The following is a 72,089-nucleotide window of genomic DNA, read 5'->3' on the forward strand; positions in this document are numbered from 1 at the left end:
TGATTGAAATTTTAACATTGGTAGGTACATGACACGATGTTAAAATTCTACCACGAAATATACCTTTTGAGCTCTACTTTTCTTTTGATGTCATTTCCTATTGAATTTGTTGAAGCTTTCAAGCTTTTAAATTTGCAAACATCAATTAATACTGGACGTAACTGCAACGAACTTAAAACATCATTAATTGNCGGTTTTAAAAAAAACACATTTTATCTGGAAATTCCAAAGTGTGACATCGCTCGCCGTGTATTACGTGATCCATGATTTTTGGTCAGTTAGAACAAATTTTGATGGAATAAAATACACAAAAACTCTTCCACGCCATTCACACCAGCCATTCCAAAAGCAGTCTACGTGATGGAGAAACAAAACCCAAAAGAAAAACTTTCAAATTCAAAAAAGAGTTTCTGAAACGTTATTCAAATGAAAAGTATCTGCACTTACTTAGAAGACTCAAAAGTAGAATAATAGCGGTCCGAGGGCATGACGGCGTATTGAATGCAGAGGGTCCCAAATTCGATTCTTGGGTTACTCAGCCTTTTGCTAGTCAGTTTTTTTATGTAGGTGTTCTGGGAGATTCCCCCGGTTAAATACTATAGTTCCTTTATTTCAAGAACTGACACTGTACTTACTGCAACAAAAAGTAATGCATGTATTTTTATAGGGTCCTCTCTCTACAACTAAATTTTTCAAAATTATTTCAGGAGCTTAGGCATGATAACATTACCCACCTCCAAATTTTTTCACGTACAAGTCTAATCTACTTAATTTTCATTGAAATATTAACATTGGTAGGTACATGACACGATGTTAAAATTCTACCACAAAATATACCTTTAGAGAGTTCTACTTTTAGAATAGAATGGAATACTTTTTTAGAAGCTTTCAAGCTTTTAAATGTGCAAAAATCAATTAATACTGGATGTAACTGCAACGAACTTAAATCGTCATTAATTGGTTCCATACGCTCATAAAGCGATCGAAATGAGGAACGTTAACTTTGTCAGCGAGCAAATTTTTTTTAAACTTTATCGAAAATGTAAGCAAAGAGGTCCCGCCAGCCGGCGGTGTGCAGCGGATTGCTCAAGTATGTTTACATGACACGACAATGTATAATTTTTTCCCGCGCCGGCGCAGCGCAACTCGATTGTGCAGTACGCGCACAGGAATGACGTCCGACGAGAACTGTTAATTGCAAAAAAATAACTTAATTGATTTCGTTAGTTTTAGCCATACTAATTTCCTTATAAATATTTAACATCACCTTATACGTACGTGCCAATGTTGCTGATGGATTGTCATGATAATGCCTTTTGTAATCAAACGGCAGACATTCATGATCACTTCTGTGTATAATTTCTTTTGACAAGTTTGGGGAATGCCAGAAATATGTATTGTTCTGATTTCAGCAATCGAGGAACGTGGATTCTATTCGTGGCAGCAAAAATGCCAAGGGATTAAAAATTGTGGTGCGATTGTTTAGTTATTTATAAGGTTAGGGGCAAAAAGTTGGCTTGTAGCGTATGCTGTTCGTGTACCGAGTAATAAATAAGAACACAGGTCGTTATTAGTTTTTTCCAAAGCGATTGCACGGAGGAGCGGCCCCGCGGGTGGCGCAAAGCGAGAAGAGCCCTTCATCCATTTTTCATAATTAGCCCTGTTATGAATTGTATAAATGTTTCATGCGGACGACATGGACAGCCGACAATTAATTAACTCTGAAGCAGCGCTTACATTAATTAAGGGACATGTCATGTTCGTATGTCATACATTATACATATACGCAGCGATCTGCGGACAAATTTATGAATATGATGGTTAGTTTCAATAATTCAAACGGACTTGAAGATTTAAGTGTTTACATAAATATTTGTTTTGAGATTAGCCGTTTGAGTTGATGGATGTACACTGTAAAACGTTAGTTTTAAAAGACTTTCTTCTTTCATTGATTCGTGATAATCTTATAGCTTACTTCGGAGATAATAAAGATTATTTAAGCTGAGCTACTACCGACTACCGTATTTGTTATTATGGCATTCAATCTACATACGAGTATTTGAAAGGAAGAAGCTTTTACGGTTAAATTGGTTGGCATTGTTTAAAAAAACATTTCCAAAGAATATCATGGACTTAATTATTATTTTATAGCTCCTAATTTCAACCTGCATGTAAAAATAATTAGGACAGTTATTACAAAATGATTCATTTGATGTTGTCAATCCACTTATACTGATTATACATAAACGTATAATGATATCTCATAAAGCTAAAAATCGACTAATACAAATAAAGATTTCTCATAAGTAAATTTATTTTATCTGCATTATATGACACTCCAATAAAAGCCCAACATTAATAATCAAAGTGGAATATTTCATTAAGACAGTAGAGACCACTAAGTTTTACAACTTAATTGCTTTCGCAAACTATAACAGGATCGGTTTTTATGGCATGCCTACAGACTGGGCCCTCAGGAATCTGACTGGCAATCATTCATAATTCTTTATTTTTTGTGTCATAATTCCTTAGGATGAGAAATTTCACCGGCCGTCATCTGTATATTTTTATTCGTTTTGCGACAGCTTTGAGCGGCGGCGGGTTTATGACTTAGCAGAATCGAGCTTCCTCGAGGCTCTACCTAATCGTGATACAGTGGACATCTTCGTTCAGCTGCGCAGAGCCCGCAGGTTCGGTACTAAATATTCTAATCGCGCTTTTGTAATCTATGAAGTATTTTGTTGGAATATTGCGAATGTCAGGAGTATGCCGGCACAATGGGCGGCGGTGATAAGCGGTGCGCGCGCGCCTCTCGCTCGGCGCGATTGTCGAGCGATCGGTAAGGTTCCCATGATCGCGGCCCTAGGACGGTACTGTACCTATATTTACTGGTCTGCGGGGCGATCATTCAATTTTATCATTCTAAATGTCCGTCGTGGAAAATTTAAACTGGTAACTTTTCTTTGATAACAATATCTCTAAATGAATCTTGAATGGAGAACTCGTAGCTGTAATTGTGATCTTACGAAGTGCTTGATATAATTCAGCATTTGCGAATCTCAATAAGAAACCCATTTATATTTTGTTGGATACTCCTTCAGAACGAAAGTCGAGTGTTCGTAGCACTTCACCTTTGTTGGAAGATTGGATTTATAAATACGAATGAACGTGTTAAAGTTAGCTAGCCAACTCCTTCGCAATTAAAAATGTTAAGACACACAATCCCTGTTGTGTATCATGTTCGAAAGCTGTTAAGGCACAAAATACTGCAGCACAATTTATTGATCAAGCATTTTCAAGTAAGCCCCACCTATTCAGTTAAAATAAAATGTGTAAAACAAACGAATGTTTTTAAAGAAAATTAAAAAGCGGGAAGTTTACCGATCGGGCCGGTAATCTGCCCCCGTGTAAAGAAGAAATTAAAACAACTTTCTTGGATATTTATTACTCTACTTTTATTACCTCTTATTTTCACTTTGCAAGACTGAATTTAAATAGAAGGAACGGCTTGCTAATTAACTATTTGAGCGCATAGAAGGAGTTTCAATTGGTAATTGCTTAGGTATTTATTATTCTCCTGTTTTCGGACGGAAATTAAATAGGGAAACTTTCAAGGGGTTGATGGGAAATCTGATGTACGATTTAGTAAATTAAGTATATCAACAGTGTTAGGTATATAATTTGAAATTACATGTTTAAAAGCACTTTATTATAACCAAAAACAAAACAACCTGACAAAGCTTTCAAAGCTCAACCGCGGCCAATGCTGAAAATAAAATAAAACAAACTTAGTATAAAATATTGCTTTTCATTTATAGGCATTATCCACATTTGCAATTCTCCTCTGTAATGAGCCATTGTTGTAATTACCGCCAATTAACTTTAGGTCCGCGCTGACACCCCGCTAGTTTTAAATTTAGTGCTTTTTGTAGTAGGGCTGATATAGCCTTAACATAAGGTGCGCGCCTTTTACAGGGTCTTTAGACACGCTTAAGGATGAGACTTAGGAGCTGTTGCTGAGTTAGAGGCCTAGTATCCCTTTTTCTACCTTTAGAGCACATACTTGACTTTAATTAAGATACCAACCTTAGATTACTAAACTATTGAAGTAAAACTGATTGGACTTTTTATAATTTTCCAACTTAGTTTTCAAAGATTAATTACTGAAAAATTTAGTAAGAATACTCGTACGTTTCATAAGCAGATCATAAATTTGAAATGTAACAATACTGCGATCTCCTAGAAACAGTTATTCCGTATGTTAATATATTCTAATGATTAAAAATAAGATCGGTAGCGTTACGAGTTCTCACCCGAGATACCGTCGAATTGGCGCTATCCCACCGCTGGAGATTACATCTACGAAAACAAACGAAAGCTGCATTGTGTGGTAGGAATGTAGACCGCCAATAAAATGTAGTGTTGACGACCGCCCACGATGGACGAGGTCGCGGTGTTGCCAGGTTACGACGCGTAAGATATTACAGCTTCTTATCGCAGCCTACAGTTGGTGTGTAGTTTAGGAAACTTATAAAAATAATAAAAAATATATTTGAAACTACACTTATGATGAAGATTTTACCTAATAAATAAAAGTGCCTTAAACATCACCAATAATATTTTAATTAATGCAAATGAAAAAGCTTTCTCTCGTCGATGTGACAGTGTAATACGAATAAATGTGTTCATGTATAGTGTTACAGAGATTTAACAATGAGAAAAGATTAAGGCTGAGGTGCACCATCTTACTTTAACTTTAAAAGACGTCAAAGACCTGTCAAATTCTATAAATAAAACACCGGTTATTGTCAAAGTAAGATCAACTCAGCCTTAGTGTGAAAAATATGGTAATAAATGAATAAGGAAAAGATTAATAATTAAAATAAATAACGAAATGATACTTAACTAAAATTAAATTCAGTGTACAGAAAGCCAAATCAAATTACAATTCTACAGGCAAAAAATATTATGTAACCGAAAATGTACGAAAACTGTAGCAATTGTATCCACATGGCAACACTCTCAGGAAGACGTTCGGCTTAGTTGGCCTAATCGCTGCCATCTACACTATCAAGATTATTATATTATGGTTAATAGCTATTGATCCAATTATAATCAAGATAGCACACTGGGAATGGACAGTCTGGCAGGATATGTACTCGCATCATTTAGGTAGATGTACCTATGTAAGTATGTAACTGTAATACAAATTTGATTGTAGTTAATTAATTAAGTGTGTGTAATTAAGCCCGCAATTGTGTTTTCTTTATACATGTGTAAGGTAGGTTTAAGCCTACATTTAACTCGTATGAAGTGGATTTGAAAAAAAATATTTTTTTTTAAGACTGGGTCTACCTAGGTACGCTATCATTTGATATACGAGTACCTACCTAGTTTTGTTAGTTAGTTTTGCAGGGCAATCGAATACCGCACTTAGCCTCATGATTGGGCCATTGTGCGCGATTTGTGGTTTATCTTTTTTTTTTTTTTTTTTATCCACAACGAGGAAGCTCTTGGCCTGTATCTCACCTGATGGTAAGTGACGATCAGGCCGAAGGTGGAAGCGAGCTTCACCCGGAATCCTCAACCACGGAGGAACTGGCTATCTTACCTCTAACTGCCGGAACACAACAATGCTGTTAACATTGTTGTTATGGCGACAGACTTAGGTTAGGTAAGGTAGGTCTTCCTACTCCAACCACCCCAGATCCCCCCAGAAGGCGAGCAGCCCGTCTAGGCTACTGCAGGCCTCCCGTAGCGACGATGGTGATCGAAGAAATTGAGCCCGTTGTTCTTCCACGCTACTGCACTCCATGAGCACATGCTGCGGTGTTTCCTCTGCCTCCATGCACCCCCTGCACAGTGGGCTGTCTGTGACACCTATGTTGTATAGGTGCTTGTTTACCATACAGTGTCCGGTTATGACACTTAAGACCTTGCGGATGCTGTCCCTGTTTAGTCTGATGAGGCTGCGGGAGAACTTTTTCGATACGTCCGGAACCGCATCTTTTGTTTGCCTGCATCCTTCGCTATTTTTCCATTCTGTGTGGTGTGGAGTACCTACCTAATAATGGTCATAAATAACAATCCACTATACTCATTCAGGTAAAATACTACATCGACTGGCTTTACCATGTGTGTAAGTTGCTACTAAAATTTTGAAATGTAACTGAATTGAAATAACATCATTTGGGTCCTATGTATTATTGAATGAAAACCAATTCTGGGAAAACATTGTCTCACTTGATGGACCGACAACTGCATGGCAGAAGCTGAAATTAAAAACCGAGATGGTCTTCACTGGCGACTTTTCTGATTATTATTATTATTTGTCAAATAACTCGTAAGCATGGAAATAAAGGAATTTTGACTTTGAATATAATTTATGATCTTAATTTACCAAAATAATACAAACAGACTACAATTGAATTATTACACTTATACAACATTATAAAAAATAGGACTAATGGTCTCCGTCCAAAGAGCGGCATCGACTTTTTTATTATTTATCCAGAGACAGAAAGTTATAAACTAAAATGCTTTTAAATATCAGATCGTAAAACAAGTTCTTTGTTCCTGTGTTAAAGTCCGAGATGACGATCCTTTGAAAAGCTATAATGAGTATTGATTTAAATTGTTAGGATTAAAAAATCTGGGAAAAATTATAAGGAGATACCGCCATCTGTCTACCTGCGATGTCAATATAGTGGATATGACTTACTTTTATTTTAATTTATATTTACGAGTATGTTCCATAAGTATTTAGCAGGTGACGAATGTTCCGCTACTACACGTGTCTAAAAGTTACATTTTTCATGCACATTGGCGTAGCTACTACGAGTACACTACTACGACATTTTTAATATTTTGTCCGTGACAAGAATTTAATACTCAGTTTCTTAACATCGACTTAAAGCACAAGTAATAACAAAATACCTACTTATATCGTTCATAAACTTTTTGGATGTGACTGTAATAATTTTTCATAAACTTAATACGTACCTTTAGACAACTTGAACAGTTTTTTTNAAAAAAACCTATATCTCAATGTAATTAACGCGCATGAAATGAATATGGATTATGATTAAGTGCATACAACAGCAAATGATGTAAGTACATGAAAAAACGCATTCAAAGGTGTAATCGTGGTCTTAAACAATTAATTTTATTTGCATGAGTTTGCAATGCATGAGATGATTAGCATGAAAAAAATAATTAAAACCTACAGATTATCCACATTAAGGCTTCGTTTAATTTTTCAAGAATAATGAAGCGGACATTTTTATAACAAAGGTCCTTGGCCGTGCATCTTGATCTCAATGTTATCTCTAATAGGCCAATAAATAAGGGCCAACGTGCGAGCTTCGGCGACACTCGGACGGTTTATTAAAACAAAAAACAAACTACGAGCGCAGTTCACAGTATTACGGCGGGTTTTATTCATATTTTAATGTGTGAATCATTAAGGCGTTAGTTTTCATTCGAGTCAAAACAGATCTTGGTTGATTATTATGAATCCGGTTGCGCGTCGAGCTGTTTTATGTGCGAAACTTTTGAGGCATTACTTTTGGTATAGTACACTCAGGCGGCTAAAAAATGGAAATTATTGTGAAAATTAGTTAATAACTATTACGATAACAAGACTTTTAACGACATTTTACAACATGTTATGTATAAATACAATTAATTAATGTTAACGACCAATAAAGATAATGTTAATTACGCACAGCGTGTCATCATACATATTTAACATACTGGAGAGTCTTCCTTATAAAACAAAAATCTGCATAAGAACCCAAGTACCGTTTCATTGAAAATGCAGAATTCATATTAATTGACCTTTACAGGGAATTGAATACACGAACAAATATAACCTTAAGTTTACAACGGGCTAATCGGACTTATGAATGAAATGTAAACAGCCGCAATGAAATGATATAAATGATAGGAGGTCCGCCGCAGCGGCAATCTCCGCGCGGCATCTAGCGGCCGCGCCGTCCTTTATGATGCTCCACTCTTTTATTTAGATATTTGTACGGATCCCCTCATTTTTATTCAACCGAAAAAACATTATTATGCATAAATAAGTACTCTTTTATTTTATTCCCATCGTTATTTTAATACGTTAAGTTTCGAAGTCGTCGTCACCTCTTGTAGGCTGCCGGGATGTGCCGACAATATTTAACGGATACGAGATAAGGCGCTCTTTAGATCAGTTCGTTGTAACTCGATGCTTTCCAAACGATTATATTTATTGTTTATGAATCGTCGATATCGCTTTTTCATATTTTTTCTGTGAATGAAAAATAAGGGTCTGATAAAATCTTTTCGAACGTTTGTGGTTACATTTTGTAATGATATCAATATATTTTATGATTTTTACCTGTCAGGAACAAGAATATTATGACGCATTCAAAAGTGAAGATTCAAAACTTGCAATAATGCAAGTTTACATTTAGTGAATGCAATTAAATTTTTAGGAGTAGAGAGTAGAGTTTTTCTTTCTCTCTGTATTTTCCAGCAACAAAAAAGCAATAACCACGTAATATTGCTAACAAGTGCTCTTACCTTCTACCTTTTTTTATCAAAAAAGGTTGTTTATATTCTTATTTAAACGGGCGGTTATTTTCCACGTCGCAAGGTGTCCGTGCCCGGACACCCGGACTAGGGTTGCCAGGTCTAAAATCACAAAAGCCGGACTTTGTGCTTCATTTGGCCGGACATTTTACCCTAAATCCGGACATGTGACGGGGGGGGACGGGGGGACGGGGGGACGGGGGGGGGTGCAATTAGTTGTCAGTTCACGAGTGAGTACTATCATCATCGGTTACTATCCAACATCCTGATGCGTGCGCTTCATATGATTCTGTGGCTCGACTTTCGCCTGGCGCGGCAACCAAATAAAAAGCCTAATAAAAGCCGGACAGNTATATCGTTCATAAACTTTTTGGATGTGACTGTAATAATTTTTCATAAACTTAATACGTACCTTTAGACAACTTGAACAGTTTTTTTTAATATGTAAATCAATGAATTAACCCTCCGTGTACGAGGTGACTAAAAGTTACGTCCCGTACCAGGTGGGGTATGACATACCCCAATATACAAAGTGATAAAATTTTTATTGAACATTTCTTTAGGTGGAATTTTATATTTAACATTGATTATTTACGTATGCTAATTAGGTGTAAGAAAAGGTCTGAGCTGAAAATGTGTATTATAACATTTTTATCATAAAATAACAAAAAGACACAATTTCCGTTGTTCTTGTAATTGAGGAATCAGTTTCTTATGTATAATTTTTAATTAGTGCATTTAATTATGACAACCGTTTTATATAACAAAGTACAAGATATTTACTTATAATTTAAAAGTAAATTAAAAACTGGAAGGGTATAAATTTATTTTGATTATAGGTTTTCAATTTACTACATTTCTGATGAAAGAAAATGAGTATGCTCAATGCATAAAATGGGAGCGTAACAATTTTATTTATTTATAAAATATGCTATTCCATTTCAGTAACCCATAAATTGTATCACCAAGTATAAATTGTAGCCCATAAGTGTATGTTCACATACATCTTCGGATCTCAGTACTAAACTTCCAGATTCGCACTAAAAGTTATCTCATTTGACTAAAAGTGCTTGAAAATTTCAGATTCCGTGAAAATCACGAAAAATATTATTTGTATTGAATTTTATTCAATTAACAATGCTAAAAATATAGAAATTATACCAAAACTGTTATATTATTTTTTAACTTTTTTAACAACATCCCGTACCAGGTGGGGTGTGTGACACCCACACGCACTTTAAAGGCATGTAACTCAGTTGGTATTCACCGCTGGACTGATTTTGTAACGCTGATCGAAGCAGCAGCGCCATAATTCCAGCTACTGAGAATTTCAAATTCAGTACTTGCAAATTTTTAAAATTATGGCGATTTTTAAAGGCCTGGGGTGTGTCACACCCCACCTCGTACAGCGAGGGTTAANTGCTAATAATTTTAGTTTCATGACATGCTCCCAAAATTCATCATCTTATAAGAGGATTTCAGTTTTTATCGACGAAACTTTTTAATTATTATAGCCTATTACGTTTCATGGTTAGGTAATTTAGGGAAGTTTATTTGCACTTAACATGAAAAATATGGTATCAATGTACTGTGTACCTATGCACCTTCAGTGGCAACAACAAGGTCTATTGAGTACCTATAGTCTACTAAAGGCATGAAATAAATTAATTTTCACCAAAAATTAAAACCAACTCCAAAACGAATCACCAAAAGGTAGGCTGTCACTAACTCCGAAAATATCAATCATGATAAAATATACGGGCATTTGTAATCAGTATCCATGTTACAGGAAATGTATGAATTCTAGGAATTGTATACTATTCCTAGGAAATGTATACAATTCCGAAGCTATTTAGGAAATGTATAAAATATTGCTTCAGAGATTTTTTAATACGCACATATCCTAGGACATGTATACTTTTCCTAGGAATTTTATAGAATTCCAATATTGTATTAGGAAATGTATAAAATTAAGCGGCACAAGCGCGGTCGTGTGATCGGGTGCCCCTCAGTACGCCTAAAATTTCATTTAGCCAAACCACATTGGCCGATAGGTACTTTTAACTCACAACTATTATTGTTTAGCCTGACAGTTGTTTTCGCACTATTATACTTTGGCCGAAAAAAATACTTGCCTATTGGCATACCTTAATTTCGGCATCACGCATATTACGCTGAAGTATTGGAAAACCCTAATTTTAACATCTCTTTTATTAAACTATTATTGGCATGAAGGTTTTAGTACTCCTGTAGCTGGATAACTAAGTCTCGGTTAGGTTAGGTTAGACTTGCGACCTTACACATACACAGCTGCCGCGGCGTGGTAGCGCCATTTATGTTTCGGAGAAAAAAAAGAAATCTTAATTACATTTCCGATTGCTGTTTAGGAAATGTGTAAATTTCCTAGGAAATGTGTCTAATATAATTTACATCACACATTTCCGGGTGATTTTAGGACTTATACACAATTCCTAGGAATTGTATACAATGACGGATTTCATACATTTCCTGTAACATCCACATTTTTTAATAAGCTCTATAGAACAATTTATCAATACCACTTTATCTTTTTTTTAACTGTGGTATTTTCGCGAAGAAACAGATTGAAAATCGAATTCTAAATGGCCCATTTGCGCCGAGCCTAAGTATGAAAAATATACATTGTTTTCTTCACGTAAATCGATTAAGTTACTGATTCTGACTCGCTCCTAATTTGGATACTGATTGCAAAGGCCTAGTAAATAAATAACAAAATATATTTTCAACTTTTACTTATCTAGTGCCGTTTTTTTTGGAGTCGATTTTTTTACACTAATAGATTCAGGTAGATAATAGCGTCCGAGCATGCCTTAATTCAATCGTATCGTCTGACTGAACGTGCTCTATGAACAACTCTGACATAAAAACTATTGTCAAACAAAGACTAGGTTGCACCATCTTATTTTAAATTTGAAAAAAGTCAAAAATCTGTCAAACTCCATACAAAAAAACACCGGTTATCGCCAAAGCTACGGTCAAAGTTAGGTCACGTCAGGTGGTGCAACTCAGCCAAAGAAAAAAATTCATTTTGATCGCTAATGTCAGTTTGCAGCGAGTGACACAACCTCCCCGTCTGAAGGCCAGCGGCCGACTGCCGCCCGCACCCCGCNCGATTGGTATGGAGTTTGTTTAATAATCAAACCGATGAAATATTTAAAAATAAAACTTCTTTTAATGATTAATTAATCATATCCTGGACTGAAATTTATTAGGCAACCCTTAAGCAATATAATTATTGACATGTTAAATTGAATATAAAATATGTTTCATCAAATAAGCATCTCGGTGAAGGTCGTTGTATAGCGGGATATAAGATCCGCTATACAACGACCTTCACTAGATAGTATAAGACTATTAGGTAAAAAACCTATCTAAATGAATACGATAGCGACTAAAGTTTTTATTAAGTTTCATACAAATAACTTACCATGAGTTGCAATTTTCAAAGATGTCATCGAAAAATACCTTAGCTGTCACAGTAACGTAACTCACTGGCTTATTGACGTGTGNACCCGGACAGCCCGTAACAATTAGTCGGACGCCGTGGCCGGTAGCGCCCCCCGCTGGGCCCCCCGGGGATCACGCGTGGCCCCGCGACCTGCGCCCGATATTTAATATCTTAATAACCATTTAGGGTGTCACTCTTTAAATAATCATCTAATTTGCGTAAGCGAAATGGGAGGAGCAGCCGTGTATTTGACGTTTAGCAATCACCAATTTCAATTATATTGGGATTTGTGCGCTTGCCGCTTGTCATCTTTACTTATACAAAATTTTTACATCAATCTTATCAAGAGTAATTTTATTACTATATGGCCATCCATTTTATCAGTGATTTTTCATCTTATGACTTGCCTACATTATAGGTAAATAAATGTACCTAATCCTTTGCATCAGTGCTTTTTTATACTTTCATCAAAACTTAGCAAGACTATGACTATTTCACTTGGAAAAAAATATTTGAGTGATAAGTGATATCCAAAATTGAGATTCAATATGTATAGTATTGTATAGAGATAGAGGTCAAAGAAGTATGGGTGAATCAAAGTTTAGTTAGTGACAGGCGGGATACTTAGGCAACAAAAAAGGTAGAGTCGATGGACCACAAAGCTGTGAAAAGGCAGCCTCGTACTAAATGTAGCGTTGTAGGCAGCCCACTAAGTATCGGATCGGATGGTATCAAAATTGGACTTGGGCATACAAATTATGATGATACATGCCTCAATTAAGTTGGATAACATAGGTGAGGTTCATACAGTAGGTACTTAAGAGAAATTGAATGAAAGCACAGATAATATAATACTAGTATTGAAAGCTTTACTGAAAATGGTTGAGGGTAGGTTCTGACAATAGTGTAAAAGACTGAAGCAGAATGCGTCTGAGGATTTATATCAGCACTGAAAGGGTTACAATTAAACGGGTTTATTTGATTAACAGCCTAATAAGACCTAAATCAGCCTAAGANACATAGGCACGACGGCCATTGCGTTGCGTGGCGCGCTATACATTGCGGGCTGCGGAATATTGTATTTTTTTTAATCATAAAAATAAAAAATATTTCCCACCAATAATATTTTGTAATATTACTTGGTTGGGTGTACAGAATGCGTAGTTTCAGTCTTCGTGATAGGTTTTTTTACACCCTGTATTTTATGATTTTTACCTGTCAGGAACAAGAATATTATGACGCATTCAAAAGTGAAGATTCAAAACTTGCAATAATGCAAGTTTACATTTAGTGAATGCAATTAAATTTTTAGGAGTAGATATGGACTTACTTAATTTTGTAGAGTTTTTCTTTCTCTCTGTATTTTCCAGCAACAAAAAAGCAATAACCACGTAATATTGCTAACAAGTGCTCTTACCTTCTACCTTTTTTATCAAAAAAGGTTGTTTATATTCTTATTTAAACGGGCGGTTATTTTCCACGTCGCAAGGTGTCCGTGCCCGGACACCCGGACAGCCCGTAACAATTAGTCGGACGCCGTGGCCGGTAGCGCCCCCCGCTGGGCCCCCCGGGGCTCACGCGTGGCCCCGCGACCTGCGCCCGATATTTAATATCTTAATAACCATTTAGGGTGTCACTCGCTTTGAATAATCATCTAATTTGCGTAAGCGAAATGGGAGGAGCGGCCGTGTATTTGACGTTTAGCAATCACCAATTTCAATTACATTGGGATTTGTGCGCTTGTCATCATTAAATTATACAAAATTGTTACATCAATCTCGAATAGAGTAATTTTATTACGATATGGCCATCCATTTTATCAGTGATTTTTCATCTTATGACTAAAACTTGCCTATATTATAGGTAAATGCACCTAATCCTTTGCATCAGTGCTTTTTTATACTTTCATCAAAACTTAGCAAGACTATGACTATTTCGCTTGGAAAAAAATATTTGAGTGATAAGTGATATCCAGAATTGAGATTCAATATGTATAAAAGAAGTAGAGTTGAATCACAAGGTTAGTTAGGGGCGATACTTGGGCAACAAAAAAGGTAGAGTCGATGGACCAAAGCTGTGAAAAGGCAGTCTCGGACTAGATTTAGCGTTGTAGCTAAATATGGCAGCCCACTAAGTATCGGATCGGATGGTCTCAAAATTGGACTTGGGCATACAAATTATGATGATGCATGCCCCAATTAACTTGGATAACATGGGTTAGGTTCATACAATAGGTGCTTAAGAGAAATTGATTGAAAGCTTCACTGAAAATGGTTAAGGGTAGGTTCTGGTTCTGTAAAAGACTGAAGCAGAATGCGTCTGAGGATTTATATCAGCAGTCAGCACGGAAAGGGTTACAATTAAACGGGTTTATTTGATTAACAGCCTAATAAGACCTAAATCGGCCTAAGATTTCTCTATGAGCCTACGTTGACCCATTCTAATGATTGGGGTCGCTAATGGCTGGAAAGCGTCGCGGGCGCGGCGGCGCGGGCGGCGGATGCCTCGCCATTCAGCGATTTGGGCAGCGGCCGTCTCAATACGCGCACGTCGCCTGATTTACGACATCGCATGTGCCCTTTGTACTCGCACTGACTAATGGACAAACGCTCACGGACATTTATGTAGATTGATTGTATAAATTTTATTCACAATGTTAATACAGTAACAGATTTAGATGTCATTTAGAAATGGCGCTCTAAAGTTGTGCAATTTAGGCCGTGAATAATGGATGACGAATGGTTAGTTTCTATACCGGGCTCGTGCGAGGTGGGGCGCCGATTGTGCCGCTCGCCCTGAAAGCGTGTACGTCGACTGACTGATGTCACTCTATTTGTGTATGAGACTGATGCGACGTATGTACACATCACTGATATAATTACCTGCCTGCACAATAGAGCAAAACTGAATGGAATGGTATTTTACAATAAAAAGAGTCAAGTTACATAACTTGTAATTGTAATGTACCTTGTAAAAGCAATTATCGAGCGTACAGAAAGGAACTGCGGGTGCATTCCAGATATTTCGAAGATAATGTTTTAATATCTCTATGGAGTGGTAAAAAATGTACAAAACGTTTAGTTACGGCTCGGAGAAAAAGGACAATGCTGTAAGGACTTGCAGAGTCATCTCATCGACACGCATCAAACGTTGTTAATCAAAAATTTTAATGACCATAGTTCAGAAAATAATAACTTTTCTTTTGCTACCAACATACAAACGCCGCTTGAACATTGTTGATACTCTGAAGTGTGCACAACGATTTTAATTGTTCATAAGGCTCTACTTAAGGGGTTAATTATTTTGCTTTATGTAAAGTATGACTATTTGTATCTAAGATCTTTTCAGTAAAAAAGCTCTTACTTATTATTCGTGCTAAATATTACCTGCTGAAGTTTGTACTTGCTTCGGCAGTACATATACTACCTGCTGAAGTAGATACATTTTGAATCAATAATAATAGACGGTGCTTTAACAAAGCTTTGTGTCTCTTTTCAACTTATAGATAGATAGATTTTTCAGGTACATTCTGAAACTTTTTCACAAATTCTGTAATTCAATAGTTTCTTACTTATGGTAGGTATAGTTATTAATTTGAGGATTCATATTTCTATACAAAATCTTCGGAAGAAAACTGTTGACAGCCCGTGAAATAAAAATCACCTGATCGGCAATGTAATGTAGGTACCGAATTTTAAAAGGCTAAGCACAAACTTCAAGTACCAAGACTATTTGGTCGCTGGTCACGGTTTGCGTCGCGGGACAGTTCGATATTCAGGCTCATTGTTGTGCCTGTCCGGCTGTCCGTCATCTCCTCCGGCTACGTGCCCGACACATGCGCTTTTTGCCCTCGTCCTTCTTTCTTTAACTTCACACTTTACTTATTTTAGGTTCGAGTACAAAAAACCTCAATTTGGGGTAAGTTTGGTATGTCTTTGCTAAAAAAGATATTAAAATGTAAAATAATTTATCTGTCACATAGTAGTGTTAGTAAACCCAGAAGACCCTATATATTTTACTTAATTATAAAAAGCAAAAGTCTAAAGTTGAAAATGGTATAGTAGGTACGTAAGTTATCTACTTACAATAAAGTTTAGATCAAACTCTTTATTCCAAAGAATAAATGTTGAGTATTTTTAAATTCCTTAAAAGTATTTTAAAGCATAATGCATAAATTTACAATCTTCAAGTCGAGAGATGCTCAACTAGAAAAGGAGAACCTATTCGCAGGGTAAATAGTATTAGCTATTCAGTTAGCTAGTTGTTCAATATTTTATCTTTAGTGACTATCAGGTACCAACTTTATGTAGAAATAGTCGCAGTCTATAATCGATTAGCCACGGGATTATATCGATTATAACATAGATCACACGTCTATTTACAAAATGTAGCTTATGATTTGAGATTTTCTACAGTGAATATTAAATTTTTATTCTACTCGTAACCTTTACGATGAAAGTCACTAGTAACTTATCTTCAATATTGTCTCTTCGACCAGTAGTTAGTCTATTTTTAAATAAGTATGAAAGTTAATAATAGGTATCTATTTTATTCAAATCGATACACGTGACCAAATTGAGGCATGATCGATTTCAATAGTGTACCTGCTTTACAGAATATAATCACGCAGAGGACGCTGCGCCCGCGCACAATCAGAAAAAATGATGGTCACGTCCCCCACGAATTATATGGACGAACTGAACGGTCACCAAATCATAAAAACTCACCCATCTAGACCAAAGAATATCTAAGCGTTGTCGCGGACGTGAGATGACTCTCTATTTTTATATTTTAACTATTATTCAATCACTGACTCCTCAAATTAAGCACGCTCCACTAGTAAAAATTTTGTCCAACATGACGCGGCATAACGAGCTGTTTCACATCCCTAATCTTTTAATTTTTTGATACGGAGGTGTTAAAATTATGTCGGCGGTCAAAATAATGCTGTCGATATTCGTCAATAGACAGAAGGGCATTCACGTCAAATTGGTTTTGATGCACAGGTATACGCAAATAATAGCGGGCGCGGCGGGTGCGCTCCGCTGCCGATCGCATTGTGTTCTCCGTTATAAATGGCAACAACAGGTGAATAACTAATTTCACTCATAAAATTAGCTCTTCATGGGTGGAGTGCAATATTTATCCATCGACAACATCCGTCCATTTATATCATATCATTACCATGACATTACACGTGATGACGCCGTATTCCCAATATCGATCTATTGTGACCTTTAATAGAGACAAGTTATTCAAATGCTTTCACACAATACAGTAATGACGTTCAACAAACGAACGCTCTCCATTGTGAACATCACACTAAAATAATTTAATAATGGAAAATGGAATTCGATTGCAAAAGGAAACGAGGGAATCAAATCGTCTGTAAAATGCTCTCGGACATTGTTTTTGTCTCAATTAAATATGCAAAACTCGGAATGAAATATTTGATGCGGTCGTGGCCATTATATGAAATGGAATTATTCATGGCGGCAGACGCCGGAAAAAGCCAGTGAAACTCGACAATTCATTTGTTTGTGCGACTGTTGCGGCTTCATTGACATTTGATGGCTTCGATGAAAGTTAATACGCGTTTATTGAATACTTCAAACTAATTGCGCGCGTTTGGATTAAAATTAGAATTAAAATTTAGAAGGAATTACGTTGTAGCTATGCTAATATGGTTGATAGTTCGACACTTCCTCGTATAGGTGGGTGGGTGCGCTCCCCACAAGTGTTCAAAGCGGGCGAAACGACTAGCAACCCTTTGCCGCTCACTCGCTCGTGAAATCACTCAAATACTGAATATTTTAATCTGAGCAGATAACGAGCTCGCAATTCTATTAGATGAAACATAGCTGGGTGAGGTTAAACACAGCCGGCTGCAGCTTTGCGCTCTCTGGCACAGAGCAATCAAACGCGTTTATTATATTACCAATATTTGCATACGGGGGCGTGTGATGGAACTTAATTGAACTAGCTATTGGAATTGTGACATGTACTGTCTGGGAATTTGATTTGATGAAAAATAGCATTGATCTTTTTAAGTTTGTCTGGGTACTGGATGATATTTAAACGTATTACTATGTAGAGTCGTAAAATATATAACAGTTAGATAATAAAGTTGATTTTACTGTATAAAACTCTTAGAAAAATTAAGCTGAATATTTAATGCAAACTCAAAGAAGTTACTAACAAAGTAAATCTCACCGCAAAGTCGCAGCGAGAGGGTGGCAAACAATTCCAACAACAATAACTCTTCCTTACTCCAAGTTGATTTTAAAAGCATGTATAAATATATCACAGCCAGCAATAAAGCTATCAAATATTTACTAATCTGGAACGGTGAGAGCGAACCCTTCCCGGGCTCATAAAATAAATTGAAATAGTCGCGCCGCCCCCCAAATTAAAATATTCAAATGGGACGCACGCGCAAGAAAATTGAAAATTGTCGTCTATCGTCCGCAAATGAAACCTATAACTCCTCGCGTATAGTGCAGGCCCACATTAGGGTCATTGATTTGTAGTTTTAGAATTTAATCGTAATTTTTATAAAATGTAGAGTTCTGTTCTAAAAGGAACATTTTGTTTGTCGTATTTTTATTGATGATTATTTTTATTGGTAATAACATAATTAAGAGCTTTGTAATGTACCTTCCATAATTATGGAATAAANAGTTTGAAATCTTTAAGTGGGCAATAGCTATACGGTTTACCCTACATTACAGAAATAGCAGAACAGAAAACGTTAAGCAAACTAAAAAAAAAATTCGAGATAAGTTTAGATAGAGATAAACGACAAAGTGCTTAACATCTCTGATTCAAAAGTTTATTTTTAATAACACTCACTTTCCCTGCACCGCAGTGTACGATATAGAATACGGCAGTTCCAATACGCCGCCGAATTATGCCATAAATGGTATTCACTTTTATGACTGTAATTTGGTTCAGATACAGAATTAGTATTTGTTTTATGCAAGAATAGCTTTAGTACGTTTAGGGTGCGAAGATAAATTGAGGCATTGAGAGCGAGGAATATGCATTAGTTTCGGTGTGACTCAGATCGAACACAGATAATGTTTTACACCCGTAGTCACAAACGATACTTGCTTAAGTGAATCAGCAAATCGAACGCACAGCGTTAAATAAGATAAAGCTCTATGATTGGTTCGTATGTGCGTCCACGCGCCCTGTAAGAAGACCTCATACTACCTAAATATGGAATAAAATATTCAATACATTTACAATTTTACATGTATCAACTTTAATGAATAAGTCAAGACGTAGGTATTTTTGGGTGTTATCGTGTTTTGAACAAGTAGTTATTGCGTATTAAGTTTTTTGTTTTTTTAATTTGTTTTTATAGTCAATGGCCACTTTACTATTCCAAAATACTGTGATACGAATGCTCCTATATTTAGTTCTCTTTTTTTGTTTTCATACAATCTATTGTATTTATGCTTTTGCATTTACACGCTTATTATAAAAGGTAAATTAAGCTTTCCGTTTTGGCTGCCTTAAAACCGGGTATATCACATTCGCATATGATATGACACATTTTTTATAGGCTTTAAGATATCAATTTCCAATAGTGTGAACAAGTCTAGGTGCCCTTAGGTCGTGGGAGCGAAGGGACCGACGGTGGTGGCTTCCGTTGTTCTGCGGCGACACTCATTTTGTGGTTTCATTTCGCGTAACCCGATCGACTTGTCAGCGCTCGCACATCCTTATTGTTGTAATGGTAGTGATGTGCTTTGTCGATAATCGTGGGGCATGAAACCACTTTTATAACTAAAAAAAGCTGTTAGGGTTAAAAAAAAACAATAAAAGAAAAGGTAATAGAGGGATATACGTTCTATAAATGTTCCCATTTGCGTATCTACGTGTCATGACGATTAAAAAATCCAGCAGTGTTTCAAGTTCTAAGACCAATTAGTAGGTATATCATGCACCTAACAACTTACCTCGTCACTACTTTGATTTAATATACTTGATTGCGATTTGAATAAAGTATTGTCAGCTCTACCATTACGAAGAATCGTTAAAATTACCTATTATAAAGTATAAATATCGGTGGCTCACAACAAACGTATTTCAAGCATCAAGGCTAACCTTAATCGCATTTACATTACAATATCATTTTAAATACAGTCTGACGTTATTTAGTTATCATATTTACGACCCGCATTTAGGCCACGGCTCCACTCGTCCGTGAATTAGAATTCATTTCACATATCTATTTTGTAATACACGCTATGAAACGCATGGCGGTGCACGGACGCAACAATCGTGGACAGATAGCTCCATTATTTTATTGATGTACAAGCGACATCACAGACACATCAGACTTTACATTTTAGTTGAAAAATCGACTTTAATACAAGTATTTAAGATGGTAGAGTGCAAACATGTGCAGCTTGACGCACCGTCATTTGTACCATGGTAGGCACGATATTTGAAGAAGACAATATTATTATTCATTTCAATTTTGAATGTAGATTAAGGATAAAATGTGTGTAAACAAAATGTATCCTACGTGTAAAAATTCTCTAAAAAGTATAGTCAGAGATGGTACACAGTAACTGGGTTACTTAGTAAGGAAGAAGAAAAATAGCGACGGTTCCAAATCTATGGATTTGTTTTAGCTTTATATGCATGCAGATGATAATGTGATCGTGGTAATATTTGCTTCTTATTATGAATATCAGTCATGCCAGTTAATCTTGTAAAAAATATCACTTACCGATTGGTGAATCCAACTTGTTTATTCGATAAAGTATCGAAAGATCCGCAAGTGTCCGTCTGCGTCCGGTGCACACCCGACACCCTGGGAACTGGCAGCCTTCCGCCATACACCACACTGCTCCTGCGCAACCGACATCTGAAAACCAATTACCACTTTAACACCTTGAAAGGTCCATCCATCAAAACGACTCCAATCACAAATGTGATTTCATTTCATCGCATTAAAAGATTTAAAAACATTTGCTTCCATTCATAAAATTATTAATGCGATCGTAAAATTGAGCAAATTTTATTGTCTCGAAGGCATAATGGGAAACTAATGTAGCGTGTTATTATTCAGATCGGTTGTAGCCGTAAAATACGAGTGTTTGTGTCGAGATGCGTCGGCGCGGGCCCGTTCCCAGCGGAAGCCCCCTTTGCTATTTGAATATCAAACATATTTAGGCTATATTTCATCGGAACGGTTATGATATTCTTCCTTTACGATTTTATTGTACGTGTATCCAATGCAAACAGATATGCTAATCGGCGGGTCAAAGTTCTCTTAAATTAGAATCAGCCGGCCTAAACTTAGCGTTGAATAACAACGTCTATTGAACATGTACGAAATGGTTGATCCACTTCGTTTTATAATAAAGGTATTGTTTGGTTAATGATTATGAATAAGTTATGAAAAAATCTATTGTATGCAAATACCGGGTGTTGGGCTAATCTGGCCTCTATCGCATCGGTGGTAGTATGGAATTATTTATCGGTTTATGAGTGGAACGGTCTGGAGCGGCGATGCAATCGGGGGTTTCACAGAAGCGCACAGTGCGCAGTTGTTCGCCGCTCACGGTCAGCGCGCCTGCCGATATGAAATTATTATGAGAAACAGATGACCGCGGGAACTTTACAACGGAATGTTTAAGTACAACGACAACGCTTTGAGATGGTCAATCTTCCAGTTGATAGCAATCACAGCATGCATTTTATTAACTGCGGAATAAAACTTAGGCATTTATATTGAATCTGCCACTAAATTACATCTTAGTAAGTAGGTAATCATATGTATAAAAGTAAGGTATTCTATTCCTATTTTCGGAATTCCTACAAAAGCTTCAAGCTGAAAGTCAAGGAACTTTCCTGCTGTAGATTTACAAGAAAGAGCTTACGTTTAGTGATTAACTTCAATAGGCTGAAAAATGCTGAGTCATACAATTTAAGTTTCAACAAATAAACCAGACAAGATTCCTGATAAAAGAAATCTTGACCGTAAATGCCTAAGTTGATATCGAGATAAGCTGCAAATTCGATTGTCCGATTTATTGCACGACATTTATGCATTCGCGGTCGACTGCTAATAATTGGTGGCCAAATACGCGTGGTGGCTGAAGCATTTTGAATAAAGCGAATAAATATTAATAAAACTGCACGATTGTCATTCTTTTCTCCGAGAAAATACGCACGGGAAGAAGACAATATGCTTTTGTTTTTCTTTATTGTTATTGCCGTAAAACATTTAGCGGGAGCGCTGGCCTATAAAACACTTTATTTTGTGTGACAAAACGTCGGGCTTCATGAGAAAATATTGACCCGCAGATAGTGGAATAAGCGAATTATTGGTGATGACTCGTACCGAACGGAACCAGCGAGTTTATTTTTTGTTAAGAACATTTTTATCCTGTTACCAGATACTAATTAACAAAAATAACATTTTTAATGTAAACGAAAAATGTTTCATTGCACATACACTAGGTTCTTTATCTACAACGTCTACTAAATAAAATACCGCAGAAGCGCCCCAGCTGGTTTGGTTGTAATAAACTAATATAGAAAATATTTTTTTCTATGAATGATTGATAAAGAAAATTAATAATTATTATATTTTTAATTATTTCTTGTTGTCAATTCACTAGAACTGAAACTTATTTTACATGTTGTCAATTTTATAATTGACAACAAGAATTAATATTCTAACTCTGTGTCTCTACTTTCTTTTTTGTTTAACTTTTTTCTTGGTTCCTTTCTATAACAGTCGTCCATATGTTAATGTGACGATCGATAAATTACCCACTAATAAGATAATTGGCCGAGCTCTATACCCACGTAAATCAACATCTTAACAGCTGTGATCACTGTCGCTCCCGAACACGTAGTGTAGCCAAATCTAACATTTTTCTATGTCCAAGTGTACATTGAGACTTACGCCCGTATTCACAAACGATACTTGCTTAAGTGAAAGTTAAGTGAAGCAGCAAATCGAACGCACAGCAAAGAAAGATTTTTTGTGGTATCGAATCCCCATTTGAAATCATGAAGAGGACGTTAAAACTAAAAATACATTTTGTAGTAACAAAAATCGACGTAGACAAAATCTTCGGAAAAAGACAGTATTAAATAGAAATAGAAATGGCGTGTGTTGTACTTATTCTCTTCAAAAACAACAACAAAACCATTTGAGAGTGGTCACCCTGTTAATAGTATGATTCACTCGATTGTCGGTAAGTTTTGGAGCGATTTGAAGTAAACAATCAATTAGTGTTAAATTACAGTCCGGCCAATAATAGTGGATATTTATTGTGATTGAAGTATTTTATAACCGTTTTATTAATTTAATTGATATTGATGAGGTCCGCTGGAGAGCGAGTGGGCAGATAAATTCAGTATGAGTATAAATGCCTTTTGTGTTCAATTACATTTGAATATTTATTGGACAATTGATCTTCAACGTTTTTAGAATCGAGTTGCCCAATGTTCTGTGTGCTTACCATGAGTTTACGTTAGGTGTGCTCGCTAGCGACTGCGTAAAAAAATGACATTTAATTGTATGACATATTGTGCAGCGCCCCTAGCGGCTACTTTCAAGAAACAAAATCTCATAGAGATTTTTGACGTACTCGCTAGCGAGCACACCTAACGTAAACTCATGGTAGGTACACTGAGTTCCAATAATAAGGAGGTCGATCGAGTTAAATGTACGTTTATTGTCTGAGTTCATTTGTTTTTAATGAGTAAGTAAATATTTTCAAATTTAGAACAAACTTTTCTTTCGTTAGGTACACCAAAAAGTTTTAAATATAAAAAAGAATTCAAGTTATTAAAATATGTAGACAGCTGCATGTTGATGTTGAAATGTATAAAATAAAAATAAACGCACCGTACATCTATAGACTACAACTTAAATGGTGTGTATCCACGTTGTACAATGCAATATAGGATCGTTTTAATAAATAAACTATGAAAATTGGTCCATAAAGGAAAGGACATCACGACATAAAAATATAAAACCGGTCACGACTGAGTTTACATTTACATTGGGGTTTCGTAGTTATGGGTCAATAAAAAAATTATAGAAAATTGTTACTTCCATAGCTCCACATTATCATTATCATCAGACAGAAAAAAAGCTTTGAAACATAATTTTCTAGTGTTTCCTCCAAGATTTAATACATTTCGTGTTTATTTAAAAGTGAAGTAACTTATGTTTAATCATTACTTTAATATCAATGTTTAATAAGGTCTTTACAGGCAACCATTTTTAAATACGAACTCTGAATGACCTGTTCTACCGTTGTTCCTACAACTAAGCCAGGCCGAGGCATCAAATCTTGTACTCAACCAACATAGCACTCAGGTAGGAAGTACACAACACAAGAAAAAAATCGTAAGAAAACTCATAATATAGTTTTTCCAAAAAATATCACAGTCAGGAGCGGTTTCACGATCCTGGCTGCCGGACCCTAATCAGAATGTTCATGTGAGCCAGCACCGCTATGACAATTCGCGGCGCTACGATAGCATCGGCATTATTTGTCAACGCTTCACTGCGTCACAAATGCTTTTTGGGTCAACCGTTGATTGGGAAACGATCTGTCCATGTAGTAAAATATAAATAATTTGTTTGTAACGAAATGAGGGCCATTTAGAAACATGAGGGTAATAAAACTAGTGCGTGTCATGTAAACTCGGTCGTCGGTCTACGGTTCGCCGACCAGATTACAAGGAACTCTAGGTTTTCTTCCAAAGATCCAGCTACCGTACTTTTGATAATATCTTGAAGGGGGCGAGAGGGCTCAAGTTATATTATTTAAGGCACGAATATCAGAGGACGAACGTAACGACATATTAACATTCTATACGTAAATGATCCTACGTGCGGTGCGGGCAGCGCTCATATAATAATGTTTTCGACATAAAAGTAGTTATCGCATACGAAATATTATGATTGTACAACAATGTACGAATAACATCAGCAGATCCATGACTGATTACTAATGAGGGATGATCTAGATTTTGTAAGAGATATTACTTTAACGTGGCATTACTTTATTCGTGATAAGAGTTTGCTACATTTATTCGTAAAAGTTTATATCAGCTTTTAAAGCCTGTATATTTTTTGTGTGTTAATAGGGTGGTCTCAGAAACTACATTTATTAAAGATAAAAAATATTTTTGAAATCATTCAAATATGAGCCAGTAATATACAGATAAGATGGCATTTTTAAGACTAAATATACAAGTTACCTTCGTTATCCGTTTCAGCGCCTTCTATACTCGCTTAAACTATTAGCAGGTAGGTAGATTTTATAACAAGATGATAACAGAGATCTGAATAGATAAGTAATATACATACTAGAATAACATTTAACTTAAAAATTAACTGACCTACAAAAGTTGCACAAACTTTATTAAATTGCTTTGACATTTAAGTCAAACTTAATTAATGAATGAACGAAAATTTTATAGTTTTTTTATAATCTTGATAAAAGCTGTAGTCGCTTCAAAATTTTATTTCGAGTTGGTTATTTTTATTCAAACAAATCATGTACACGATAAACAAAACGCTTATATAGAAAATCATGAAAATTTATCACATATAAAGCATTTTTTATTCATGCAAATTCCAAAAGAAAAACTTCGCAACGAGGCCATTATGAAGAATAGCGTCACAAAATGATCGTTCATGAATATACTTATGATTTGTCTAATGAAAGTGAAATAAGTTTGATATGAATTTCTGAGGAGACCACATTGCCGGCCACGTGAGCTAGGGAAGATATCTTCGCTAGCTAGCTTCGAACCCCGGGTTTGCTTGCTTGGTAACAAAACGAAAATAATTTCACTAAATATTTTATTTTGTAGGTTGACAAACAAACAAATAACACATACGAGAATAAGTTTTATGGCTGAAATTTTCTGCGAAAATTTTGACAATAAAAACAAAAAAATTAACTCGTGTTAATTTTGCTAAAAATTTTTGGTGTGTATTAATGTTGAACGGACAAACTTTTACGTGGCATATTATTAGTTAGGTGACTGGAAGTACATCATTTGATTATGAATCTGTAAGCGCAGCGTTAGCGCACATTATCATAGATATCCATGTTTTCTGAACTTGTCTTGCGTCTATTTGACGTCGTCCCGCGTTATTATAGCTTGAAAATTCAGTACAGACAACATTTTTAGTAGATTTTTGCGTCATCGCAAACATTTTTCGTTATATAATGCACACCGTAACATATCGAATTTATTACGCAAACATTATTCACCACACTTTTACAATGTTTTGAAATATGAAAATTATACAATACCTTATACAGACAAATAAGCGTGAAGTTGGCGTGTTTATTCCATAAGTCGGTATTTGAATTCCAAACAATCCAGTGTTTTGAGCTTATAAATACTACGCCACGACAAAATTTGCAAACTTAGGCCCAGTTTTTTGATTCATAGTTAAAATAACTAATTGTTAAATTTTGCTACTAAAGGTTAAATATTAACAAAATGTAAACTAATAGTTAGAAAATGTACTAAAAGTCAAGCTAACCATTGTTCAAAAAACATTTTTATCTGATATTTAACCACTTGTCATTTGACATGTGTCAAATTTGACTATTGGTTATTTTAACTACGAATCAAAAAACTGGGCCTTAGTAAACATGAAATGTTGCAAAATTAAGTACAAAATTGCATCGCCTGGGCAGATATATCATCTGGGAACCGTAGATCATTGTCTTGAATTCTGTTGCTAATTAATTTAACGCTTACTTTTTCATAGCAAACGAGGCACTGGATGAAATTCCAAAAAGCTTAAATGAACGTGTAGTGTATAAGTTATCGCGGTACTAATTAAGCGTTCCCGCGATAGAGACGAGCGCGTGCGCATTTAATCAGTACGTCGATATCTTGATTTTTAATTTAAAATACTTGTTGAATATTAACATACAATTCTCCAAAAACCTTTGCAGCTTATGTTTCCCTTCTTTAGTAGGTACATCCCTGAGCTGATTCTCTGAGTAAAAGTCATGACTAAAATGGAACCATCTAATGGAAAGGATGTTGCATAGCGTTTATGCATTCAAGTAACCATAAACAATAACCTGTGTTGCATCATAATTAAGTATTCCTTCAGTTGCTGACTGACACATTACTTTCACTTTCAATTTGTATAATGACTAATAATGGCTAGTTTGTATGTAATATGCAATTACCTACACGTGAATCAACTAAAATGAATTAATTTCAATTTTCAACATTATAATTCAGCTACATTGTTGGCTGCTTATCATACTGACTGTGTACTAAGTAAGTGTTCATGCATCGTAGATACAAACAGATTGTCTGTCTTATCAATCGCTACTAATGTCCCATTGACTGTACTTTCTCCTACACAAAGCCAAGTAAGTAATCGATAAATATCTTTGCTATAAACAAGATAGAGCATCACTAGCAAGTTAGATTGTTGCGTACTTGCAGCGACTCTACTTAGCTTGCGGAAAATACAGGATGCTTGAGAATTTGACACATGCAAGTCACGGACCAAGCGAAACTAATTCGATTAGATTTTTTAATGATTACACGTTACATGCAAGTCACAGTTGATAAACTCTACGAAATGCTTAACTTTTTTGCTGTAGAATGCAGATTTGAGGCAAATAAAAAACTTTTATTGGTTTTACGAATTTTTGCTTTTCCTAGAATACTCTTGAATTCGATGCTCTATGTTACTATGTGTTGCATTAAAATTTAAATAAGTAAATTTAAATGGCATAAGTACAAACTACGTTTTTTGGCTTGACAAAAATCACGCCTGATGGTAAAATGAAATCTTGGGAAGGTTACCTAACTGTTAACTAGTTCGTTTAAAACGTGGTATACACAAAAAGCGGTTGTTTTAATACAGTTTTTAGTCTTAAACGTCTATTTTCCAACTAGGGGCCGCCCGCAACTTCGTACGCGTGGACCCCGTCTTACTTTATTAATATTTACCTATGAATACAAATTAATAACTCGCTTTGACTTCTTCGACTGCCTTGAGACATCCTATATCATTCGACAGAAGCATCCATGACACGTTTTAGCATGTTGTATGATGTGTGGTTAGCCCAGCGTGACAGCGGGCGTCATCCCATGATATACTCCGCGCATTGTGTGGTAATTTTCCCTTTTAATTGCCGTTCTACTGCAGCCCCGAGGATTAATTTATGAAGACACCTCGGACGGACGCGTTTAAACGAGCATATATCATCATTAGACAAGAACTCTGTTTGATCTACGGACATACCACTTGCATTTCGGCCATAATTATGAGATGACTAAAGTTTTGGGATAATTATTATGTTAGATTTAAGATTTGCCAATTAGCTTCCGTATTATGACTTTATTGCGAGGTGCCTTTGAAGCTTTTTTGTAAGACAAACTGCTTGTAGAAAATTTGTTGGTATAGCATCTGAGACCTATCGATTTACTCAAAAACCATGTTGAATATAATATTTAGCATTATAAATTCAACATTTCTAATAACCACTAAACAATAACAAAATGAATAATTATGAATATTAGTTGCAACAATATAAAATTGAAAAACAAATAAGTACCTGCGTAAACCAAAAAATCTGAAGCCTTTTTAAGAGGTACCAAAATTGAATTAGTTAAATTGTGAATGAAAATCAATACATAAGACATTGTATTAAATAAAAGTTTGAATACATATTTACAGGGGCCTTATGGATTGCTTATAAATATTAAAAGAGGTTGGCTTATACATTTTTAATGTTCAACGTCAATAATTTTAATACAACTTGTTGACATCGCAATTTGACTTGATTCGAATCTCATTATACCTACATGTAAACTTTTGGGAACTGATGTCATCAGTCATTTTTTTATATAAGTATTTAAGCCCCAGAAACGATCTATGACGTGAGATTGTAAAATCGGAATTAAAAGAATCGATTGAATAGCTCATTCTTAAAAATAACCGCAGCTGAGTGTTTCATATTTCCAGATATCAAAGCCGAACACATAAATAATGTGATAAATTAAGTGACGGCTAACAACAAAAGTCGTCTCAAATATGAAATGAGTTAACTCGCGGTTAACAACATAATGCGAGCTTTTAGACGTTTTGTCACACGGCGCCACTGCGGCATTTCCTGCTACTTAAACGCACCGGAAAAAACCGCAATCGCACCACCCTATCTCGTCCACATAAAGCTCAATTTCAAAATCCCACACCTTGGAAATATTCAGCCTAAGTGGTGATTAATTGTGTTATAAAATACTTTTATAAATCTCTTGTTATGCTCGGTCGCGTCATTTTAAACGTTCCACAATAGATATTTGTAGCAGCGTGGATGTTTTTTCTTCGGCGCAAACGCATAAATAGCGGGGACTGCATTAAATAAATGATGCATCTACAGGATAAGATACAAGGAAATGTCCAATTAGGCAGCGCTAGACATCGTAATGCGATAATTCTGCGAGCTCAATTGATTTCGCGTCTGCAGATAAACAGCTGGATGTTGTCTGCAGGGCATGTTATCAGATCGACGTGTCGGCGTCGCGAGTGCCGCCGGCGCACCACGTGGGAAACCAATACGCACTAGAAAACTTCATACCTAACTTACGACCGCTATTTAATCCAAAAAATTAACATTTAGATTTAGTAATTTCCCCATAAAAAGCCATATTTGTGGACATTCGGCTGCTATGCATACAAACAAAAAACATTCAATTATGCTAATTTTTATGACCATTTACGAAGCGTATCTTCTTTTAAAGTCAAACGGTGCGTTCTGGCATCATATTTTACAACTATAAAAAACGTATATGGAGCAATATGTGCATAAATGTCAATATTTATCCGGCAAGTGAGCGCACTGGGAGCACGGGGTTTTATACGCAGCATTTAAGCCCTAAGCAGCGCGCGCGCAGCGGTATACCGCGCGTTATAACGTCCAGCATCGTAATTGTCGATTAATTATCTCGTTTTCAATAAAACATACGCCATATAGATGATATTGTATAATTTTAGACGATAAAACGACGCTAATAAGGTAGAGCCACTGCACAAGTTGATTTTTTGTTGGGTAGCGTTCATTCCATAAAGAAAATGTGAAAAGCGCATAAGGAAATATGATTAATCACTAGTTAGTTTATGTTAATAGTTCGTTAATTAACCTACCTGGCCCACCTACAAATAAGCTGAAGAATCTACATAAGAAGGTACTCGTATTAATTAATAGAATCTGTTTTTTGAGCTTTTGTTAGGTACCAGTCAGAGATCCCTGCTGCCTTTACATTAAAGAATGTTGTGCAAGTGGATACAGGACAATCTTTTCAAAATGTAATGTGCAGCTCGCGTAATGACTGTGTAAGAATTTATGTGTTGATTAATTCAGTGTGTTAATAACGGGGCGTCACGTCTTCGGTTCACAAGCCAGGACCGGCGCAGGCGCATTTATATTCCGGCAACTGTTGGTGTCGTTTAGATTTGGATTATGGCTGGTCATTGTCATTCAGCTAACGGTCCGTAATGTTTGCCTCATTTGTGAAACAACAATATAACAATGTAAACTTAATGAGAATCGATTACGGACTGTTTTCCCTAACTCTGCATTAGAAATTCCCGACTCATCATTCATTCATCATAATCAAACTGTCGCAGTTTGTGTTCGCGATCCGGATATTTCTGGATATGGAACGAATTCTAAAAATGGAATTGATAGTCAAATCATTCTGGAGTCAATGACGTTAGAAACTTTTGTATTCCCCTGAATCAGACTGTATTTCAGAAAAAGTTTATAAAATTATTTTTGTAAGTATTGGTTGAACAAAAGGAAAATTATCTTAGCAGTCTTCACCATTTTAGGACTGGTGCACAGTGGGCTCTCTTCAATGTAGAGGCACATTTTTAATTAAATAAGTAGGTCATTTACGACTAAACAGTTGACTTAAAATATCGACTTATCGACGCCTAACAATTTGCGGATTCGGCCAGTTTATAAAAAACACATAATTTTAATAACATTACAGAATAAAAAAAAATGTGTAGGAACAAAAATAATGTATTGTAATGTTTGAATCTTAATCATTTTACTTTATAATGTCGTAACTTATTTCAACATTATTTATCCTCCTTGGATTATATCTTAATGTTTCTTTATTGAGCTTTTGACAAAGGTTGATATCCCAGTGCCTTAAATAACACCCTACATCAATCATCAGAAGTATATTAATGAACATTTCAATGTTAATTCCCCGCTATTATAGCGAATGAGATGACAAAAGGACATTAAAGTGGAATGAGAGCAAATGACAAATTATAATAATAGGGCACACCTGCTATTCTTTTGATCCGACATTTCTCTCATTTATGACGTTAATTGAGCGGAATGCTCTCGTGTTAACATAGTTTTGTACCCAACAAAGCACCGCATTCGAACAATACCGTCCGTTTTACTCATATTTTTTGTATCACATAAATTCTCTTTCATCTCGCTTAATTTTAGATCAAACTATAGTTCTTACATTTAGATCATGTCATTATTGTCTCTGTTGACTATCGCGGTAGAGTGAACAACGTCGTAATGAAATTGGAGCTGGATGGAGTTTGGACTTTATGGCTTTGATATTTTATTGCATTTTGCTTTGGTGGTGCATTCGGCTTTTGTTGCAAGTGTGTTTGCGTAGTGAAAAGATAAATAATAAGCGGCATTGCTTACAGGCCGGTGTATCGATGTCGCGTGAGCTTGCGCGCGAGCCGCGGGTCGAGTTAGCGGCTGCGCAGGCGGCAGGTTTCGTCTAGCGCGCTCCGCCTCTCTCGCACATTAATCTCTTCGTTCGAGATGAAGCGATATGCATTTGTCATCATGTCCGAGATTAACTTGGAGAAACTCTTCCTTTTGTGTTGATTCAATTATTATAAACGATGATATGAGGCAATGGGCAATTGGGCATTGTACGAAACAATAAAGCAAACTTTGGTCGTCTAACATTTTTTATTTGGCAAGATCATTAGGAATGTACATTTCTATTGGATGTATCTAAACGTTGATTGTGACTCTATAGTTAGATTCGTAAGGAATAAATTAGTTAGGCGGTCGGCAAACATCTCAGAAATATTATGTGCATGAATAGCGCTCCATATGACGGACAGCAGAAAGGGCTGCCCTTTAGGTTACCTTGTATTATTTTGTCATTATTAAATTCTCCTGTCACGAGCATTCTCATTTCTCCCTAAGAAAATATTGTATGCAAAATTATATGACATTTGAATGAGCATACGAGGTCGCGGTGAGATTTGTTTACAGGACGGGCTCAAAGAATGTGGGCTTCTATACCCTTTGAACGAATGTTTCACATTGCTGAGTTAAAATGTTTTCAAGAAAATTGCTGTTATTAATGTAAAAGCTTTCAACGAGTTGATATTCAAAATACAAGATTAATGAGCTCTACTAAAACAACCAAAAGAGCACTCAAATTTTTTAATAGAGATTCAAATGTGTCATAATTACTCTAATATTATAGCAATATTCTGATATCATCACTAATCACCTTTCATAGACTTGGTAGGAAGTGATTCAAAAATGTTTTTGAACTCTTTTTTAAGTCAATTGACTAAAATGAATTACTTTTTACAGCTCTATTAAATCACATCTCCAGTGTGTCCGGCTTTCCTACTTATATTATAAATGCGAAAGTTTATATGGATGTCTGAATGTTTGTTACTCTTTCACGCAAAAACTACTGAAGGGATTTTGATGAAACTTTACAATATAATTGTTTAGAACCCAGAATAACATATAGGCTATAATTTATGACAAACTAAATATAAATAACGCGGATGAAGCCGCAGGCAAAAGCTAGCACTTACATAGGGAAAAGTATATATAAATAGGGTATGTCCTATTGTAAGTCCTTTCATACGAGTAGCTATGGCACCCTCTTTTGCAAAAAGTGACTAAATCAATAAAATTCATTTGAATATTGACCATTATTAACCTAAACGAAAGACTCTTATAAGTACCCCCGACGTCAAACTGTTAACATTAGTGATGTTCAATCGGCCTCTTGAATCGCCAACCAACCAAAATGATTGAAATAAGCATATTGAAGCGTCTGAAGAGCAATAATAGAACAAAGGGCCTTGAAGGGGCAGCAACTTTTGGATAAAACCACAAATTTTCATATTTAGATTTTTATCGTAAAATCAGCTGTAAACGTAAACTATACTCGTACGTGAAAATGTAAGTAAACTGCATAAGTTATCATTTCTGAGGAATGTGACACAATCGTTTTTTGTGTGAGAATATAACTTACCATAACTATTTTTCACTTTGAAATTGTTAATTTGATACGTACCTAGGTAGGTACTGTTTTCACCATCACATCGATCATTTTAAAAAGAAAATGTTTTTACAAAATATTATTTAAACATGAATTTATTTTATAAGCACACAACAAAACACAATGTATTAAACTAACGAAATAAATTCTCCACAATACTACCAAAAGTCTATCTAACCGGAAAACCTCGAGTGACTGTCCAATGTCAAATCGATATTAACGTCAATCGAGTCGTTAATCGTGTGGAATGGTTGAAAATGAGTGTAATGAGGCGACAGGAGAGCACCAGAGGTCCTCAGGAGGCAATCAGGGAGGCTCGAGCTATCGACGGCTCCTCAACAAGCCGCAAAATGAAATTTCTCGAAGCCGTCAATCATTTTCCCCTCCTCGAGGTCGCGTCGCCCTGTTGTTCGACTGACAGGTCGGTGCGCCAAGTGTCAAGCGAAAGCGGTAATTGGAGTAGAGCGTCCATTACACCTTACTAACACATACATACATAGGCCTTCATAAAATACTTAAGATCATAAATGGGATACAATTCCTTCGTTTTACGAAGCACGAGTTTTATTTTACTACATTAAGAATAAATGTCAGTGTTAATGTAGAGTCGCTATAACTTAATAAACATATGGGTCAATGCGCAACATTTACGTAGGTATAATATTATGGTTTGAATCTACCTATATGGTTATAGCCTCTGAGAAATAAAAGATGATTATGTTCCTGAAATAGCACCTAAATGCTACTTACAACGCCACTCTTGTAGCGGAGTTTTGGGCTGAAACTGCTAGCAGCAACAAACCTAGGTTTGTTGTCGACACGACAAGAAGAAGAGCCTAATGATGATAAATTTTATTGCGGTCATACAATTTTAACATTATGATATANTTTAATCAGTAATCACGCCAATAACTACGCCGATTGTTAAAATAACCGCTGCTCTCACCAACGTAGCATTAAGTAATAACAGCGGGGTTTCATACTCTCCACCACCCAGCAACTCTCCGCTGGCACTCACGGTCCATTCACAGCGCACGAGTACTTAACGATTGTGAATTACACCACAAACTAGGAGTAATCGAGACATTATTCCGATGCGTGAACCCCGTCCGCCGGAGACGTAACGTGAACTACTCGTGAGATACGACGTCTCTTTTGCGACAATGTATGCTTAGCAGAAGAATAAATCCCAGCTAAAAGAGCTCGTTTAGACGAGAAGTCTATTTGGTTGCTTAGATTTCTTTTAAATATTAAGGGCTACTTTATTAGTGGTAAAGCTAACAGGAAGACAAGTAAACTACAAAGATAAGAAGGAAGACAAGATAACTATGGTAGAAATAAAATAATATCCAAATTCCAAAGCAAATATGAAATGTAGAGAACGTTATATGAACCCTTTTACTCTCGTACTTTCAGGGTTCGGTGTAGAGTTAGTCAGACTATACTTAAAGCTTACCTACGCGATATAATTAGAAGGCTTTTATAAACAATTAACCACTGAAACTTAATGAATCATGAAAGGTATGAAACGACTACACACTTAAAGTTTAAATATTTGTTCCACAAAGGTAAAATTGCTACTTAATCCCATTTTCACAGATATACAGGGTGGCCCAGAAGAAAGTTCACTTTTGAAAATTCAAGGAAACGAAAACTGTACATTTTTATAGAACTTTAACTATTGCAATTCAGAGGAAATTTAATGCAATTTATTTTTAAATTAACTTTCTTTTATAAATTTTATCGTATATCGCTGTATTTCTATTAAGGTACGATTTGAAGCGTCTATTTAGCTATCTTCCTTAATGAAAAGTGCTTTAATCCTAACGTTATGTTCACACAAAGCGACCGCGCCGTAGACGGAAAAATATTCCAGAATTGAGATTGATGTCGCACGCATGTGCAGACGGGCTGTCTGTGCGCAAAACAACGCGCTCCAAATATAGAACTAATTTATGTCCATACCCGCCGATTATAGATAAAAATAACCACCTTGCTCTCGCCTCTCATAATTTACACGTTTCACTAAAGATAAAATTACTATTAACTTTGATTCTCGGACGGCCAGCTGATCGGTGCTTTGTATTCGCGATTTGTGCGACATGTGATTAAAGGATACAACGTGAATTATGCCGAATACCACAAAATCTTTGATATTTTAATCAATATTAATGATCTTACAAAATAAAAGTATCAAGCCAAGTATTTGCAAGCAGTGACGATGACGAAACTCTTTAGCGTATGAAAAATAAATCATTAGCCCATTATGGACGCGTTGCCAATAAATAATTAAAATAAATCCCATTTAAGGGTAAGCTCCCACGCGATAAGAGGTGTTATTTATACACCCTCGTCCTACAAAGGCACCGCTGCCGAATATCACCCATAAATATTGGACTGAGGTGTAATTTTTCACATACCAAGTCCTCTCGAGCGTCGCACCTTTAAAATAAATGCAAACAAAATTTAATAGGGAGAGATGCGCGGGATCGCGGGCTTCAGGTAAAAATAAAGGATAGTCGACCAATCGCTGTGAGACATTTCGTTTTAAGAAAGTATTTCTACTGACTCAGCAGTCACATAAATCCGATGGACAATTATTATTTCGAAGGTGACATTCCGCATATTCATTAATTAAATATGTGAGTTAATAGTTCTCAGAAAAAGCAAATCCTTTTCATGTTTATTTAAACTGAGGATGTTACCTCTTCAATCACATGGATATATGGATAATATATGGATTTTTAACAACAGGTAAGTAATGTGTTGTGCTAATGTGTAACGTTACTACTATAAAATGATCGACTCTATTTATAGAGGCAGAGCTTTTTTTTAGGCTGGGTTACTTTAACTTTGACAAACGTCAAAAATCTGTCAAACTCCATACAAAAAGCGCCGGTAATCGTCATAGTTCGGTGGTGCAATTCAGCCTTAATGTTTAAGGCTGGGTGTCACCATCTTACTTTAACTTTGACAAACGTCAAAAATCTGTCAATTTTCATACAAAAAGCACCGGTTATCGTTATAGTTACGGTCAAAGTAAGGTGGTGCAACTCAGCCTGTTATTTGTAGTGCTAACTTACTTTAACTCTTCCAGCTAGCTTGAGTTGAAAGCGGCTCCACTATGGTAGTCCAGAGGTCGACGGGGATCGAAGCAGTGACCCTCAAATCCGTAGACCAACCTTCTGTCGCCTCAATCTGCAAAAGTTTAAAAGTTATAAATTAGTACAGTAGTAAACAAAAACCTTGAAACAAAACAGTATTTTATTCCAAATCCTGTAAGTATCGTTTATAATTTTGCTGATGTACGACGGTCGAAGGGCCGGTATTTATTTACGATTATTGGTTATGGACAGAGCTGGCCGCGGTCCCGCGAGCCTCGTACGGCCTTAGCCCTCGCCGAGGGTGCTTGACGGATATATCCGTCTTTTGGGAATACTACGCCGTTTGCGAAATTATGAATCGCTAACGTCCATTGTCTAGAAGTTAGTTGGGCGAAAATAGACAGCTGAATTAACTTACAAATGTTGTCTAAACAGGTTATTGGTCAGAGTTTAGAAATATCTTAAACATTAGCTACACACCCACACCCTACGTATTTAGAACTTCATCTCTATTCATATCCAAATAAGGCAATAAAACGGATAGTTTCCAATACCGAAACCCAACTTTATAGGCTGCCTATCATAAAACAGAATTCAATCGTAAAAACAACAAATAACATCATATCTGTATTTGTCACAAAATAATCTGACTTCCATCAAATAATTCGATGGCAATAAAAAACGTATAGAGACATCGCACGAATTTGTAATAAAAGTCTCGCCATAAATAACGATCATGAAATATAATACACCTGCAATCTTCGGGAAATGGGAAAATCATTTTCCGAGGGAGGCGCGGTCCGGCGATATTATTATAAATGTACTTTCTGAGGGCGTAAATAATAATGTCAGCCGCTGCCCGCTGGACGCACGGCACTTCGGAACCACGCTCTTTATGCAGAAAGACGAAAATATTCTATTTTTATTATCATCTAATATTTCATTGTCTTGGCAATATTTTAAGATGACTTTATGGATTCTACCAATTAAAATTTAGCAGATCTGCGTAATATAATTTGGTCAACTATTGCAAAATAGAGTATTATATTTTGGGTTTACATTTAAATATTCTTTAGTTTACTGGGTGAACATTTAAATATTCTTTAATAACCCAATGTCATTGTTAAAGTAATTTTAAATAAATATTGTTTTCACAGAAATGCAACAAGCTTTTTTGTCATTTATGTACAGATATTTGCTAATTAAAAAGTCCTCAATTTACAAATGAAAATAAGAAAATAGTAAGTACAATTATCCTCCAAACTGGCAAAGTGTCAATAGCGTGTTTTTCCCCGTAGCGCGTCTCCACGCGAGGAGTCGCGGCCGCCTCTGGGAGTCATTTCGGCCCGACAGCCTGTAAATTCTCCATTACGCGATATGAAACATGCGCCCGCCCCGCGCCGTTTACGATCATGACTGAGCCGTCAGCTGATCTATGACGGACATTAGCCGAGACGTTTGTCTGACGGAATATTGATTTGGTACGAGTACGTGTCGGAGATTCAGGAATTCCGTCAGTTGGAATATTGGCCCTCACCATGATAGAGACATGTACCTACTCGTATTTGTAGAGACATGCTTTATACTATATTCCCAATACTAACTACGCTATCCTGCATTTTTGACGACAGCCACGCATTATAATGCTGATTGTCAAGGATATAGGTAATATAGGTTGATACAGTCATTTGCATGAATTTTCATAATACGATTACTAAACGAATCCACTTAATTTATTGAGATCTAGGTCTGTTTTCACTAAGCTGAAAGTTGAGAAAAACCGCCCGCCCTGCGCAATTGAAGAACATCTCCACTGCAAGCAATCTTAATAAATATACTCTGATCTCCACTATTGAGTAGGTTTCATGAACAACTGTAATACTTTTATTTGTGTCACCATAAACCTTGGCAAATGACTGACCACAGAAATGTTATTTTCGAAATGCGAAAAGAATATATATCGACCGCAGTCTAAGCTGGCCAATTACACGAATTAATTATCACAATTATTTTGTTCTCCGAGACAAAACAAGGTCAACGTCAATCGGGCATTTTAAAATAAGAATCGAGATCGCACTCATTTTACCTCCACAATGTATGTGAGTATTATAAAGCACAACATAAACTCAGGTGAGATGTGTTAAAACGTCCTCTCAAGCGCATGCGTCAACTAAATAATTATACCTTTATACTTCTCCCGCATTACAATATTTTGAGGTTTCAACACGAAATTCGGCTTTTGTTCTCGGGACCGTATAATGTCTTTATGAGGCCACTAACGTGATATTATTTCAATTAAGAGCCTGATTTAGCGCCGCCGGAAAATCACAAAACAATGAGGTGCAGACAATCGCGCTGAGAAAATAACAAGTAATGAACCCTGTGATTTGTGCACCTAAATATATATCTCGTGACACGACGACTAAGCGGCACGGGGCCGTTGGAAGCGGGCGATTAACAGCCAGGCAGTAAATTAATAATCATATCAAAATGTTTTGACTAGAATAGCTATATGCATTAAGGGACACGTCTGAACAATTAAACACGTCGTCACTTGTCTTGTAAGACATCAAAATAAAATCACTACTATTTATGTATCTGAGAGCGTATTAACGGCCCGCACAGCACTCTTATAATGTAATAAATCGTCTGGAAAATATAACCGTCAGCGCTCTGTCATACGCGTCGACGACGCGCTCGTCCTGCGCCTGCGCCGGCGTCACGCATCCATCCGCCATAAATCGTGCCAGCGTAAATAAAATCTGGCGTTCCATATTTTAAATCTTTATTTTAATAGCCCCACTATTCAACTAGAAATTAAGACGTGTTTATTAGCTGAGCGCTCGTAATACACACAAGTTCCTCCTTCATGAGTTACTCAGCTCCTGATGTCATAAATCTGTAATCAAGTTAAGTTACGACATGAAACTATTCATGTTGTTAGACGACGCCTGACAGCTTACAAAAGGCAGTTATTAAACGGCCTGCATAACCAAACATACATTTATATTTCTTGTTTATGACTGAAAACACAGCTACCGTAAAACAAAATAAAACTACCTACATACGCAGTACACTATTAAAAGTTTCGGAACATTCGTATCGAGTTTTGTTTTTATTAGTTGCCGAACATATTTTTCATGGCAGTGACATTATATTTTTCCCTCCCCAGAAAATTGTTCTTGGGCAAAAATTCATCGCCATGCAAATACGAATCTGGGTTCGAATTTATGTCGCGGAAGGAGTGTAAGTATGGAAAACTTTTCTCTGAATTGTCTATTATGCCTATTTGGCTTCTTTGTTTTCCTGGTGTAATAAATCATTGTTTTCGCTTTATACAGGGTTAGAATAATTTTGGAAGTGTGTTACGCGGCTAGGAACACCCACAACAGCTGCCCCACCAATCAATTATGCCGTGTGCTCATAATATGAGTCGCCTCTTGACGACTATAAAATTGCCACACATAAAAATTTTGTCTGTGCCAAAAATCAACATCATCTCCGACGGAATGTTAACAACACAATATTTTTCAACGTGTTTCTTAATCTCCACAAATTGCTGAAAATGAAAATATTTAATCTTGCGCGTTCAAAAGAGACAATGTGCCTATTGTTATCCCTCTGTATTCCGGTTCTGACATTCTTAATAGTTTTCAGGCGATTTTTAAATGAAAATTATGTCCTATGTACCTAATTTTATCCAGAATGTTCGTTAAATTACATTCTTATCTATTAATAAAATGAAATTAAAATAGTGTTGGTATAAATAATGTAATAGCTGTAATTAATACAGGTTTTTGAACTTCACTCGAACCTATTATCAGAGACCATAGTGTATTTTATTTTTAATTGCTATTCAAGTTAAATGGCATAATCTTATACTTACTATGCTCTTAGGTGTTTATTGTTGCAACTACTATAGAGCACATGAGTGTTTTTGAAGCCGATTCTATAACAATAGTTGAAATCCTACAAAGCTATAATTTAATTTGCTTTGCTTGACTCGATGCCAAAATGACTAATTCGTGCTAACGTGTAATTATTCTTCTTTTATTACATCCTATTTTTTTTCTATTGCCACCTTACCTTCTATTAAAATAATTGCCTCTATAACACTCAATAAATTTTGTAACAAAGTGGTATTTAACCGTTTCAAAGTATATCTCATGAGTTAATGCTTTCATTTGGAGAATAAATGTCTTAGCTTGCCAATAAAATAATGATTAGCATTGCGATTATAATTAAATAAAGCAATTTAGACGCAATTTCAGGTCTTTCATAATGTGTTATCCTAGGAGTTTGAGTGGTGTCTTGTAGAAACATTTTTTTTATATTGGTGTTTGTTCTTTAATTAAGCAAGGCTGATACAGATTTCACGCACAGATAATTTTAAAGATCAAAATTTGTATTTGATATGGGACTATTCCCACCTCTCGTTCCCACCACTGCAACTCCTGTGTAGCCAAAATCTACAGCTTGAACCGATGAGACTTATATTTGATAGACATGACATGAGTGTTAAAAATGCACTTTGTTCAGTTAGTTGTTACCTATATTTCTTTTTTTCATGTCAAGAACTGAGACAAACCGTAAACAGGTGGAGCCATGCGTAAAGGCAACTCGAAAGTGCTTTCAAAAGCTCGTATAAGATTAAAAGTAATAAGTATTCCTTACTTCGAGCTGACAACATTGCGCATATCGCGTCTCGCGATCGCCGGCACATACCTCCATTGATGGCTCTCGTTTTGATTTAATGCTGATTAATGGTTAGATAAGAGATTGTCCACGTTCTCCGCTAATTTAGCGCGTCTTAAGACGACCCCGATATACGAAAGAACGTTAAAGGACTGAAGGTTATATCAGTTAATAAAGAATTTTGTGATTTTTTTTCAAGAGAAGAATTAAATTATAGACGTTCAATAATATGACGAGTGTCTGTCTATACTTCCTCTCTTAGCCACAGAACATCTTACGTTGTTTATTTTGTAACAAATAACTGCTCCAGAAGCATGTCAGTTAAAACATAATCCTCCTTCTGGTGCAGTCGGGTAATTAAACAGCATCGACACTATCGTATATCCGGACAAGTTTTAAGGTAAAATGTTGCAAATAGTCCCGTACCGTGTGTACCTACTTATGCTTACAGTTTTCCAAAAAACCGGCGATATAGTCCCAGCTAATTTGTATGGTTTTCCCAGTGTGCCTGAGACCCCAATGTCGCTATCGTTAACAGAACATAACGATGTTTACGACCGTCTTGTCTCGGTATTCCATCTACATGATGCGAGTATGTCATACCCAGTTCAGGTATGGAATCAGCAAACTTATGATTCGGTGGCTTATAAAAATTTACATGATATTTGACTTGTGACAAAAGACAATGCTAGATGTCGTGTGAGATAGTGATCAAAGGTATCATTATGAGTACTATTAAAGTGAATTTATCCAGTAGTCTGGCGCTATATTGTTTTGTGGTTTTGTACTGACTTGAAACTATTTTGTCTTTTTCTTTGGAAACAAGAAAATCATCCCTTGTAAAGCAAACTAATACTTATTCTCAAAGTAACTAAGTAATTCACAACATTATTGTACGAGTATTTCTTCATGCACACTACAAGAGAAAAATTAGATAAGGTAGATACCTATTTTCATTGTAAAAGTTTACCCTATGAGATATCGAACCGCGACACTAAGGCTGGGTTGCACCATCTTACTTTGACTTTAACAAACGTCAAAAATCTGTCAAACTCCATACAAAATACACCGGTTATCGTGATAGTCACGGTTAAAGTTAGGTGTGGCAACTCAACCTAAGCCATGCATGCAACCATCATACTTTTTATGTTTTATAGCATAAGAAAAATTGAAAAATAACGAGACTTCAAAGCTTACCTTGACGACGTACCTGGCAGGCCTGGCGTCAAGTCACCTCCATGATTTATCTGATATAAATATGTTTACTGCCCGTTTATGGGGTGGTTAATCACCATAAACCTACACACACATGTTTATAATAACCTGGGATGGATATTAAATTGATTATGACATGTACATACACTTAGCTGCACACCTACTTAAGTAAATATAAAGTGTTTTAACTCTTATGTTGCGTTAAGTGCAACTTTGTAAGATACATAGGTTCCCTTGATTTTTATGTCGTAGCTATTTTAAAACTTATTCTGTGTACCTACCATGAGTTTACGTTAGGTGTGCTCGCTAGCGAAAACGTCAAAAATCTCCATGGAGATTTTGTTTCTTGAAAGTAGCCGCTAGGGGCGCTGCACAATATGTCATACAATTAATGTCATTTTTTTACGCAGTCGCTAGCGAGCACACGTAACGTAAACTCATGGTAAGCACACTGATATCTAAACGTTAAGCGTAGCATAAATTAATAAAAATAACTCTTTGCGACACTTGAAACCACCTCTTGTAATTGAACTAGGTTACCCACTTTTTTACTTTTCTGCCAAAGACGATTTATTTTATCGTATTCAAGTGTGACCAGTATTCCAACAAACATTCGCATTGCTAAAAGTTTTGTGAGAATTTTAAATTGAATTAATTTGGATCATTTACAAAGAAAATTTTATGAAAATTCCTGAAAACACAGCACAAGAATTCTTTACTAAACTATAACTATTACTTGTACATAAACACCCACTTCAGCCGGTTTGATCTCTGCCCTGCCATCCATAAACCGCGTGAATAATTTAAAAAGAAAAAGAGACAATAGACAATAAAATGTCAACGTAACATGCGGCGTATTTACGAACCATCCGCGGACGCATTTAGAGCCGTTAGCTTTAAAAAGGTCGTCAACAAAGGCCCATTAAAAACTGAAGTCATAACAGGAAATGTGATATAGTGGCGGGTTTTGGAGGATCACCTCTTTCATCATAAAGGCGCGTGCGCACGGCAGCTGCTGCTCCCACTTTATGTGGTTTCCGCGGCCCCTTAATAATCTGTTTGTTTACGAAAGTGGAACACCCGTATGAACGCTCATGTTATACCATTCACTGAAATATCTTTTTCATTGTTCTTAATAAACGTTTTGCTTCTGAGAAAACAAGGCACTGCGGTTTTTAAATAGGTGTGAATATGAGTCGTTTTCACTTGAAGCATTCTTAATTTTATTATGAGTCTCACTTCAAAGATGTTTGTTATAAATGCATCGCGTGTGGATCTAATCAATTTACATGTTAAAACAAGTGGAACCTCAAGTTGTTTAAATAAATAGACTGAGATACCACAAAGTCATAGATATAAGCCTATAAATATTCACGCTCGTACGTGCCTCAGTACAATCCATATAGTTCCCACAGGAAGCGATAAGGGTAGCACTGTAACAGCGAAACAGCAAGCAATAAGGCTCCTCGGCTAATAACAACAGTCGCATCTCGGCGATATCTCAATATCGTAGGTGCGAGCTTAATTAACACATGACGCTTGTCGTCGAAATAGAATTCCTGTAACGGCGCGCGCGCCCCGGGCCACGCCGTGTTTGTTTACAACCGACGAGACTTCATTACGCTGCCGGCTAATGTATTCAGCTTCAGCCTCCACGTTAACAGCGACACTTCTCGGAATCAATATGCTCCTTGTATGTTTTGATTGGCTCATCCCGCAACCCGCAACCCAAAAACACCCTAACTACCCTACCCATACAACACATTTCACCCCACAAACGAATCAGAATTTAACGACACCGAATACAACGAACGGATTTCAGTGTTAATACTTACCGGAGATAAATTTCCTATAGTGGTAACGACCTCTGCATTGAACTTGTCCAATTTTAGGGTTAACGCGCATTAATTTGTTTTATTAAAGGCGTTAAACGTTAACCGTTTCCTGCCAGTGTCCAGTGTGATTACAATCGATTGTTTTCTTCTTTTAAAAATATCTCGGATTATTTGTCGAAGGAATAAATCAAACTAAAGCCGGGAACTAACCTCATATTTGGCTCGGGTAGCAGAGACCGACGTTGGCAAATCCTTTGAAGCGACTTCTGATCCCGCGCCCCCAAAAATAATAATGTTTCATCTTATAAAAATATTTCCCTTACGACTGTCGCTCGGTATATCACGGTATTTGTCACAGAGGATCACCCTTTATGTTCGTTCCCAGTCAAACCCCTTAGATAAGCGAGCCTTTTATATGCCAAATATAATATATTATGGTTTACAATTCTTTCTAAAGACTAACGTGGATGCGACTGTAGCTCACAAGACATGTTGCGCCGTGTTCATCATAGTACCTTCTATTGCCAGATATAATCCTTCATATTCATATTTGTGTATGGATTACCCCATTACATGCAAGACATTTGGTTTGAAACTCTGGGATAGGAAAATTATAAACGATTTTCTATTTCAGCATTAAACGAATGTTATATCAAAGGTATGTTTTTGGACAAAAGTAAGTAACGTAATACCAATTTGTTTGGATTTGGATTTATACATAGGTATGGTTTGAACCTAAATGTTTTATTTATAAGTGCTGTTTTTTGTTACGGATAGGTATTGGGTACATTGTCCTTGAATTTGATGATTTATTTCTCAGAACAGATATTGGAATATCCACATTATGCAAGCGTGTACGAGCCATTACTTCCAACATATGAGCAACGCAAAAATATCAGCGTATTATGGGTTATCAGAGGCGAAGTCGTCTCCGCGACTCGGCTGCCGCTATTCATGGCCCTCGGTTTAATGGATTGCCTGCTTTCATATTGCGAATACACAATGCTAGCGCACGTATGATCACGAATTCACGCTGTCACAATAGAGAATAGTCATCACAACCGTGATACAGTCAGTCACTAAAATTCACATTTGTAACAGCGTTTCCCGATTCATTTAAGAGTAGCTTCACACTTCTCACATATGATCTCGCAAAATTCACGCTCTGTTGTCCCGTCAAAGTGAATAGTCATCACAACCGTGATACCAGTCAATCTAAAATTCACATTTGTAACAGCGTTTCCCGATACATTTAAGAGTAGCTTCACACTTCACTGTTTGCTCATCCATAGCTCCCCTTTCATATGAGAGTCGAAAACAAACAGAATGTGCCAAATAGCAAACAATATTATACGGAATGCACAATAATATCAGTTCCGATGGGGCGCGATGTTTGCTCCCGCGAATAAATATGAAATTCGAAGACGCCTCAGACGAGCAAATATTATCGGTTTGCTTTGGTAAAATGATAACCGTCAAGATTGAAAATTTGGATTTAGCCGCCAGAGGGAGTAGTGCCTTATTGAATAAGCCGTGGAGAGCTGAGAGGGCATCCGAAATCCGATCACGAGTTGAGGACCCGATATTTGTTTATTCTTTATCGAAATCATAATAACGAGGCCATAACATACAAGGAAATCTATTTGGATACATTTCCTTGCTGAGTAACTTCTTTTTTGAGTAACTGATACGTTGCTAATTCTATTAAGTACTACGACAGAAAAAAAATCAAATAGGTTACCCATAATTGTCTATTTACAATTTTAGGATTTGAAAATTTATATTTTTTGCATAATTCTCTTGGAAAAATTATTAAATTCAAAGACTATTTTTATTGATAAATCCAAATCTAGAAATTCAGAAACATAACTCCATGGCGATTGGCAAAGAAGTTTAAAATATGTCCCCAAAGCAAAACCCAACAGACGAAAAGATGGACCGCTCGACCCCTTATCATCCCGTGAGAATAACCCCCAGATTTATGTTCACGTAAAACTTTATGTCGCTTTGTTGCATGCAACTTATAAACGCGCAACAATTTTGTTAGAGCAATTTATGCAATTCCATTATTGAAAGCATCTGTTCCGTGAATGTTTTTGGAGCGGAATTCTGCGTAGCTTTTTTCTATTGCCATAGTTCATTTATATTTTAAATAAAACAGCGAATGGAAATGCGTTAGAAAAAAGTCACTGGACAGTTTTGAATTGGTCGTCAGTTTTAGTTCTGAATAAAGTGCTCGTTTTAAACTAGTATTTTATTTTAGTATTAATTTTAGGTAATGTTTCTTTTTTATTTTTTAATATAAAAGTAGGTACCTATCTCTACTTTTGAAATTCCATAACTTTATAATTATTGAAAAATAGACGCANTAGTTTTAGACGCAATTTTTCGTGAGTTGCATTTAAAAGATTTTTGAGAAAATATCGAATTGCCTAGGTATACGAAATGTTGCGGGCTACCTGGGACCGTTTGATTTCTCTGGGTAGGTATATGTACTTTCTATTATGTGCAACACTTATCCCCACGCAGTTGAGAAAATTCTGTCATCAACATAAAAAAATAGTACTTTTACAAAAAATGTTATGACGTCTTGAAATAAAGCATGGGGCAAATAAAAAAACAATACTTAATAAAAAAATATGCAACTCCGGGACTCGTGTCTGACCCCGAGGTAGGGCGCGAGTCGAGTGGACGATAATAGAGAACGCCTTTACGAGTTCGACACCCGCTTGACACATCAACACAACACCGACTTGCGGAAAACACGTAGCTAGAGCTGGTGCGAGTGTGACAGTGGCACAGGAGTGTGTCAAAAGAGACTGGATAGCACTCATCCGAAAAAACGAGTACTGTAATACAGTAACATACATTAGTACATAATACAGACAAGGTGCAAGCTAGAATATGCATTTGGAAAAGCTAAGAATAATGCTACCTATCGTTCGGTAACAATGTCATTGTAGTTTTTTTATGAACACTGGATGAATTGTTCCGGAACCAAAGTTGTTTTCTAAAGATTACAAGACTTTTTATAATGTTACAAGTATAGAGAAAATAATGTGAGTTTCTCGCTATGGAATATGAATAACGTTCAAACTTGGAAGAGACTAGCGCGCAGTAAGCTAGTCACTCGCGTTGTACTTGACTCGTTCGGGGGCAGAGTAGCTCTAGCCGATCCACGAGACACCCACCACTTTCTGCAATGTCATCGCTGCATATAAAAAGTTATGACCGCTGGCAATATTTCCGAGAGCGGCCGTCTCGGGCCGAGGAAACGATATGCAGTAAACGGTCGGGCGTGCGGTCTCGCGGGGCTTCGCCTGCCCCCGCTGACCCGCCCGATTTTATGCCAATTTTCATAAAAATAAATCCGACGCGCTGATTGAACCAGTCGTCGCCCCGGCCGCGATCGCCTTTCTATTTTATTGTTATTAGCTCACCAGCAAGGGTACGAATTATTGTTTTGCCATTTGTTCACAGAAAACATCGAGAAACGGTCAGGTATAAGTTTATGAGGCAGGGGGTGCTCTGAATAAACTGAGGGTCGCCAAATTTCATGAGTATGCCGTTGACATTTCTATGATACCCGTACGAGACTCAACTATGCTCTAGTGCTATCAAAAGCTTCCGATAGGATAAAGTTTTATTTTATTTTGAATCTAAACAATCAATTACAAACAAATTAAATCAGTGCAACTGACAGCACATAACAAGGTTAGAATTTTCAGCATAGGTAAAGCTGGATATCGAAAGTGCGTTCTCAAATAGTTTCAATTGAAAAACTCCAATGGGGAACAGCGTCCTGAATGGATCATTTGGAAAGTCAATAATAATCGCCCGCCAAAGGGCGCTGGTCGGTATCGTGGCTAGCATCGCTCGGAACAAGTGTTATGGCATTGTACGATACCATATACGATTAGAGGCATTCCCGGAGATATCCGATGGTTATCGCGCGACCACACACGGCCGGAGACAACCTGCGGCATAACTAGTTGACGCCGAACGCCAATTTGCGACACTTTTACAATCATAACTGCATCTGATACCATTTAAGGTGCTGCACTGCCAATGCGAACCATTTACGATTTAAGATTTTCTCGACTGGTTTACGGTATAGAATTGATTCTGTTCATAAAATGGGAGGGACCGTCGCGTCAGGATAAAAGTGCAGAGAGTAGTCGAAGAAGCATGGCGGGCGATCGTGATTTATCATCGGCCGCTTTTGAATATTAAATAATCTTTAATGGGAGCGCATGATCGGCCCATTAGCCGCCATCGCTCCTTTCACGTTTAATAAAGACTCATTTATAAGCGAGCGACGTTTTCCCTTATCTGGAGGTATGTCCGCGACTGTGAGGTGCCGCCCTATCAGGGATAATTCATAATTTTATCCATGTACCTTCGTGTTGTATTTTAATGCGAAACGTATCGAAGAAGATACTGAGGTTAATGCCAGTAGCGAATAACAACATAAATTAAATTCTTTTAAAAAATCCACTATCAATATGCAATAAATTTTCGGTCTCGATAGGCATTCTTGAATGATTGTACAGTTTACAGTAGATAACACTTAAGTACCATTGAAACAAGCACCTTACATCTGTGTAACAAGCTGAGATTCGATTCCCACGGTGGGTAACTGTCACATCATTGAACCATTAAGAAATTACAGTTTCCCTCCGCCAATACCGCGATCGGTTCTAATGTGCTCCTTCGGACCTCAGGAGTTCCAACTTGAATTGTCTTACAAATGGCTTCTAGCTACGAAGACGGTAAGGCCTGCTCCACACAAAGCTTACTTATTTACATCGATGTTCCCATAATTAAACCGATATTTTTTGTGGATGCATGGCCTAATACGTACAAAATTAATCTGTCTGCCTCAATTAATCAAAGAAGAGCAAACATTTTAAGGCTTCCAAATATAAAATAAACGTCTGATGTGCCCCGCAGGGATCAAACGAGATGAATGATATTACATGTCCTTGTATGTGGAGCATAAATGTTTAAGTTACTTGATTTCTTTAGCGAAAAGCGCGTCGGTACCGGCCGGTAGTAGTTAGTCAGGGAGCGCGTAATTATGAAGATTAATCTCGGTGCGCCTGCGCATGCTTTGTGGCGCACACACGGCAGTTACGACTTCCTAATGACACTTCGATCGCGGCCGCCTCCCATTATCGCGGAACATTCGATCGGGCCGAGTTATTCCTCTTAATATCTCGCCGCGTGGGCCGCGCGGACGGGATATCGTCACGTAAGCTCAGCTCACCGCCTTAATTATATCGCCGCAATTAAAGACCAACTAATATATTATAATCGTTCTGTTAGCAACAGTGGTTTTTACAAGAGCCGCGGAGCCGCCGCGGCTTCCTCCGATCACACAGCCCCGCAACACCCCATTATGAACGATTGAGGACTTACCGACGTGATTGGGAGCGTTCTGCAGATGCCTCCACCGTCTATTACGAACTGTAATTCTACTTTGTAATCGGCGTTACATAACACACATCGACGTAAACACCATCTGCGATAAGAAAAATACAAACCGATATAAAATACGGGCTGTTTTTAATTTACATTCCATATAAAATACGGCATACTTTTATCTGTCTGAAACAGTTTAATATGGCAAATTAATAAAATTAAGCCTTCCCAACGCAGAAAGTCCCATTATAGCCGGTTGTATCGTATTTTAATTTACCTCGTGCATAAAATTATCTGGCTTAAAGAAATCGCGACTCTACACTGAGGAGTTGTATTGACTGATTTATTTTTTGCATTATGAACTGCACAAAATCATGTTGTCATCTTTACATAAAACATATTTTGGATTTATGTTTCATCATCATCTATGTATTTAGCAAGAACGGTTTTCTACAAACATATAGCTAGGCAAGTTGTATAATCTTACCCAACCAAGCTCTACTTCGATTAAAGAATAGCTTTGTAGTTCTGTAAAACGCACCCAAATTGCAGAGTACGTTACTGCGTTAGGCATCACGTCAATGTGACTGAATAATAATCGGGTTGGGTTTGATTTCCCAGGGAATCACGAGAAAATTATGCTCCGAGACCGACAGAGGGCGCTTTGAGAACATCCGACGGATAAGAATAATTACTTGCAATGATTGAACCCTTATAATCCAATACAGGCTGTATGTTTGTTTTTTCTTAAAAGATTGCAAAACACTTCGATTACTCAGAAAAAAGATTTAATACACTTTTGCTCTTTCCTTCTTACTCATCTTGTTGGCATGCGTGAGAAAGAGTATGGAAATCGTTTTCAGAGTAATCCGAAGGAGGTAAGCCACATCAGAGCAAATGACCCGCTAAAGTTATTTAACGCAAATAAGGTCATGGGAATATAATTAAAGAAAATGTTGTAGAACTGTCATCACCGAGTGCTATTATAGTAGCATAGAGCAAGTTCAAATTATTCTGTATATTTTATGAATTGCCCCAAAAATATTTGCTATCGGTATCTTCTCAGTTTTGGTAATGATGACATATTATTATCCATGACATGCATCCCCCTGTGATTTCAACAGCTGTTAATCGGCGCGCTCGCAATAATTACGATTCGATTTCTGAGGAGAAAAAACGTTAACTCGATACTATCGGAAATACGCGGACTGCGATCATTTATCCATCAATATTTACTATATTTCCCTTTCTAGGCCATAGCGAATGCGACGCATTTCATGAAAGTGCGGTGAAATACATACGAGGTGTTAGAAACTGGACTTGATTGACGGCCAAGCGATACTATCCAGGTAAGGTAATACATCTTATTAAACTAATCAGAGCAAGCATAAATGTGCGGCAATAGTACGAAGACTAAACATTTTGTAGATTGTTTATAGTTATGTCAGTGATCTAATGAATTTTCTGGAGATATGCGTATACCGTGCGTAAACGTTACTCTAGATTACTCGGAAATAATGACCCTGTAAAGAACGACTGTTCGTTTGTAATGAAGTGTTGCGTGAAGTTGTTTCTATCTGTCTATGGCTTAATATTTTATATTGTCATTATGAGTTCATCGAATTCCAGACTCAAAAACAGTTGAAAGTAAGTAATTAACAGTTTTGGTAGAGTACAGATAAGTGATCTAGCTCATAATAAACGTCAGTCTTTTGTTTCAAGAGAAAGAGTTTTCGAATGACTTGAGAGATTTACAAGTACTTATTCAATTAGCTACAAGTGTAACAAATGCCCGTTATATTACTAAATTCTCAGGTCGTAAATCTGTAGCATCGTGCAGCGTTACAAAACGACATAGCGGAGTGGTTTAATTAGCGTTTATAGTAACGTTGTAACGTGTCTGTGGGGTTTTTTCTACATTTTTTCCATTGTATGCAAAGCGGCCGGGGAGTTAATCCATCACGTCATATTCGCGGCTCGCCACTAGGGTTGTCCACTGGTGAGAGGTTACTGAGATTCGAACGGTTTCTTAGTCTTAAATTGGTATTTAATACATTCTCAAATAGGTCCTTGTGCTGTTCAACTTTTAGATGTTGTTGTTGCTGTTTTCACGGCCCTTGTTTAATTTCAAGAAGTTAATATTTTTGCTACCAAAAGGTGGATTGCAAACTCTAATATTAACAATGTTTTTGCGTACAAAATATGCGTCGGTGACTGTAGGAATTACCTACGACTTTCTATAATTAAAATAAGTAAGTTTTTTAGGCTCTCTACATGCTAACCCAACTAATTTTTAGGTTTACTATAATGCTAATAGCTTTTGTATACGCTTTCAAATACTATGTTTTAAGAGTTAACATTAAAGTATTCAATTTACCTAACAAGTTTCCAAGATGACAACCCTATCCGTAACATTTGGCCCGTGCCGCCCTACTGGGTACACACACGCTAATTGGGATCAACAATGAAAAAATGCCTCTACATTAACATAATATAACAAATTATGACTACTGTCGTCTCTTTGACAGTTTCTATTACTTTTTATGAATATCAAACAAGTAACAACAGCTCTATCACTTTTTTTGTGACCACGATCAAAGATTAAGACAAGCTACACATAGGTCTACTTTAAAACAAATGATAGAATAATAAAGACTCTACATTGGTTTCAAACAATAAATCCAGAGTGTTCCTTTAGTAAATTTTCTGCTACGGTTTAATCTCGTATCGTAGATTTCCTCATAAAGCTATCCTGTTCAGGACCGCTAGTTAACAAACAAGCAAACGTTCCTACTAATTTGTTTCCAGGCAACGCCTATATCCTGTTGTACAAGAATATTTAAATATCACAGTCATAAATGCCATACGCGTTCTTGTTAACGCGCGCATGTAAATTCTAATCCTTGTTGCATTTAGAACGGGCGGCCTAGTAATTATGTGCTTTCATTTGTCTGTTGGTCGGAACAAACGAGCATCGCCGCCGTGTAAGCCCGCTCCATGTAAAGCAGTTAGCAGTACTCTAATCTCGCACTGCCATTAATTTAAAGAATACGTCTGCGTAACCGACTTTACCAACATCGTCGAAACACAATTCTCCTTCACATTTTCTTATTTGCATATTAAAATAATTTCGAGTAAACGCAATACGTAAAGTCTCCTACAGCAGCGCGGCGCGTTTCCGTACAGGCTTAAAAGGAGGCACTCGGGCGGACGAAAATAAACCGTACGCCTTCACATTTGAAATGTAATATTAAATTGCTACCGTTTTAATTATAAACTTGTTTGTTATTAGAAATGTTGGGAACGATGACAGATAAAGGCGGGCTGCGCGCCCAAATAGATAAACTAGTGTGGAAATTAATGTCTACATTTACTGGTGCATGAAGTTCGTAGTTAATTATAGGTTTATAGCTATTCGCTTTTTAAATGTGTATTAGTACCACAAAGAGTAACCATTATCATTTTAAAAGGAAGTGAATAAATCGTGGTTAGACCTGCCTTATCGCGGGCATTATTCACATTTATCAAATTAAATTGGTGCGTCTCTCAAGCATAAAATTGTAGGTGATTATGTGGGTGAATAATTTTATTATTTATTTGCTTTTTGTGATATGTCAGTGCTCTTATTATCATTGAAGTAGCCGTAAAAAAGATATCATTTTCAAGTTTACGCTTCAGAAAATAGCATAGGAGTTCACTTAAACTTACATTCGCTTGAATACTTAAATACCTTTTTGTAATCAACCCTAGTAATTCATGTGCATATTTAAATGCATTAATCTTCAGTTAATACAAATAATATGTTGTTCACACTCAGAAAATATGTAAGTATTAAATGTATGTATATGAGACTTAAAATACTTTAAACCTTCAAAACACGCAACCGTTCAACTTATTTTTCTGCAAATATAAGCCTTAATACACGTTGATAAGTTTTACAAAACGCGTACTCAAGTTAAGTGCGATGTTCAGCCGAGCATGGTGTCAGTTTATGAACAAATTAATAACTATAGACGTCACTTAACAGCTCCGCCGATATGCGATCTAAAAACAACATTGTTATGAATTAGTAATTACACCACTCACACTTTAGGGCTTATGTAATTATGTGTTATAATTTTATGATTCGTTAATTTAACAACCGCGTGGCCAACTGGCGTTGAGCACGAGTACTCTGATAATCATCTTTATTTTGAATTCACTAAGCGGTCTTTAAATAGCGTGAAGTGATATTATACCTCCTCTGTTTTACAAGTTACAAGTTAAGTTTTAATGGCTTTTCATTTGTTGCTTTACATAAAATTATACTGAAAGTAGATAAGCATTCCTATTGCAGATAACTATGTGAAAACGTACATAAGTGCGTACTTTGTTTGCAAATGTCTTTACTTGGAAACGGTGATTGCGATTCAGACTTGCAATCATTCCACAGGATAAGCATCTAGTTATTTGCTTATAAGAATATACTAGTATCAGATATACCAACTGATTAGCATGCTCAATTGATGTTGTTTATGATTAATGATGGAAAACTATGATCCGTATAGGTACGTATCAAGTGCGCAAAACAAAAATCAGTGATCAACGATTCCAAGAATCGTATAAAACCCATCGCTAGTGACTGACTGCTCGGTTTCGTTCTGGAATCGATTTTGAATTTTACCGATTTTCAATTGTTTTACGCATAAAGCTTTGGGGTACTTATTGTGTAAATGTGTCTACATTCCTAATTGTCTACCCGTGCATGGCCACTCTAAGGTTTCACATCGATTGCGTGTCGTGTTAATATCGGTAATATTTCCCCCCGATAGCGATGCGCCCGCCTCGTTTCACACTTGACTGAAGTTAACGTTTGTAGCATCAATTAATTATGGAATGACGGGTGCACTATCGAAGGTTACGGGTTATAAATGAAGTAGGTGCCGGTAAAATGTGATACATTGAAACGTGGGGCTGGCCATGCCTGCTTTGATGGACGTTCTGTGAACAAATAAGTTTAGGTGAAAATTGTGGTTATATTTGTTTTTTAACTTAATTGAATGCGTTTTGCTTATCTTAACTTTAACTAAGCTATTGCATCCCATTAATAGATATGGTCTGTCCTATATTACGAAAAATATTATTACGACAGGCAAGAATAGATAGCTTAGAATTTCTAGGCTGAGTTGCACCACCTAATTTAACCGTAACTATAACGTTAACCAGTCTTTTTTGTATGGAGTTTGACAGACTTTTGACGTTTGTTAAAGGTAAAGTAAGATGGTGCAACCCAGCTTTACTCGTAGTATAGTCTCAACTCAATTCAAATTAGATTTACAAATTTTTCTTTTGAGTCATATAAAAGTCATGAAAATTACACCCCTAAGTAAACTAGGCGGTAACAAATTAAAGAATACTTTGATAAAGAAAATATAATGAATATGGACCTCACACAGCTGTTAGCTTATCACCGCCACGCGCACTTTATTATCTATGGCACGGATAATTTTTTCTCACATTCCACCAAGGATGCGCCGAGGGTGGGGGTGACACCCGGCACGAGCGCTCGGGCGTGAAACTATTATCATATAATACCCGGCTTTGAGCATAGCGCGATTATTCAAATGTTCTCGCAGCACGCCGCCTCGACATACGCCACAGCGCAATCGATATTCAGTAGCTTAAGTTATGTGGGTGGAAGGTTACAACTACATAACTTCCATGTTTTAAATCTTATTTGGATTCATTTGTCTCTCTTCTCTTTTAGTGGGGTTTATGAATGAGTAAATTGAAAATAAAGCCAATTGACATCCATTGCTGGACAAAGGATTTCCATGACGACCGGTCCTGCACTGCCCGCCCGCCTACGTCTTCCGGCCCGTGGTTGCCACTCGAGAAATTTTCTGTCCAAGAGGCCAACAGCTCAACGAGCTATGTACCTCGGCCACTGATTTNACTGATTTGTTTTAGCAATTCTACGGGCTATGTCGGTCACATCAAAGAAATTGTTTATAAAATATATAAATTGTTTAATATATTAAACACTTACCTATAATAAAAATATAATTGCTAATTATTATACAATAGCTTTACAACTTTCTGATTTAATTTACCTGTGTCCTTTCCAGCCGGCACTTGTTTTCCCGCACTCCCGCCACTCCACGCCGGCTCCACTAAAATTTGTCAAACGTATTTGTGTATATGCGCGAGAGTTGTCATGTGAGCGATAAGCAAATGACATAAAATGTTATGTAAATTCAAAGCGGCCATAAGCCAGCAAACACCTTTATAATTCGTAGGGATAATGGTAGAGCGTGAGTTATTCGCGCAGATAAGACAATGCCTTTGTCTAAATAACGAATTATATTTTTATGGTAATAAAACGATGGCTACTATTATTTGCTTTTCTTTGTAGTGACTTTCTTGTAGACGTTTATTAGACTTAATAGAGAAAGGTATAGGTTTATTGTTAACAGTAATATTCTAGAGCAGATAAAAACTTTATAATCAACCTACTTTTGGGCATTTTTGTGAAAAATAAAATTCTAACAAATAGGTAGCAGAAGCCAGAAGATACAAAATTAACAAACAAAAGCAAGTAGGTAATATTAGTCCAAGTACTCGATATAATAAGGAAAAAAATACTTTAAATTCGTAAAAAATACCTCAATAATTCTAATTACATTTTAATGTTTATTTAAATTAGATATGACTTTCTGCTGGTTTAATCCTACTATACGTATTTTTCCACACAAACAAGATAATTGAATAAATATTTTATGTTGTTATAGCTTAAAAAAAACTCTTCACGCGATGACACCGACCAATAAATTTCACTTGAAGTCGATTTGTGGTAGAGACAATTAATTGCTTAAAATTTATCAAAAGATGGATGGAACACTTTTACTTCGGAATTGGCTTGCTCTTATTTGAACCATCCATCCATGCACAATGTTAATTTATAACTAAGAACGATCACTCGATAGAATAGATTGCAAAAAATAACAAGCTGGAACAATTTTTTAGCTCAATAATTTCGTGTTCACAATTTTTCCTCATGATGACATCATTTTAGAATGATTAGTGACACAATTTTACTTTTATTTTAACTTTAACTGTTTTAACATAGCTTAAATGTTATATTAAATCAGTTGTAGAGCTATTGTTGAACACTTTTGAGACAAACTATAACACAAAATATACAGTAGATCCTAGATAAGCATCAAATACAATGTGTTTAGAAATCAAATCAGCGTTTATTTAAAAAGCTATTTAAATATATTTGGTAGAGTATAATTCTATTGTCAATTAACTTACAAAAAGGTCACGTAAAATCTGATAAAGACTATTTTATACGCGTTTGTTCTACGTAACCAGCAATTCCATCAATCTGTCCAAATGTGAACTAGGCCTCGTTTGCCAATGAGTTCGACTAACAAAAATCGTACCTAAAGTACGTAGTAGGTACTTATTATTATTCTGTGCCTAAAGACACAAAACAAAAGACATAATAAAAGATCCTTTTAAAGTAACTCAAGTCATAGCCTATCTTAGTAAATAGCAAAAGTTAGGCTGTATAAAGGCAATCTATTACAAATTTTGCTCGACACTAAAATAACTCCAATTAATGTAAGCGGACTACGGCCCAGTAAGAAACGGCTTTAAATATTTAGGCGTGCAATGTAAGCAATTTCAAGTAAACATTAAGTAACAAATTTTCTTGACAAATGCCGAAGGTTAACGGTACGCTCCCTGACCCGATTATAAACTCGGAATCTAATTATAAAATAATACGAAACTTAAATAAACTTGGACCCTCCGCGTCGACCTGAACTTGGCAAGTGGAAAAGGGCCGAGACGTAAAGTAAGCTTTATCTACGAGTATATTTTGCTTTGGACTCTTTATGAGTTTCAAACGAGATCCGTCACGCGACGTTAACTCGGAATAGAAGTGATAAAGTGCCCGCTAATCTGTCCTATTCGGGCCACACTTAGTACACTTTATTAATCACAAAGCTTACAAATTACACTATACTTCCTGCGGCGTGACACAGTGCTATGGCGTATGTTAATTTTATTGTTACTCTATCCGACGATTTGGGCAAAGCGACAAGTTTTGTAGGGGTGAGTGTGGCTGACTAATATAAATTTAAACCGCCTTTTGTTACCTTTAAATAAATATAAGTATGCAAATAAACACTATTTGATAAACATAATTTAACGCACAATACAATAGACAACCGTAACGTGAGTAACCGTGCCTACGAGTTAATAAATATGTAGGTACCTACCTATTAAATGAGCTAAAAGTTAGGTTTCTGGATAAATTTAATTTTATAACATCACCAAGGATGTCTGAATTTCATTCTATGTGAATATTTTTTTGTAATATCTCTATCCACCAATAAATAAAATGAGATTGCTGCCACTTTGCACGTAACGAACACACACTGTGCACATAAACTCCTGTATTTCAACCTGTCACATTTCCTGTAACATGAACTAAACCCCTTGATGAAAACAGGAATGCTTGAATTAAACTAATCAATAAACATTTATATTATACATAGAGACACGGATTCGTCATTACAGATACCTAATTAATTAATTGGATGTGGGCACAGTCATAATAGAATTTCAATGAAAATAACAAAATTCATGAAAATCTAACATCATGTTAAATTAAGGACACCTTGAATCGACCTTACGAAGCGGCAAGAATTATGGAGTTCACGTATTATTCTTATCGTAACGTGTTTTAGCTTCGTTTATGTACAATTTTATACTTTAATCGCAAAATTTACACTTTGAACGTGGGGTTCTCAACATGACGCCTTATGCAAAGCAGGTGCTACCTGATACGTGAGTCTAAGGACGCGGCACAAAACGTAATAAACAGTAAGAAAATTGCCAAAGCAGTTTGAACCAAAATAGCCTAGATAGAACGCCGCGTAAGGCTTAATTTACTGTAGCATAAACTTAATAGCCTCGCCACTAAATAAATTCGAAGTATTAAAAATGCAAAACAGAGGAGGCATTCTAGGTTTTAGCCGTATCATAAGTCACATTTTCGTGAAGTTTTCCCTCAAGTCGGCTTTTACGGCTGCCTTGTTATCAGTCGATTATCGCGCAACGCCATAAAATGGTCATATCAACTTATCAAGGAAGATATTCAGTGGAAGAATAAAAGAGGCATAAAAAGTTCTCCGTGTACGTAATGCTAGTACTTATTAGTATTTGGAGATAAAATGAAGTTGGCCCGCTTTGGACAATTTATTGGGGTAAGTTATGGGCGGCGCGCGGGCTTGAGCGGCTAATTTATTCGCCGTGCACATAAATTACTTGATTATGAATTCAAGTTAGCTCCACTGAATTGTTTGTCTGTTGTTATAGCGCCGCTTTTGTTACAAACAACCATATTATTCACCCGTTCCCGTGTTCCCATGGGAAGGGATCGTTAAGATTTTGTTTCAAGAAGAAATGACGATTAGTGGAGATTGCGAGTTGGAGCAGTGTTACGTGTAATGCGGTGGTTGTGAAGGCGTAAAGGGTAGTTGATGAGTGTCAAAAGGACAATCGAGGAGCGAAAGTAGAAACAATTCCATAAAAAGCAATAGTAGGGATTATGTAGGACACCGANGCAAGGCATTGATTGGACTCGATTTCATAGCACCAGCTATAATCCTTAGCGCTTTAGATTGAATCGCATCCAATTTACTTAAACCAACTAAATTACAAGGCTCTAGATAGAAACTGCCATAGTCAAGTACACTTCTTATAATAGCATTGTATAAAAGTCTTAATGACGCTGGGTGAGCACCCCACCAGACTCCAGAAACACATCTTAAAATATTTAAAAGCTTTTCAGATTTTGCAGCAATGCTATAACAATGAGGAAGCAATACTTTTTAACTACCCTAAAACGCTTTAGATGTCGCTGNGACACCGATGGTAATGTGGAGTTGTTTCCAGGCGGGTGCCGCGCCGCAAGTCGCTGCAGCGCGGAATAATCGCGGATGCCCATAAAAGATGTAATTTCAGATAAGCTGAAACAGACGAGCCCCGCCCACCCCCTGCCCCCCCACCGGGCCCTCGCTGCCTACTTTCTAATGACTAATTATTATGCTGTGCGTTCGCGAGCTTTAACGTCAGTTGTACGGCACCTAGGTACCTGCTACTCCCGTCCGTCTATACTGGCATATCTTGATTGATTTCCTTTCTGCAAATGGTTTTTTGTTATATTGCCAAGTAATACACGCTACTAAGATGTTTTACACGTGCATCATTTGCTATCTTTGTAATAAATGTATATTTTTTAAACTCATGTTTATTCTCGTACTGTTGGTTTCCCAGATAGTCGTTCAAAGTAGTGAAAAAGTCACTTCGAGCTGGTTCTCACTTGTTTTTGAATATTGCAGACTTGAATAAATAATAGCTTACTTAATTAGCATCGAACATTTCTAGAGCCTTATTTACCCATAGGGCCTTGAGAGCCACTAATGCGATGCAAGAATGCAAAATAATCACTTTATGACTCACTGAACGTCTGGCGCGATTTCAATGTTCTAGGAAGAAAATTGTCTAAGTGAATTTTCATTCATTATTCGTTTGGAAAAGCCTTTTTTATCTTGTTGAACAACGAGAGACAAAAGTATCGTATCTTACGTCTGAATTACACTTGCATACTTACTCTTATGTTGTTTCAATACTCAATATGACCTGATTATTAATTCATCTTTATTCAAACTGTTTTTCTAACTTTTGTGAAAACATTTTTTCTTCAAGTTTTATTTTCGCCTTTTTTATATTTCCTGTGATACCTACTTATCATAAAATGGCAACTTTTCCAAGCGCTCGTGAATAGGGCTGCCAGCCGCGGCGCCGCGCTCGATGACGCCGATACCGCGGCGACTCGATGCTCGATACCGCATTACCATACACCGGCCTAACACTACTAATGTAATTATTAGGACCCAACCATAGAGCTGTAACGAAGTAGACATAGCAAAAGAACTGTATCAAATGTAAGCACGAATATGGTAAGACTTTTTGAAAGCAATTTAAGGCTCGTATTTAGAAAAACACTCACAATTTCATTAAAACTCAAGCAGTGATATAGCACAAGCAAAAGCAACCAACTTTAAATCCATGTTATTGTAGATTTTCAGCTTGTTAGCCAAGCGTATTTGAAGTTATGCTACAACTCAAAATTAAGCATTTATGATTTTTATTTGACTGCATTGTGCCGCAAGTACTGTGTGAAGAAAATAATGCAACAGCATGGCAGCGAGTTTGGATCATCACAGTGAATAAGAGTACTAGTATCAAAACATGCACCTAGCGAAATCTACTCGAACATAGCTCTATGGGCACGCCTCAAAAGGCCCGGGATCAGATACCTCCTGTAATGCACATGGCCATCCCCGCAATGAAAGTGTCCAGTTCAGTAATGTTCACTCGAACGATTGCCTGAAACAAGATAAAGTTCTGCTATAGATGGAATGCTGGACGTATAACAACGGAGTTATCGCCGATTACACCCAACGATATCAATTTATAAGGCTGGATTATTTTATTATAATTTGTAGCTTTAGTACAATGTTCTTACAGCTAAAATATTTTGCAGCATTATCTCAGCTACAAGACGTTAAACAACAATTTAGATACAGATAATAGATCCAGTACCGATCACTTAGCACTTATATCGTGTATAGGTAAACTTAAATAGTAGTTTAATTAAGATGAGCTTAGTAATGCTAATAAGCAGACACGTAACCTTAATATTATGCTATCGACATCAGAAGCACTAGAACCTATAAACGTACTCGTACACTACACACACATTGGAGTAATTCCGAAACTCCTATTCGAATTTGTGGATAAGGCGGAGCGTACATCAGATAGAGGCAAGATGGCGCTCAATTCATCGGGCAATTCATCCGAATTATACAAATAGCCTCTGCCTAACTGCACCAGCATATTGGCATATGTTCGTGACTAGTTTACGAGTGCCCCGACATTGCATATTAATTGGTGTCGCTATCGAGCAGCGCATCGCTCCGACCTAGCTTCCATGCTATACGTGAAAGCACTTTGTATGTATGTCGGGGGTAGGAACATACATGAGGCTATGGTCGTCGTGATAACTTACAATGCGATAGATTTCAAGCGGTTTTATTATCAACTGAAAACCAAAGCGTATAACTATTCTAATCCATATAAACCATACACAAAGTCATCTCAGTGAAAGAAACGAAGACAGTATAGGTATAAGAAAATGTAACGGAATCAGTCAGTCTTGTTCTGAATATTTCTGTAAACTTCAGACGCAATGCTGAAAATTAGACACCAAATCATCATGTAATTGATTGAAATACGATATTTAAAACGCCAGTCACCAGTCACAGCCTTGAAATCTATGCTCGAGTCTGAATCGATTTGAGAGTGTAATTTCAGGGAAAATTCTCAAAGCTGGATTTATGGATTTTTTTCATTTTGTAACTTATCGCCTTTGTAACTAGTACATTTCAATCCACTCAACTCACACATTACGTCACCAGATATAAGGTCAGTGATAGCTCGTTATGCCTAGATAGACTTACACTGCAGTCCACCCGCAGACGACTGAGCGGGCGCATTCTAATATGCAAATGTATTTAAATGGTAAGCCCTCTTCATTACGCTCGGTATCGATCTTAGATATACAATTTGTAAGCCGATAGGACCTTTAGTGGTATCACTTACTAATACCCATAGGCAATTTTGTAAATAATTATAAGTCAACTCTTGCTTGGGATATCAAGTTTCTTTTTCCAACATCATTAGGTTGCAATTAGGGACACAGTAATTAATTTTCTGTTAAATACAGTTTAGATGGGGGGATAATTTAAGAATATTGACTAGAGTTGAGATTTTTAGTTTTTGTAATAATAATAAATAATAAATCATTTATTTGCCAGAATACGGTTACAAATGGTTATAAAAAGAGAAGTTTCCAACATATTCTATCGTACATACGATGTGCAAATATTACAAAAAAAACGATTATGTTTTTAATTTTAAAAAGTAGTATCATTATTAATTGAATATCATGCAAATGTCAGAAAATGATTATGAATTATTGTTAGAGACTTCATGCACAATTTAGCCGTGACATTATCATCTCTGATACAAATAATAATCGATTTGATTGCGAGTCCCTGTCAGATCAATTTTAAACCGTATGTTCTGAAGTGGTGTGGGTGTTTTGGAACCTGGGAGATATACACCCGTGTACAAATTTGTTGATGATGAATCTTATTAAACGTAAGTTCGTTAATTAATTTACGTAACTAACATATGAAAACAGATTGCTGCACAACCAATAATGACGCCAATAAAAATACTTGAAGCTATTTATTAACCTTTTAACGCACTTATAAACGCATTAAAAATCTCGCAGAAATACGTAAGACTCGCACGGTCTGCGCGTACGCCGCGATCGACGTTCATGTTCGGACAGAGAACAGTTCCTTAACGATCGTTAGTATTCTAACGAGCTGTACTACCCAATCAGATTAATCTTAAATATTTATTGCGCATAGTCCATTGGTAGCCGGAGCTGGGTTAAATTAGTATGACGATGGCTTCACTGATGGTGGGGAAAATGGTGAGTATTTGCATCGACACAGCCGTGGGTGGGCTCTCAGGGCTGATTGAACAATGATGAATATTAAAATATAGCCATCCCCGACTATGACAGTAATGATATCGTAGGCGCCAACAACATATAATAGACGTCGATTCGTCCGGCCTTGTTTTGACGTATGAAATACGGCGGACGATCAACACTTAATCACTTGTTATAATTAACCTGCAACACTGAGCGGCCAAACCATTCATCATTTAAAGCTTGGTGTACGTTTTGACAATGGTACAAGAACGGTAGTTCATTGTTGACATCCATAAATATTGGCGGTGAATGATGAACACGATTTCGCATTTTGATGTAGTAAGCTTAGACAATGAATCAGACGCGGTGTACGAGTAGGTATGTATGTAGGCTTAAGGCAACCTCGAATTTTTTGTTACTATGATTTACTAACTATACCTTTAAATAAAACTTATTCTCGCTGTAGAACTAGAATTCGTTTTATTTCTGCACTGCACTTAATATGTTATTATTTGGAAGATATTTAATTTCCCCTCAAACGATTTTAGTCAATCATTCCAAACTTTCTTCAAAGTAATTCAACTAGTGACCAAAAAACCGAACAAAGATGTTGAGGGTCATTTTTTGTCGTCTAATTTCGATCGCTCTTCGTTTACAATTACGTGGTATGCACCGCAGATAGCAATATCAACTAGTATGGACAATAAAACAACACTTCCCCTTCCGTATCGACAATCGATTAGTTACCGGCTAATCCGAAACCTACAGCGGAGGCAAAACGAACAAGCCCGTCCACCTGTCGAATCTGATAAAAGTGTTTTATTTAAATTTTCTTCGCCAACAAAAACGAAAAAGTTGCATTTGTGTCTTATTAAAAGAAATTTATAGTTGGATATAGTTGCTTGATTGACCTCGGTCAACTGAAGGATAACAGGTTCCGATGCAAAAATGAGACCCTCAGAATTATGTGATGGCACGCTTTATTTGTACCATTTGGAGAACTAGTATTTCACTTCTTACTTTGTATCAGAGATGCAGAACTTGATGACCTATACTTTTATAGATGAATCTACTTATGGTAAAAAACGTTCGTGTAATTTTTAAACCAGCATTGATATATTGGACTACTCTATATCAAACAATATTTTAAATAATTAATTAATCGAGTACAAAAATAGATAGTAACATAGAGGCACTAATGGGTGGAATACGAATCATAATCGTGCTCCAACGTCCAGCGATATACCGATTTATTACAAATTGTAAAATGGAATAAAATAATCAATATAACAATTGGTTAACTTTAAATGTTTAATAGAGTTGGGTGCAAGGTGCGCTTGCGCACATGCCCGTCGCCCGCGGCTCCACAATATCTGTTCCGAATTCAAATTCGTGTCATACATCTTCACGTTAGGTTATAGAAAACGATTATAAATTGAACTCTAGGGCGCACACTTAAGGACGATTTGAATAATGTAAAAGGAAATGGATATTCAAAATAATATCACCTCGGGGTTAACGATTACCGGTGCGCGCATGTGCCCCAGATGGTATAAATACACCGACGTTTGTTTCCGCAGTGATATCTGAATTAATGGCGATACGAAATGCTCGAAAGGTGCTCATTACCATGATTTATGCAAGATAATATTTCTTGCCGTCCCTATTGTACTGATTAACGTTACAAATTAAGCGGCAGCCGAATTCATTATCAGTCTTTAGGCCCGTGCTAATAAGCTGATCCTAATCCTGTACGTGTATTGTAGAACTCTACAAGCTACTTACTGGTAAAGCATCTACTACCGACTACTTTAACTTTTCAAGAATACCATAGTTAGGCTATATAGCATATGATATATAGCCTAACTATGGTAGCTTAGGAATTGCAATATACTAAGGACATCATGAAAATTGAGGGATGTGTCTTACAATGTCGGACTGGTAGCAAATATTTTTGATCTCACAAGAAAAAATTAAAAATTAATGTCAGTTCACTGTCAGAGTTTTCTAAGGTGAAACACTCAGTCTAAACTTCTCCTCGTCCTCTTCTCTAATCATTGTGATTACTTCTCCTTATCATGACCATGTATTTTTAAATTTTTTCGTATTTCTATCGAGCTCTGTCATAATCTCATTGAAAAATCCACACATGATAGTAATGTAACTGTACTCACATTATCCCCATGTGTTCACCAGTATCAAGAAGCACGTCCTGTCCTCCAGTAGTGCATTTACTTTACAGCTCTGATATTAGGGCCATTCTTAAATTTGAGCCAAATTTTTTTTAAAAATTAANATTAAGGTAGTGCTCTTAGCTTCATACTCCCCGCTTTATAGTCGCGCGACGCGTTATGGGTGAGAGTCACGTGAACCGCTGATTTACCCCACGACTTTATTTCAGACCAGATATTGGCATAGATATGCTGAAACATGGCGCTACTTTTGAAAAAAGAAGTAGTATTTTTATCTATTTTAAGCCCAAAAAGTATGGCTGGGGTGTAAAATGTGTTACTGTGATTGGCTATTGTAACTCTTGTGTTATTTGAGGTAAAATGCAAGCATAAACAAGCTTTTAGCTGACCTACAAGTAATTATAATTATTTTCACTAAGATTAACAAGCTTTCGTTTGTGTTTTTGCAAAATATTCTTGCTTACAACCCATATCTAAATTTTCCATGAAACCTGTAAATGGTACTAAAAGCTCTATGAAAAAATATTATCCATACGGACTTTATAGCTTCATGTGAACAATATGGTGAAAATAACTTAATCTCAGTTTGTAGTCTACAATCTAGTTTATACGAGGGGCGGCTGAAAAGTTTTGAGCCTAAGTATCTTCAAGTGCTATTATTGACTCGCTTTAAATTTATTTAATTTGCCAATAACCTCCTTAGNGAGCGACATCGCCAATACATTCCGTGAAAATAATCCCCGTCCTCACACGAAAGGGCATATCGCTCATGAATTTCCTGTCTACAAAAAAGATAGGCTACGCAACAAAGTGAAACAAGATCCACTCTACTAATCCGACAAAAGCGAGCCTTGTTACCCTTCAAATTTATTTATAAGAAAACTCTCGGACACGTCGTTAATACCTATAAAGTAGGGGCGAGAGAGGCGAGCGAGTTTATAACTCACGTACCGAACTTTACTCGCCGACACATAAAATAATAGGTGTAAAAACTTACACGGGAATGTACTCAGTGAGCGGGCGAGATGGACGGCCAGCTCGCGTGCCGCCTCAGATCCTCTAGGCGAGCTACACATTCGCGGACTAGACGCGAAAACTAGCGAACTAAGTCCACCATTAGTGTGCTCATCTTTGCGAACAATATTGAAGAAGGTGTCGTCTTCAAAGAGCTTGAAAATGATGAAGATCCTGAAAAGTCACTCCTACAATTATTGTACTTCTTGATAGATAATCTCGTTAAGTTGTAATTTACGTGTATCACTACTAATGACATGACAAAATTTTCGAGGTTTTATTTATTTAGATCTTGGGGCTGTTTACAGCAAAGATATGGAAACGTGACAATCATAAGCAATAAAAGAATGCACATGAAAAAAAAGTGTTCATAATTCAACAATGGGATATTCTAAGAACGTGTATTATTACCTACAAAAGTGAATTTATGAGTGCACTCTCAAAGTTTCAAATATCCTTAATGGAGCAAGAGTGAGCCGTTTTACATCTTCCCCCACAAACTGCATTATAATGTCTCCGCCGAAAATAACCGCACATAAATATAAAACAATGTGAAACCACTTAAAGCGAATAAAATACACGTCGACTCAGTAAAATGAATTTATTAATAACGGAGACAATGAATGTCTGAAACAAACGGTACACTTTTTTTGTATTTTTAATTGTCCTCCGGTCGACGCATTAGAGACACGAAAATAAACTCTGGATCATATTCGACACTGGGCTCGGTGAAGCCGGCCGCTCCTGCGCACGAATATAATCAAGTTCGAACACTTCGACGCAACGCCCGAGCTTTCATGCGAGCGGGCAGTAAAGTTGTCATTAATTAAAAATATTTTGGTATCTCTGATTTGCGCCAGTGAAATAATTATTGAATTGTAATTTCACGATGTGTCGCATATAGTAGGAACGCAGTTCTTAGATGATATCTCCGACGTAATTAAAAATCTTGTCGTGACATTCAGAGCCCCGTCCCGCCTCCGCACTCCTCCAGCTCCTCAATATTGTTGGCGATTGAATCGCAATTAAATGTAACGAATCAAACTACACTTTATTAAGAGAGGCAGATAGCTCAGAATGGCGAGTGTATCGCAAAGCAGAATCGAACGTGCTCCCGTCGAAATGCCAACCATTTTATTTATTCACCTTAATTATGTATCTTGTCTTAATTTACGATTGGATCATACGATAATCTGTAACGTAATTTATTATAGATGCCTAGGTATTCCAACCGTTTCCATAACGAGATTTAGGATTACTCGGGATGATGTCGCGTCGGTTCTGGTCGCAGAGATTAAAATATATTATCGACATCCATTCGCGTTTTGCAATTAAGTGAACGCTCGGATAGCGGCAGCGGCAAGCGGCGAGCGGCCGATGCGCGCGCTTCGATAGCGTCATCGCGTTTAATTTTGTTATGTGTCGATGGCATGACGGCCGACGTCTCGATACGACCACTGTTCGCTGATAGCCCTTAATGAAAGTAATGGAGGTTTATTAACGATATATCGACAGCTCTTCCCGCGAATAAATGCGGGTACATAGACGTGGCGAGCAGGACGTGCGAGGGAGAACAAAGAAAGCCACATTTGCTAATTGCGGTTTTGCTCGTGTCGTGCGCTCGGAGGCCGGATCGTGAGCTCCGGAGATATGACGATAACACATTCATAAATAATTAGAGCGAAATTTTCTCATTTGTAAGACGACAGTCATGATATTTGGTAGCAGAGCCCTCTGTTCTCGGAATGCTCGGATCTAGATAAGTGGTTGTACGACACGCCTCGCTCTCCGCTCATTTTGCTAAGACGCCAGATATTAGCGCTAAGATTCAAGTGTCTAGTGCAAACTCTGAATACGATACTGGGAACGACTCAATATTTTACGGAGCGGGGTCTGTGAACTTGGGAGAGAGATTGTTCATCTTCGAGCACAGACTGTGGCAAATAGTGTCTAAAAAGTGTGAACGTTGACTCAATTGAAAGGACAGGTCAAGCAGATAGCATTTCAATTGGTCTATTGAAACAAAGGAAACAATGTAAAAGCAAAGAGTGGCGACGTCTATGAAACATTTGTGGGTTCAGTCACGGTCGCAGCCCGCCATGCCAGGGTTCAAATTTCCACTTCCGCCCTCCTCGAACAATCGATATTGTTATCAGTGACTCTTCATTATAAACCAAACAAAAACAAATTAAGTAGGTATTTAAGAACTATAAAAAATGGTGGAACGAAACAAAAAAGTTCCGATACCGGTCAATTCTCGGATTCGGTTGCATACCTAGGGTTGAACTTTTTAACGATTATTATGAATAAGTATTGATCTTATCCTTATCATCCTTATCTTGTGTTAAATTCATTTTTAAAAGCTTCGCAAATTGTAATTTAAACGTAAAAACTTATTGATAGGTAAAAAATGTAAATTAAAGTCGTGCAAAAGAGGCAAATATACTCGTAAGTAGCTCTACATACTCAACACATTACTGAGCAAATCATTTCAGGGCCATAGGTACCTTTGTCTGCAGCAGTATTTGAATAATGATTTACCTATGATCTATGCTTTATTTCTAAATCAGCAAAGGTTTTTTATAGCAAAGACGTCATAAATCATCCGGAAGATAAAAGGTTTTAATTGAAAGAAAAAAGTTCGCTTCGATGTTTCGAGGTTTCGCTCCGTCATCGTTCGTAAATTAGAAATACACCCGCGACGAATTGTCGTTACATTTATTAGTTTCCGATATCGTCAAATGATATGTGTTTCAAATCACATTCGGTCTGTTTTCAGGTCAGCTGACTAGCTTCATTTGTCAACGTAATGAATTTCCGTTCACAGAGATACACAAATTGCTGTTCGATTTCGCAGATGATGAAATGTTACGTTAAGCTCCACCTGGTATTAACAACATAGACTAGGTATTCGTAATACAGTTATAATAATAGTAGGGCAGATATGTACCACCCCAGACAGCATCTCACACATGTCATCCGGTGCGGTTGCGGTCAAATACCTGCCTTGTTCTGCATAAAAAGTTAGACTGAACTGAGTGTTAACCCTGTATTGAAAGGAAGGGCTATGATAATAGAATATTAGTCTCTTTATTTTCATTATGGAGTCGGCCGTTTGGTGTAGTGGTTCAGAACGGACTACTATGCCGAGAGGTCCCGGGTTCGATTCCCGGCCGGACAGAAATTGAAATGATGAATTTTAATTTCTGTGACGGGTCTGGGTGTGACTATGTATAATATATATGTATTTTAAAAAAAAAGTATATAAGTAGTATATCCGTTAAGCTAGCACCCATAACACAAGCATTAAGTTGCTTACTTTGGGGCTAGCTGGCGCTGTGTGAAATTGTCCAATGATTAATTAATTAATTAATTATAATCACAGTATTATTTTAACTAATAAACCGTACCTGATTATCACAGAAATGTCAACCTCTTTATGATGGATCTATTGGAGCTAAAATTACATAATACACATAAAAACTGAGAAAAGTATTACTATGATTTCTCGTGCGATTCATAAATTTGCGCAACCACAACAGGCAGTAGTCCAATGATGATTCACGCGAAATAATTAACTTGAATACGAACTAAAAAAATATTGACGTTGAAATTATCAGAGAAATCAACAAAAAAACGTGATGCTGTTCATCCGTTTTTCTTTAAACAATCGCTGAGATAAAGCATTTTCGTAACTTCCTCAACTAGTTCGAATTTTTTTGGGAAAAAAACTGGCAATCTCATAAAAACAAACAATCTCCTCGCATAAATTAAAATTTCCGCTTGCCGATGCTAGCGACAAATCAAGCAGAAACTCGGCTGGGGGACAGCGATGCAAACTCGCCGATCAATAAACTTTATTACGATTCACGAATGCCAATGTTTATTGTCTTTTTGTCATACGAATATGATTTTTACGCAGCGAATCGAGCGATGACATAATAGCTTCCGTCGTTTGTCATAAAAATGTTTTTGTGCCCGTTTTTTCATGAAACCACATTGTTTCTTTGTTGTGCCTAGATCTGTCTGTATCAAATTGTCGATGTAATAATTTAGAAAGTTTAATCTTATAATTTTCATGGTTTTGCGTTCAAAGTCTAGCTTTAGACTATTCACTTTTTTGCTTATTAACATAATTTGACAAGTCTTTGTTTCGTTTTGAGTAATAAGTACACAGAAGAAAATCTTAATTTAAAAATAACAGACTTAATTTACACAGATTAGTCCCACCCATACTAAAAGTTAATGAATTCGCTACTATGTGCTCAGACACATCCAATAAAGCTGTAGGTTTAATTAATAACGAATAAAACATAGATAAATAAGCGAGCGTGTCGTATAAGTGCCTATCAATTACTTTAGTACGCGTCATATTCATTTGAAAGTGCACTTGCTTGATTAGTGGAATGCTCTTTAAGGCCCAGCTCACCATTAGAATAAATAAGGAACCATCCGATTTGAAGTGTTAAGTGACTGGTGGCTATCAAAAATTACAGATAACACAGACAATGCCTGCTTGGTGACTTATGAAGAGATTAAAGAAAGGTACGGTGTGCAGGAAAACTCTTACTAAACATTTAAAAGTTGACCCGTTTTAAAATTTACAAAAACTATAATCTAGGTAGGATTATCTTGTGTAAAAATATCGGTTTGTCATTCACCTGTTATAGATGATTAGCCTTGCGGAAAATTACTAACTATGTAATTTAGGTATTACTATGAATCAATATTCCAATTCACGATGCTGATATCCAAAACGAATCGTGGTTAGTAATTAACAATTGCGATGTTATTGCTTTTGTACATTCAAATACTAATGAAGAAGACGTCTGCTTTAAGGAAATATTGTATAGTCAGGTACTTAAGATATTAGCAACTGATGTGTTGTAGACTGCCTTGACATTTCTTAGGTAAATTGTACGAGTACTTAGGTTTATTGAAGAAAGTACTATCTCTTCTGCTAGACTAGGTATATTTTGATGTGTTAATTATAGACGTAGGATAACCCAAGAAGGTTGTAACCTACACCCCTCAGCACACCCGAGAGAATTTCATGCATGTAATAATGAATGAAGAATTAATTAAAGAAACGATAAAACTTACTGACGCTTATAAAATTTTTGGCATTATTAAAAGTGTAAAGGAAAAAAGTAAAAAATAGTAAACGTAAAAGTGTACTGCGCGCGCGCACAGTATCAGCCGCGCTCTATTACGCGATAGCCACAATCTGGTAACAGCCGGCTGACATCTTTATGATGTCTCAAAATCCATTACTAACGACACCTTTTTAGTTACCCGCGATAACGCCCACCGCCGAACAAAATGTTCGAGACAACAGGCATTATGCTTTGTTTACATAATAGCTGCATTCATCTACTATGTTGAACAGACAGCAAGCAGGTGATCTCTTGAGTTATGGATTCAGGTTTATTAATGTATTTATTTCAGTTTCAGACTAAGTCAGCTGAATTATTTATTGGTCCTTCGAGGCAGATCGAAGACCGATGTTGACGCAGTTGATGAACTAGAAGATGGTGACGTGAACATTTGGAAGTT

The sequence above is a fragment of the Ostrinia furnacalis genome, unplaced genomic scaffold (assembly GCF_004193835.3).
Source record: "Ostrinia furnacalis isolate ACB-3 unplaced genomic scaffold, ASM419383v2 OfSCF1242, whole genome shotgun sequence".
Taxonomy (NCBI): Eukaryota; Metazoa; Arthropoda; class Insecta; order Lepidoptera; family Crambidae; genus Ostrinia; species Ostrinia furnacalis.